This window comes from Ananas comosus, linkage group 1, assembly GCF_001540865.1.
Source record: "Ananas comosus cultivar F153 linkage group 1, ASM154086v1, whole genome shotgun sequence".
Lineage (NCBI taxonomy): Eukaryota > Viridiplantae > Streptophyta > Magnoliopsida > Poales > Bromeliaceae > Ananas > Ananas comosus.
This window is the reverse complement of record NC_033621.1, coordinates 21,174,503-21,245,605: the sequence shown is the minus strand read 5'-3', so window position 1 is coordinate 21,245,605 and position 71,103 is coordinate 21,174,503. Positions and strand designations below refer to the sequence as shown.

Genomic DNA, 71,103 nt, shown 5'->3' with positions numbered 1-71,103 from the left:
AAGCCTGCTGAGCCTGAGCCTGAGCCTGAGCCGGAGCCTGAAGTTGAAGAACATGAAGAGACAATGGAAGAAGAAGAGGTTGAGTATGAAGAAGTTGAAGAAGAAGTAGAGGAAATAGAGGAGGAGGAAGAGGAGGTCGTTGAAGAGGAGGAAGAGGAGGAGGACCCCGATGAGGAAGAAACTGCTAGTGGACCTGGAACGAATGGCCCGCGTGAATCAAAGGATGATGATCAAACTGATGAGGATGAAAGCAAAACGCATGCTGAACTCCTTGCTCTTCCTCCTCATGGTTCTGAAGTTTATGTTGGCAATATTCCTCACGATGCTTTAGAAGAAGATTTGAAAAATTTCTGTGAGTCTGTTGGCGAGGTCTTTGAGGTGAGCTGTTGGTTTTTTTTTTTCCCAGTCATAAGCTGTTTCTTCAGTTTGTGTTAATCTTGATATAGTGTTTTTAATGAACGCAGGTTAGGATGATGAAAGGCAAGGATTCATCAGAAAACAAAGGTTACGCCTTTGTTACTTTCAGAACGAAAGAATTAGCTGCAAAGGCTATTAGAGATTTGAGAAATGCTGAATTTAAAGTAAATCCTTCACCCTCTCCTCTTTTATGGTGCTAATTAGTATGATTTATAGAATATGGAAATAATTAGGGGTTTGAACTAGTTCAATGGCTAGTCTTGCCTTAATGCACCCTAGTGCTATTGTTTTCAATCAATAATACCACCTTTCTTTTGAATGTTAGTATCTTGAACTGCTTGTTCCTTAAGATGCAAATTGTCATATTTGGAAGTTATCCCTTAATGTGAATCTATGATCTGGCCCTTTTAATCTCAGTAAACATTACAAAATTGATTCATGTAATCATGTTGAAATTAGTGATGTCTTCTCTGCCAATAATGCCACTCCTTAAGCTCGTTCCAAAAAAGGGAATTCCGTGTAATTAAGTTTTTGATATTCAACAACTCCTGTTAGAGGATAATCTCAGAAATCCAAACATTTGTCTCTCCATCTGCTAGGGAGATCGTCAATGGTTGTGTTTTTTTTTTTGTTTTTAAAATTTTATTTTACATTGTATGACAGTACTATCGAAAATCATGAACCAATGTGCGTAATTAAGAAGTTTTTAGAAATATCGATGATTCAAATTTTCGTTCTAATTATTTACAGTGAAAAACTTTTGCATTTTAGCCTGTGCATTTTCATCATTTTAGCTCTTTGTTTGATGAAATTGCAAGAAGAGCTTGTCTTTGAATCTTTACAATTAGGTATTGTCCTTTTAGGTCCATATCTTAAATTTATTCTTCTACTGCGACTTCTAATGCTATATACTATTCTGGGTGTGGAAAATTTTGTCAGGGGAAGAAGATAAAGTGCTCCACATCGCAAGCAAAGCATCGTCTATTCATTGGAAATGTTCCTAGAAACTGGACGAAGGATGATTTGAAGAAGGTTGTTAGTGAAGTTGGTCCTGGAGTTATTAATGTTGACTTGATGAAGGTAAGGCTTCTTTTCTTTTTCTTTTTTATTTTTTCAATATACACTTGTAATAAGTAATGATGTATTATACATATCTAATGGTAACTTTGTCACTTAAAGAATCAGTGAATTTTGTTAATATCACATGGATGCTATCCTTTGATTTATTGTGGGGCATGAAATGCATCATGTTCTCACCTGATATTTCTTGTGTGCTGTTGTAGGATCCACAAAATTCTAGCCGTAATCGTGGCTTTGCATTTATCGAGTATTACAACCATGGATGTGCTGAATATTCACGAAAGAAGATGTCCATGCCCAAATTCAAGCTAGATTCTAATGCCCCCACAGTGAGCTGGGCTGACCCTAGGAGTGGGGATTCTTCTTCAAGCTCTCAGGTTTTATTTTAATAGCATTATCTTCATTTAGGGAAAAATGTTTTCTAAACTATAGGTCATTTTAAAATGGATCCTCCAGCCTTTGTTGTTAATCGGCACCGTTCGACTTTGGTTTGTTTTAATTCCAGTTATTCTGTTCTATTTAGTGGATTCTGTTGACTGAACTATGTCTTTCATTAAAGTTAACAACTAATAACTAATGAAGCTGTTAACTCTTAGGGCTTGTTTGGTTCATCCATTTTGGATATGGAATGGGAATTGGTTTGATCAAATCCGGTTAATTTTGTTTGGTTATACAGGAATCGGTTTGGGATTCTTATTTCGGACTGGAATGGGAATGGCCCATAAGCCTTCAACTTGATTCCGGTCTCCTAGCCCGGATTGAGATTTCATTCCCGAAGCCCACTAAGTTCCCAAGGCCGATGCAACCATCTCACTCTCCTATCTTGTATATATACGATCTCTCCACCCCTCTCTCATCAAAAAAAAAAAAAAACACCTATCCTCTCTCAAAACCCTATCCCTAACCCACATCAATAAAAGTTTTTAAAAATAAATTTGATATTTTTTTGGAAAAATTATTAGAGAATAGTATTATATTTTTCATAAATTTTAAATAATATAAAATTATATTTGAGAGTAAAATTAGTATTATGGTATCCTATAATTTTTTAGTTTATACGAATCAAACAATGGAATGTGAATAACTCATTCCAATTTCCAATCCACAAATGAACCAAACGTCTTGGGGGAGTGAACCAATCCAATTACCATTCCAATTCATTCCCATTCCATTATCCATTTCAATCCCACCCTTGAACCAAGCAAGCCCTTAATGGAATTCCCCCCAATTCAACAGACTGAATTACTTAAATCGAAATGAAGTTTAAGAGGGAATCAAAATATTGGCGGGTCTATTTCAAATGACCTATAGCTGAGGGACTGTCCATTTATTTTTACCTTCATTTGATTGCATAAGTCTATCTCAATTAAGCATCTTGTAAATTCCTTTTCTTGTGACCAACTTTAAGGTGAAGGCAGTTTATGTAAAGAATTTGCCTAAGAATGTAACCCAAGATCAGTTGATAAAGCTTTTTGAACGCCATGGAGAGATTACTAAGGTGGTGCTGCCGCCTCCAAAGCCCGGTCATGAGAAGAGGTATGCTTTTGTGCATTTTAAAGAGCGGTCGATGGCCATGAAGGCGCTTAAGAACACTGAGAAGTATGAACTTGATGGTGAGTTTTAGTATTTCTAGTACTTATAATTTTGCATGCCTTATATGGTTGTAGACATAAGAAGCAACCCAACCTGCCCGGCCTCTTTTTTTTTTTTTTTGGCTGGTCCTGTTGGGTCCAACTTTGGTTCATTGGGCCTGGACGTGCCTAAACGAATTAGGCCTAAGAAAATTTGGGTCAGATTTAGGTCTTTATTTATTTTTCAATTGTCATGGCAGACCTGGTCTTTTTGGACTGGGTTCAGCCCCAAAATACTAGCTAGATCTCAGGTTGGGCAATTCTTACTTGACCCTAAATCCTGACCCAGCTAGAACCTGACCCATCATTCTGGTGTTTGCTCAGGTCTACTAGTTTGTTTTCTGTTTTTCTATCAGTTCTAATCTCAGATCCATTTGTAAATAGGTGATGTTCTTGATTGTTCTCTGGCGAAACCTCCATCAGATAAGAAAGTTGAAACAGCACCTAGTGCTCAAAAAGGTCCTCTCTTGCCCAATTATCCGCTCCCTATTGGTTATGGCTTAATGGGAGGTGCTTATGGTGCGCTTGCTCCAGCTCCCATGCAGGTATGGTCTAATTTTTACCGCTAAGGTAGAACCACTGCCTAGTGCAGTGGTTCTTATCCGTGCTGTTTCTCGCGGGCAGAGGATCGAACCCTGCATGTGCATATTTATAGGGTTTTGATCCCTCAGCCTTCTCAGGTACTAGTAGTAGGTTATTTTCCGGTGGGGCTGATTATGGGGCCTACTGGAAAACATCAAAAACATAACCTTAAGGCAGAATTTTGGAGGATATAATAGGCACTGTTTCCCCAGCTCTTGTATTATTCTTTGAATACCTACCTGGAATAGAGCACACCAGGTATTCCCAGTGGGCTGCCTTATTACTGTGAATACCAATTCCATCGGTCGGTGGGATTGCACTATCACCATGGGCAGCCTATATTTAATGTTTGTTCCCATTATTCCCATCCAAAAAAATTGGGGATACTGGCATTGTGAACTAGAGTTCCCATTGGAGATACTTATCTTTATCTTGGAATGGAAATTTTCGACCAAACACTACCCAAATTTTTTTTTTTTTTTCCCCTCCTGACATGTAAACAGAAATTTCTCACCATACTTGTTTTCTATTCTTGCCTTGATTATTTCAGCCCATGTTTTATGGAAGGGGGCCGAACCCTGCTGGCATGGCAATGGTGCCAATGGTATTACCCGACGGGCGCGTTGGCTATGTATTGTAAGTGCTGCAAAATTAACTTTATTTCATTTTATATGCCATATAAATGGAGGTGAAAAAATCCATACTTTATTGGCGTATATATACATGAATTTGCTAGAGTGGATCAATAGCATGTTTGTGGGTTCACTCTGTTGCCCGGAAAGTAATAAAGATGTGGTCTCATCGCCGAAATAAACAGAACAATCTCTCTAGCTGTTTCTAAGCATTAATGATCCTTATGCTATCCCTGAACAATTTTGTGTGAGGATATTCAAGATGATATCATATTAATTTGTTTATGTATCAAAATAACCTACGGAGGTACTATCAAGGGAGCACTTATCACTATATTAGTCTGTCATAGTTAATATTGTTGCACTTTGTTCATTCGCATGACAAAAAGAAGATAGATCTGTCAAATACTTTTGTTCGCCTCCTGATATAGAATGCCAGCTTTGATTCAAACCTAGCAGTTTATGAGTACTGAGTACAAATTGTGATTGATGAGCACATCGTTGTTTGCCCTTGGTGGCATTACGGCCCGCCGAACATGTTTATAGATAAGCTTAAGTTGGCATGCAATGCGCAACGCAAAATATTAAAATACACTACTAAATAGAACAAGAAAAGTTTTGGAAAATTTAGAGAGAGAAAATATCTGATCCCAGAGCCTGTGAAAAGTGAAGAAAGTATAGACGAGCGCGCAAACAACGTATGTAGGTACTACCTGAATATCATGAAAGCACGCTTTTAAGGATCGAGGTGCATTTTTTTTTGTTTGTTTGTTTGTTTTTTTTTTCCACCGGAGTCTCCCGCTTCATCTATATTAATCATTCATTTCATTTTGGTTGTCTATAGAACACATTTCTACTTCAATTATCGTGCTGTGATGCAAACAATGGCCCAATAATTTGTGGCAGGCAACAACCTGGGGCTCCAATGGGACCCGCGCATCAAGGCAGCAGCAATCGAGGTGGCAGCTCCAGCGGGGGCCGAAAAGGAGGTGGCAGTGGCAGTGGCGGTGGTGGTAGTGGTGATGGTAATCGCGGTCGCAGGTACCGTCCTTATTGATGTCGCTCTAGAAACCTGTTTCGCCATTTAATGCGCATTATTATTAGCTTTTATGAGCTTTGTTACAACCTCCAGGTGTTAAACAGTGTTAGCAATTGGAAGTTTTTGGGATTAAGGTTTGCAACTTCATGTGTATAATAATGATAATGATAACTACTAAGCATTAAAATTGCCCCCTTTTTCTTTAGGCTAAATTATAAAAAGCCTCTTGCACTTTTAGTGCTTGTCTCAATTACCCTTCCATAAAATATTGCATCGACTATTTTCTTACATTTTGCCATTATCTCAAACGGATTTAGCTATTTGGTTCAGCTATAAAATTTTGTAAAAATAAATTTGCAGATAAAAATTATCTGTAAGTAATGCAGTAGACTTGTAAAAATTTAATAAATTGCTCAATAAATTATCAATTTTGATAGTATCCATAAAATAGGAGATTTCTTTATTTAAAATTTTTTATATATTTTTGGAGTTGCAAATTGGATATTTATTGAGATGCCGAACAATGTGATATGTCAACTTGTTTTAATGAATATTTAGTCTAATTGTTTAGAATTTTGGATCTCTGTGAGATGATGACAAAGTGTAGAAATAGTTGATGCAATTTTTAATATGGAGGGGTAATTGAGATCGAGGCTAAAGTGCAAGAAGATTTTCTATACTTTAGCTTCTTTTTTTTTTTTTAATATTAAATGCATGAATGTAGGTGGGAAAGTCCCTAATATTAATCAACTGCAATAGGAACTAGTGGTTGAATGCATACTTTGCAGATGCAAGTTCTATACCAAGTAATGTGAATCAATGAAAATTGTCATATAACAACAATATGAGGTTCCAAGTTTAAATCCTAGTTGATTCATATTTCTAGCCAAGATTATTTTTAAAAGAAATAAACGAAGTGGGTAGCGCGGCCGAGTGTGTGCTACCTATCTCTCAAAAAAAAAAAAAAAAAAACGACAATACGGAGTTCATTTGGCGGTTTAAATTCCAATCTCAGGATGTGTTTTATGATTTATTTATCCAAACGTGCAGTGAGAATAACTATTACTGGGCCCTATGACAAAGCCTCTGGTCAGGTCTTATTTTGATGTTATGAATATTTTTTTCGTATATATATATTATATATATATTATATTAGAGTTGAGGCTAGAATGCTCTCAAAAGTACCAAAAGGTAGGTGCTTTTGAATTTTTAATCCTTGGATGGAAAATTTAAGATTGAGATGATGGTGATAGGTGGAATCGTGTTTAATCCAAGGACTATTAATAATGATGAGTAGCATCCAGGGTTAGAAATCTAGAAGCACCAAGAGTGGTGACAAGTTATTCTAACTCAATTATATATATATATATATATACGTATATCATATTATATAATTAATAATTTATTCAAAAAGCACAAGGTATATTTTAGTCCTTTATTAGAGATGTCAAAGTTTTTTAAAGAGCAAAAATCAAATTGCTAATTTTCAATCGTATAAGCGAATCTTCGTACCGAATATATATTACTGTTGAAATATATGAATATTTTGTTCAGTATATATTTTTTAAATTTACTCAAAATTTTTATATTTGGTGGGTAAGGAATGTGATCATGTTTGTTTAGAATAGAATATTACATTCGTTTTTAAAGTCATATCTTGAAATATATTATCCTATAAAATTATAAATAGTAAATTTTTTAAGAAAATAGAAATTAAATTTTTTAGTTACAATCACACTAAAAGAGTCTCATAAATAATTTATTCTACATTTAAACAGAGTCTAAGGTTTTTTAATCCCCAAAAACTATTCCCATAATAATTAATAGTAATTCACACCTCATCAATTCCCTCCAAAGCAATTATCTTTTGCGTGCAAGATATTAAGAACAGGTGTACCACGTCATCTGCGGACCAACTAGTTACCTGTATCCACCCCCACCGAGGGTATGTTTGTTTCAACGTAAGTAGACTTGGGGTAGAAGTGGACTTTGAGTTGAAGTGGAGTTGGGGTGAAAATTAGTTCACTTCTGCTGTTTGTTTTTAACGGTGAAAGTGCAGTTCTGCGAGTTCTGTTGTTTGTTTGGTAGGAAGTAAATGACGTAAAAAGTGTAGCTCTCCACCTCCGGTATATTTACCTTCAAGTGATATCATTGTCTATTTGTAATTTATAGTGAATAATAAATTATAATAAATAAAAATTAATATAATTATATATGTATATAATTATATATATGTATAATTATAAAATAAAATTTTAAAAAATTATATTATTTGTTTGCATATAAATTATAATAATGCAACAAATAAAATTCTAAAGTTAAAAAATTATTAACATTTAACAAATTTATTTTTCATCATTTTCTAAATATACAAATTAAACAAAAAACATATTAAAGTTTATCTAATCAAATTTGATCATATTTTAGAAGAGGTAATCCTAACACATTAATTCATTCTTGTCTTTTTTTCACTTCATCGTAATTGACTTCGCCTCATGGGAGGGCAAAGTCAAGTTCATTATTTTAGGTGAACTGGACTTTCGGGAGTAATAAAATTACGGTGAATCAAACGACGCAAGTGATAAATTTTTACCGAAAATCACTTTCCTTGTCTCACTTCCACCCCCTTCCGTCGAAACAAACAGGGCCTAAGGGCTCTTTGGCATAGCACGACTTCGCCCTCCACCGAATCCAAGTCGGAAGATATATCCGTACAATTGTAAGCGAGGAATCGAATGACCTCGCAATTTCGGTGTCAGAAACAAATGTTAACAATTGGCGACTTTTTCAAAGTACAATTAATTATTTTATACAAAGGAATAAACATGCTTTAATCTCTTTCACCTTCCAATCTCCAGCATACTCAATAATGTAGCTGTCCACAACTAACATCTTGTGGACCAGTTTCATCTTATCCTATTTTTTATACATACATAAAATAAAATAAAATAAAATAAAATAATCCCTTAACTATTAAAATTTTATGGTGCTTTTTTTGGGCCATGTTTGGTTCGTTAAAAAAGTGTGAAATTTCTTTTTTTTTTAAAAAAAGTCTTTTATGAAATTTTTTTTTTTTCAATTTTTCATTTGTTTGATTTTAAAAAAATTACTTTTTTTTAAAAAAATTATTTTTCAAATTTTATGGCAAATTAATATTTTTATTTTTGATTTTTTTGAAATAAAAATGCTAGTTTTTTTTTTTTTATAAATTTGGAAAGAAGCTTTTCAAAAAAACTAATTTTCTTTGAAATTAAACAAATGAAAAACTGAAACTTTTTTTTTCATAATTCACAAAATCTTTTTCCACGCTTGTTTGAAGAACCAAATAGTCCAAGCTTTTGAAGTCGAATAAGTTGGCGAGTACAGCGGATAAAATTTTTAGTGGGGAGCTTCTTACGTGTTAGTTTTATTTCTACTCAATTATTTTTAAATATTCTTTAATACTGTTGGCGTTCTAAAGTTACGCCACGTGGTGAACCGGTATGCACCACATTTTTGAGACCAGAAAAAAGTAACATGTGGTGCGTTAGGAGTTGAAAAGGAAGCATAAAAAACTAAAGAACGGTTAAAACCAATGCAATTAAGATAGGATGAAAGTGGTTTGCAGAAATAGGATTGTGGCCCAATGCAATTAAGATCGGATGAAAGTGGTTTGCAGAAATAGGAATGTGGCCGATAGGGGGAAATAACTGAATAAATAACGGGCAGAGGTATAAATAAATGGAAGACGGCCGACAAAAAGGTCTTTTTTTCCGAGAACAGGAAGATCAGTTTATTTAAAACGTATTTTTTTCGCTTTCTGGAAGTAGTCTATTGGTAATTTCTATTTTTCTCCGCATTTCTTGCTTTTTTAGTAGTAGTTCTAAATTAGTAATTCTTTTAAGAGTAGACGCTATAGCGACGAAAATCTTTCTGTGAACATTTTTTTTTTCTTTCGACAATACATATAAATATCATTCGGCTCTTCAGCCAAACTGAATCTACAGTATGGTATCTGAACTCGGCTGGTCTGATTCTTCATCAGCCGAATCGCTTGATTCACTTGTGGGTGCAAGTTTCGAGGGTCATTATCAGTAGCCGCTTTAGATACTCATTGAATGTTTTTCGAGAGAACATATTTAACTAAGTCAACGGTCAAGTAATTCGGCTCGCAACAAATACTAAAAATTAAAATACTTTTAATTTACAAAATTATAAATTTAAAATAAAGATAAAAAATGACATGTGACAACTGATTAAATAAAAGATGTTGATCGAAAGTTCTCCACTGAATTTTATTTTTATAATTATTATTATTATTTTGTTTCCAATCATGGCATCAATTCTTTGACCTCTATATGGCTGCCGACTCAATGCAATTTTTTTCGCTTTCTGGAAGTAGTCTATTGGTAATTTTTATTTTTCTCCGCATTTCTTGCTTTTTTAAGCAGTAGTTCCAAATTTGTAGTTCTTTTAAAACTAGACGCCACAGCGACGTAAATCTTTCTGTAACATTTTTTTTTCTTTCGGCAATACATATAAATATCATTCGGCTCTTCAGCCAAACTGAATCTACAGTGTGGTATCTGAACTCGGCTCATCAGCCGAATCGCTTGATTCACTTATAGGCGCAAGTTTCGAGGGTCGTTATCAGTAGCCGCTCTAGATACTGATTGAACGTTTTTCAAGAGAACATATTTAACTAAGCCAACGATTAAGTAATTCAGCTCGCAACAACAACTAAAAATTAAAATATTTTTAATTTACAAAATTATAAATTTAAAATAAAGATAGAAAATGACACGTGATAACTGATTAAACAACGTAAACGAGATGTGGATCGAAAAGTTCTCCACTAAATTTTATTTTTATTTTTATAATTATTATTATTTTGTTTCCAATCATGGCATCAATTCTTTGACCTCTATATGTGGCTGCGGAGCCACGCATACCATAAAATTTATATAAAGATGCTCAGTGGGGCCCACAAATGCAAAATAATTATTATTTATTTTTATTATTGCTCTCACTATTTTTAGGATATTTTCTAGAAGGATCAAGCCTAGGGAAAGATAATTGAAGCCTTGAAGGCCACTTTAGTTGCACGTAGTTACAATTATATTATAATTGTAATTATAAACAGATTCAAATTCGATATTTAATTTGATATTTTTGAAATCGATTGTTAAAATTTAAACTGTATGAGAAGACTCAATTATAGTAATTGCAACTATATTTAAATTTGCTGCAGTATCTAATAGCTAGCACTCGAGGAGAATAATTTTAAATTAAAAATAAATTTATCTCCCTAATCACTCTTTAAATAGAAATTTTTTTTTTTTTCTATGTTGGTAGTAATCTTACCGCCACATATATTAAATGTTAAAATTTAAAAAACTATTCACTGCTGCAATCAAGTCCGACAATTCAAATTAAATATCAATGCATTACTGATGTAAAAATAATATAGAATCTTAATTATTGACACATTATTAATCACAATATTGTTACATCACTTCTATATTAGTAATATATTAATATTTAGTCAACTAATTTAGACTATAGAAGTTAACTATAACAATTTTTTTAAAATTTAAACTTAAAATTTTAATAAAAAATTTAAAAATCAAAATGTCATCCAGGCCAAGAGTGAAAAGGAGGAGCTTGCAGAAATTTTCTCCAGGTTCAATATAAAAAAAAAAAGAAAAAAAAAAAGAAAAAACCTTACCACATTTCTTCAATTTGCAATAAAGTATAAGTTATAATAATAATAATAAATAACTATACTTTACCATATTTAACTATAAAGTTTTACAACAAAATAAAAATAAAATTACCAACTAATTAAAATAAATTATTTTTAAACTGTATGATGGTAAAGTAAAAATATGTTAACCATGTCAAGGGATAACGGATGATATTCAGAGCATATTTTCAGAAATCCAAATCTCAACCTAACTCTTGAAATTGAAATCCGAATTCAAATCTGAATCGGTCGGATTTTGAAAATCCATAACCAGTATCGAAACTGCCAAAAAACTCAAGATTCGGGGAATCTGAAATCATTTCTCTTTACCAAATTTTAAAATGTGTTATTCAAATCTAAATTTTCAAAATACAAATTTAAATTTTTATATAATATGCTATGTAAAACTAGTTCGGATTCGGTTCGGCTCCAAATATGGGTTCGAGTTCGGATTGGATATTGAAAAAAATCATATCCGAATCCAAATAAGTTGAATTTCTATTTTTTTATACATGTAATCAAAATCATACTTATTTAGCATTAGTTAAATACGGTCATTCGAATTCGGATTCGGATTTGGATCCGGATAAAGATTATCCGTACTATTGACACTCCTAACCATGACGGGAACAAATATGGTGGTAAACTTTACCGAAAGTTTGAGTTATGTGAGCTACGACACTGGCTCGTAGGCTAGGGTTCAAAATGGTTAGGATACACTCTGATACCGGATTCGATAGGATGCAAATTAAAATTTAATATTTGATACATATTTATATTCGAATTCGCTTCAAAAAAAAAGAAGAATGCGAATATGATTTTTTTGAAAAACTGACCGTATTTGACCGTTTCCACGCCTAAGAGATAAGAGATACGTAAATATATATTATAGGAAGATAAATTATTTTTCAGGCCTTTTATGGCGAGTTGCACATTAAAATTACATGTATATTTAGTAAAAATATTAAATTTTATTGAATAAAATATAGATATATAAAGTTTGAACACGATTGTGAATCTTTAATTGCATTGTTTGTTTTCGTACTAATTTTAGATTATTTTTTTTCAGCCGTTTATTTTTGTATCCACTTGATGAACAAGAGAATAATATTGAAAAAGTATGAATTTGATTTTTAAATACTTCAAGTGGTATAGATCATATTTAACGATGTCGATTGTTGATTTTGAAACTCCATCATCGAAAACAAATAGATGGCAGGAGCTCGTTTGCTATTAATAGCATTCGAGCTCAACTCTACATATTAGTATATATTATTATCTGAATAATATTCGAATACAAATTTAATTTATATTTGAATCTGAATTTATTTTAAATGGATATGGTAAACATAATTTAACATCAGATACATATTCTGATCAAAATTCATGTTCCAAAAAAATATAAATGTAGATATAATTTGTTGAAAACGTTACACTGAAGACGTTACGTGTGTATCTCAACCTCTCATAGTATATACGTTTGCGTGCCCATTATAAATAATTTTGATAAAAATATATAAAACTTCGAGTATTACCTATTTTGATTTTACTGTCTAATTTTTATAATTTTTTATTTTACTATTTAATCTTCTAATTTATTTGATTTGCTTCAATTAGTGGCCCTTAACTTTATAATTTGAATTTTAAATTATTAGTTTAGTTAATATATTTTATACAATTCACTTAGCTATAAATTCATTATAATAAGTAATTAGCTTAAAATATATATCCGAAAAACCATCAAATTAATTAAATCAAACAAATTAAAATATTTGATACTAAAATTAGATAATTCAGATAAGTTTTATACATTTTTATTTTTTTCAGAGCCGTACTTCTCTTCATCTTTTTATACATATACAAATTCAAATTCAAAGTAGAAAAATAGGCAAAATTTCATAAGCTTAAATGCTATACACAAATCCAAAAAATTGGTGGACATCTTATAATTCTCAAATTTAAATAATTCTCTTAAATTTTATCATTAGAAATAATGACTATTGGATGAAGAGATGTAAAAATCTACACCCATTTTTTGGGTGTACTTTGATTAAATTATATAATATAATTTTTTAAAATTTTAATTTTTTTGGGATAAATATTTAATTATCCTCTTTAACTTTTTAGTATATTAGTTTAAATTACTCTAATAATTTTAATAATTTAAAAGTTAAATATATTATTTGTTTTTTTAAAATTTAATTAGTATATTCATGCAGTTTATGTAATTATACTTCCTATTGTAGTAATGGATTTAAATTTTCTACAAGAATTCTTAATAGAAATGTTGGATTTAATAATTGAAAATTAGAAAATTGGATATTTAAATGAAAATGGACCAAAGTTTAGATAAGCAATATTTATAAAAGTTTTACTTAAAAAATATTAATTATATTAAACAATAGTAGTTTTATTTAATTAAAAACATATAGAAGTTATTATTATTTATATTATGAGCCAATATAGCTATCCAACCTTTTACTAAAATTTTGATTTTACTATTTGACCTTTCAAACTTTTAAATTTCAGTCGATCAGAAACACTTTGACTTTAAAATTTGAATGCAACGTTTATTTTTACAGGTTCGGTTAGTATATTTTATCTAATTTTTATAAACAAAAATTTTTTAAAATAAGTAGTTAACTTTAAATTTGAGAAGTTAGATAATAAAATTAAAATTTTGAAAAATTGGATAGCTAAGGGTGTGTTTGGTTGGCCGTAAAATATACTGAAAATTACTTTTCGGCTTTCTAAATTTGAGGAAAACAAAGTGTTTTTGTTTTTTTGCCAAATTTATGTAGAAAACAAAAATTCACGCTGCATAAAATATTTTTTCCTTTATTTTTTAAACCAAGCCAAACAAATGTAATTTTTTTTTAACTAAATAAATATCGATAAAAAATTATTTTTTCCTTACAAAATAAATACTACAAAATATAAATTTTTTTTTCAAACAAATTATTTTTTATAATTTTACTTGAAACCAAACCCCCCGTAAATCAAAATCAAAATCAAAATGGTGTAAGAGCTTAACTTGTACACGTTCTTACCTTACCTTACCTTACCTTCTATTCTTAATTTAATAGAGAAGAATAAAGGAGGAGTAAGGGAGGAGGAGAAGCATTAGAAGAGGAAGAGGAAGCGAATGAGGAGGTCGCGGCGTAGGCGAATCGAAGACGCCGACGACGAAGAAGAAGAAGAAGAAGAAGCGATCGACGACGCGGCGGAGGCGGCGGAGGTGGCGACGATCGAAGTCGTTGGTGGCGGGCGAGGAGGAGAGGAGGAGAGGAGGAGGAGGGGGAGAGGATGGGGAAGGGAGGGTGAGGGAGTCGAGAGGGATGTGGTGGGGGGCGCGGTGCACACGGTGGTGGCGCCGATCGAGCGGGTGAAGCTGCTGCTCCAGACGCAGGACGGGAACGCCGCGCTCCTCGGGCGCCGCCGCCGCTTCCGCGGCTTCGTCGACTGCGTCGCCCGCACCGTGCGCGACGAGGGCGCCCTCTCCCTCTGGCGCGGCAACGGCACCGGCGTCCTCCGATACTACCCCTCCGTCGCCCTCAACTTCTCCCTCAAGGTGCACACCTCTCCCTCTCTCTCACCCTCGCCCTCACCCTCACCCTAACCCTAACCCTAGCAGTCGAACCCTCTTCTTTGACGCCCTCCTCGCTGCGGAGATCGATCGCGGGGTTTCTGATCGGACGATCGGATTCCTGTTCTTTTGATTCCACAGCGTATCATTTGTTTCCATTTATATCTCTATTTAATTTTACAGGGCCAAAGAGGAGGAGAAATTGTGCTATGAATGCCTCTGTTTGAGAATTGAGATTGGGGAACTAATTAGTGATAGTAGTTATGACGTTTAGTAGCTTAATTTATGCCCTGGATGGTTTGATAATGCATGTGAATCTACTTGTTATTGTCCTAGGTTTTCAAGGTTCTAGTATACTATCAGCGAAAGTAAGCTGAACCCTATAGAGGATAAATCCATTTTGAGATTTTGGTTCTAGGACGCAATGAATTATCGAGGGGCAATCGGCTCTATATGTAGACTCGTAGTGGTTCATAAGTTAGCTAATTTATGCAATGAATTAGATTTGAAGTTGTAGAAATTGCATGTTGATAATGTGAGAAGAAGACTACGTAGAGATAGTGGGCAAATGATGTAAAAATACATTTTGGCTTGAATTAGTGAATGCTGTTAATTTCAGATGGCGCATGTTGATGATTGGTATTGATTAACCATTATATGAAGCCTGAATGATGAAGGATCCCATTACCTGTGTGATTGATTGAGGACAGGTTGATTTTTAGTATGCCACTTTATTTTAGGAATATGTGTGCGGCCCAACTATTCCATCATTTAAACTGGCTTAGAGGGAAGAAGTGCTTCTTGGCACGTTAACTTTCTGCGAGAGATTTACCCTTCATTTAATAGCTAACGAGGTCATAGAAACAATGATATTCTTCATAAAACAAGCATGTCGTTATAGGAGACAGGATCATACTGGAAGTTGTGTGTGTTGATCACTTTAAAGTATCTTTGAAAGTAAAGGCATATCCTTACACGTGTCCTTGCTAATGGTCGTGAAGAAGGGTCCTTTTAACGCTAAGCAGACAAATGATTACAAAGGATGAGCCTGAAACAAATGCAAGGCTACTAGCAGTCCCGTGTTTGACTGATGGCCTTGTCGTATATCAGTCTCACCAATCTGTTTTGTGTGTCCTATGGCACGTTGCTTGTGAAATATTTTGTTCGTCTTCAATTGTCAATTATTATGTCCTTACACATTGTAGGTACTGAGCTTTTAGCATATCGAACTTCCATTATGACTTTACGGATTATATGGTAGCGTGAGTTGTCAGCATCAAAAAGTGTATTTACGGTCCTGAAGGCATGGCATTATTTGTAATTTTCGCCAGTCCAAGTATGTACAATGGTTATCTCAGACCTTGTTTTAGAAGCTTGTCATTGATGGCATTGTGGAATGTTGGCCAAGTGGTCATGTTTTTTGTGATATAGAATTTTAATTAAATATGTATTTATAATCTACTTCGTTATTTTCAGTCCTGTGTATGCTTGAAGACTTGAAATCAATGTTTGCTGGTTAGTATCAGTTTTAGGAAACCTTCAAATCAAGCATTTCTCTCTACGTGCTCTTATTTGTTCTATCCCTACGCATTTTCTTTTCCGAATTTTTCAGATTTACATGTTTGCTTTATTTTTGAAATTTTACATGTTTATTTCAATATTTGAATTTTTACCATAAGAATTCTTTGAATTCAATTATATGTCGCCTTAATGTGAATTTTTGATACCCATTTTTTTTTTTCAACTTTTAATTCAATATGTTAAACATGTAACATTTTCGGAAACAACCTTTCATATCGGCATTGAGTGTGTTAAAATAGCAACCCGTTTCATATCGGCATTTTTTATTCTGGTTAGAAGAGACGGGACGATTGGCCTTAGATACGCTCATAAAGGGTGGAACACTCAACTAAACTACATTCTATTATATATGTCAAGTTGTCAACTGGTCTTAGTGGGCGGCAAGGCAATAACGGGCTTGAGAATCCCCCCAACCTTAGACTGGATTTAAGGGTTTTTAGTATGTATTAAGTATGGGTGGAACGTTACTATCCTACTTGTTAATTTGTTAGGTATGGTCAAGAGCTCTTATTCTCTAAAGACCAATTGTGGTAAAGTTTGACATTGGTCATATATTGTGTGCTTGATTTCAAACAATATAGTACTTTAGGCAAGAATTTACAACACTTACCCCTGGGAAGTAGTGTCTTCACTTATATGGGTTGTTATATTCTGTAGGTCATTGCCATTATCGTTTTAATCTTGGTTGTGTCTGAATTTTGGAAAATTCAAAGTGCACCAACAGTAAATAATTCTCCTTGTGACCTTTGAGATATATCACGAAGTTGAGTATTGAAAAAGGTACAAGGTTTGAATTATTCATTTTCGTATTGAGCAAGGGACAAGAGTTGATATTATTCAGCAATGGAATGTAATATTGTGTCTTTGGGGTCACATTGGACAAAGTCAACTGGGTAGGCGGAGGGTTATTGATAACTAGGGGCATTACCTATGACCACAGACATGGGCTGTTATAAGTAACCAATGATGGCCAGATATCAGTTGGGATGGTATTGATAGAACTGAAAAGTACATATAATGGTCTTTGGAGTTTTAAATGTGTGTGTTTGAAATGGGTGTTGATTGCTGAAGGAGTTTTTTTTTTTTTTTAAATAAAGCATCTATTTAAATGAAAAATTGACGAATGGGCTATCAATGCATATTTCTCTTTTAGGGATTAGGGAATGGGCTTTCAATGCATATTTGGAAAAAAAAAAAAGAAATCTTTGGAAGGGGTATAAAGGTGTTTAAATATAAAGATTGAAATAAACTGCTTTGATTTTACTTTGGATGTGATGTCAATTCCAATTTTAGTTAATTTTTTAGCATTTGCCGGTCAATGTATAGTGACACATTGTATCTTTACTGAAAGAAGAATATGTTTCAAATGGAAATCTAGACAGTAAAGTGAATCCTTGAATGCTCCATTTATCCTTTTTTCGCTGTTAGAAGAACCTACTATGTACTCGTCCTTGCTAGGAGAATAATATAGATGAACGCCAGGCGGTTTTAACCTTTCCATTTTTTTGGCTGGATCAGCTTTGATTCTTTGTTTTTTTACTTTTCTTTGTAAAACACTTCTATGAGGCATACTTTCCGCTTTTCTGGAAGAATTCGAGTCTCAGTTCTGTGGTGCATGACTTGTAGGGAATATAGAAAGTTATAAAATTAGCTAGTAATTGGAGTCAGAAATCTTTAGATGGTGTAATTATCAAAACGTACAGCTTTTTGGTCTCATCATATAAGTTTATTGGGTAAAATCAGGTGACAAAGATGCCTCTTTAGTTGGGTGCAGCTACATAATTTCATGTAAGGCAACCATAAGACTTCATGCTATTTGTAGGAGTTTGGTTGGGGTTTGCTGCTTTGCTAGGACCTGGGATGGTGTATGTACCATTGGTAGGTTTTACTGATGAGACAAATTTTTAAACGGTGTATAACAGAGAAGTTAACAGCATATCATTTCAAACTGGCAGAGCCGTCATGATTTTACTCTTTAAATCTCTACCAGTCCACCTGTTGTATCCATGCAATCATCGGCCTTTGATTATTTGCCATGCAATTCCTTTTCATTGATATTATAGATTTGCATTGTTTTCTCTGTCTGGGAATTCCATCATCTATGGCCATAGTTTTGGTTTGAAACTCAAAAACTTACCTGAAGAAATATCAAAGTGGCACAAATCACGAGAAAAGAATGTCTCCTGTTATTTGCCCTAATTCATGAGAGCTCTTATGGGGAAAAAGTGGAATTTTTAACAAATTGTGCTACCATATGTCTGATTATCTATGTTGGATGTGGTGTATGTATCCTGCTAGTGCAGGGAAAAGAATTTCGACGGGTAAATGTGCTTATTCTCCTTCAAATTACCTGTCATTGTAATATTTTTTTTTTTTTTTTTTTGAGAGATAGGTAGCACGCTACCCGCTTCGTTTATTTCATTTAGAAATAAACTTAGCTGGAAATGTGAATCAACGAGTATTCGAACTTGGGTCTCGGGTACCAACCACCAAGCCCTTTGCCACTTGCTCTAGGGACGGTTGGTGTCATTGTAAGATTGTTGCCTGATAATATTGTTAACATCAAATTCTCTCACTTACTCTTTGGTACAATTCCACAACTAATTGGCCTTTGATCAAATCCGGAACGCACACCGAGAGCGCAATTTGTTTCTGACTTTCTGCTAAAATTCTCATCTGAAATTTCGTCTTGTAAATTTCATGCAATTCCATTTCTTAACTTGTGTCGTCAAGTTTATTAATTTATTCATGAATTATTTCTACCAGGATCTATACAGGTCCATGTTAAAAGGTGAAGAAACATCGGCCAACAACCAATTATTCACGTCCATCGCGACCACCAACTTCATCGCTGGGGCTGCGGCCGGCTGCACGACCCTAGTCATCATCTACCCTCTCGACATCGCGCACACCCGCCTCGCTGCTGACGTGGGCCACACCGACTCCCGCCAGTTCCGCGGCATCTGCCACTTCCTTCACACAATCTACCAGAAAAACGGAATCCGCGGCATCTACCGTGGCCTCCCCGCCTCCCTCCACGGCATGGTCATCCACCGCGGCCTATACTTTGGGGGCTTCGACACCGTGAAGGATTGCTTAATAACGAACGAGTCCCCACTGTGGAAGAGGTGGGTCGCGGCGCAGGCGGTTACTACAACGGCGGGCTTAATTTCGTACCCGTTGGATACCGTGCGGAGGAGGATGATGATGCAGTCGGGGATGGAAAAGCCGGTGTATGACTCGACATTGGATTGTTGGAGAAAGATATATAGGCTCGAGGGGTTGGGTTCGTTTTACCGTGGGGCGCTGTCGAATATGTTTCGGAGCACGGGAGCCGCGGCCATATTGGTTTTGTATGATGAGGTGAAGAAGTTCATGAACTGGGGTGGGCTGTAACAGGGGAAGCAGATATTGCGAAATTTTTTTGAACTCACAGGGAGCTTAGAGCAAATTTTTTTCTTCCTTGTTAACTGGAAATTCAAAATTCGTTTCGCTGACATAGAACATGCACATAGTGTTGTTGTTTTTTTGGTTTCTCTTATCAATGGGAAGTAGATGTATCCCTCATTACCTTTGTGAGACATCTCTTTATGTAGCTGCTCTATTTCCTTTTCCTTTTACTGTAATTTTCTAATTTGAAAAGAATGAAAAAGATACAACTTTTGTACATTTAATTCAAGCAGCTGTTGTTGTTGGCTGTGAAGTGCTATTAAGGTGATGCTTGTTTTGCCGAAACTAGAGGATGGAAATAGAAAATGGTGAGGTTATTTTCAACCGTAAATATTATTCGGAATTTGTAGACGAAAATAAAGTTTAGCAAAAATATTATCTAACTTGATTTTTAATATTATCAAAATTTTAGAACATGAATATAGAATTTGAAAATTGGAAGACCAAAGTAAAACTTGAGTTAAAGCTCAGCAACTAGTAAGAAAAAATTTCGTCTCTTGCTAATTTGTCGTCACGTGTCATTTTCATTTCTTGCCACGTATTATTTTTATTTTTATCCAAAAATTATACTTCTTTCTTTTAAATTTGTTATTTTAATATTAAAAAATATCTAAATAATTATTCAATAAAAGCAAAATTTATATTTAACCACAAATCGTCTTGTTGAGGAGCTCTCCCCATTAAGTTTTATCCAACTTACACGCAATTTGTTCAACTGTTGAAGTTTTTACATTCGAAAAAAATCTCTCTCTCTGCATTTCCACTCTCTTTGTTGTAGGTTGTATTAAGGATTTAAGTGCAGTCGGAAACTTACTGCTACGGTACGGTGCGGTACGTGTCGGAACGTACTGATACATACCGGTCATAAAAAATACATGCATACCGACAAATAATAATATGAAATATTTATTTTTTGTAACAACAAGCTATTCTAATTTTTTATTATATATCTTTATCAAAATTTTTAAATTTTATTAAAAAATTACTTATTAATTGAAAAATATAAAATTTTGAGCTATATCATCAGAACGAAATTGTATTGTACTGATATATTGTTAACACGATATGGTATGGTGAATACAATAGTAGAAATTATCATTAAAATTCTTGGTTTGTATCAGTAAGGTTTTAAATGCCCATCAGCATGAGCCGTATTCACCATGCCACCAAGATACTCACACGATACAGATTTCGTGCCGATGGCACAGCTCAAAATTCTTTATTCTTTAAATTAGTAAGTAATTTTCTCAATAAAGTTCAAATAATATAATAAAAAAGTATAATAAATAATTAAATTATTTTGTTGCTAAAAAAAAGTAAATATTTTATACTATTATGTATTGACACATAACAATTTGTTTGATCGACTCGCATAAGTGCGGATCTGCACGTGTCGTACCGTACCGTGCCAATAAGTTTCGGGCAAAGTCCGCGCCAGGGCACTTAAATCCTGGGTATCGGACCTAAATCCGAGCCCCTCTCTCTCTCTCTCTCTCTCTCTCTCTCTCTCGCTCGCAACCCTAATCCCCGATCTCCACGGCATCGGTATCTCGAGCACGGCGAAATCTCCAATCTCTGTTCACGGATCGTCCTCAATTCACGTCCCCCTCGCAAACCCTAGAGCTCTGTGATCTATTCTGCGCAGGTAATAGCAACAGCAATCGCCGATGACGAGTAGGGTGTGGAGGTGGTACGCCGATCGAAAGTTCTACGGGTGGGAAAAAACGGTTCTTTGGGACATGGTCGAGCCCTATCGCCGCCCCAAATCCTTCGCCCCTCTCGTTTCCCTCTACGTCGCCGCGTTCTACACGGGGGTCATCGGATCCGCCATTACCGAGCAACTCTACAAGGTATTAGTACGATCCCCTCCTTTTGGATCTCTTTCCCCCTTCCCTTTTAGTAGAATTTTGTTGCGTATAAGCAACTAAGGTTAGATTATGATCTCATGTGTTGCCCTTGTTTGATTTTTGGTGTTAAAGTAGGAGCTATAAATTTTTGATTGAGACCACCTCAGCTTTTCATTTTGTGGAATGACTGAGTGATCTTAGCCGAATAAATTCAGGGTCGTACCAAATTGATTGATAATTCCATCAATTTTATTAGTTTAAACTACTTTATAGTGAATAAAACTAGTTTAATTTGATGCGAATTGCTAATTGAGCCATGAAATTTAGTCAAAATTTTTCACTATTAAATCTCAAATGAAAATTTTCCATGTTGAAGGGTGTCAAAATTATTAAATAAATAAATAAATAAAGGAGCTAGGCTCCTATGCTTTCGAAAGTACGGGAGGCTCCGTGCTTGTAAGTTGTTTTCGATGATGGGACATTCGATTCGGCGATCGGTTCCGTTAAACTTGATCTACGCTATTGGAACTATCTAGAAACCAAATTTCATAATTTTTTGATTTCGTTTGTCTAGTGAACGAGTAGCCTCAAAATGAACGGCTGAAAATGAAAATCTCATAAAAAACAGTGATAAAGGATTCAAATTTTAAATCGGAAGTATTGATCTTGCTACTGATGTTAAGTAGAATTTTCTATTAAATTTTCATGTAATTTGGATATTTCTACACCGTTGAACTTAAAAATGTGCCACATCGACCGTTAAAATAGTCATTTTTTAGGCCTTTTGATCGCTTAGTAAATGATGTCAAAAAAATCTAAAATTTAGTTTCTAGATAGTTCCAATAGGGTAGATTATGCCTAACGGAGCCGATCGTTGAATTGAACGTCCTATCATCGAAAACAACTTACAAGCACGGGGCCTCCCGTACTTTCGAAAGTACGGGAGACGGACTCTAAATAAAGTTATCGCTCACATCAATATAAGCTTACCTTTCAAATTAGAAGTTGAGGGAGCAATTTTAGAAACACCTATTGTTGAGGGGTCTCCATACATTTTTAGGTATAAAAGAAATTGGGAGAATTCGAAAATTACCAGCTAGTAAAAATGAATGATCTTACTGTGGCTGGTTGCTCACTATTTCATGGAGAATTTACTGCGGGCACTTTCACAATTAGTTTTCTCTCATGCGCGCGCGCATTTTATATTTGGATACGGGTTAGTTTTATGTTAAAAGGAGGAATTTAAGGATATAAGTAGAAGAGGGATTTAAGGAATTTAAGAGGAGGAATTTTTGGGTAGGGGTTAGGTTTTTGTTAGTAGAATTTAAGGTTGTGAGTTCTCTCCCTGCTATTGCAATTTTTTTTGTCTCTGTAAAGTAAGCTATCAACTTCTTTTGAATGAGAGGAATAAATTCCATTAGATGTTTTATATCCCTTTGTTATAGTTGGAAAAGATAATGGATAGTTTATGTCGTAATGAACAATTCATTGATGTTTATGTTGATGTAAGTAATATCTGAAAAATTTTATCATTTAATACCATACAAATGTTTATTTGGCTTTATTCCCTATGCCGTTGTCCTCATTACTTGCTAGAAACTGCACTACCTGCTCAAAACTTGCTCTCAAATTTATTTAATCTTTCTTCTTTTTAATTGCACTCTTACTGTTTGTGAAATTCTATCACTTTTTATGCTTTGCAATATTTCATTATAGGATTTGTGCTATCCTAGATGACTTACTACTGGATAGAAGAATTGTTGAAACTGTTGTTTTTTTTTATCACAATGCAATGAAATAGTAATCTCATTTAAGATAATAAGTATTCAAACTTTTTGTTCTAAAAACACGGAAAACTGTTATGACCTGACAAAAATACAAGTATGGCTTCTTTCTCTTTGTTCAGTGGGCATAGGATGAAGATATTATCTTATATCACTTGATCAATGCAAGTTTATATAATCACAAGACCAGCATCTCTTGGAATCCTCTGTTCTGTTTTACATGAAAAATAAGAACTTGACCTGCTCAAATCCTTCTTTAGTTATTTAAAGCTACTAATCTAATGTAAATCCACATGCCAAATTAATAAATTCAGACCTAGGCGTCATGCTAAGGAATCATAGTGGTTCAATTCCGACCAGTTATCTTCAGTTTCATCTGTATTACAACAAGAATGAATTTAGAAGATAAGAAGGGTGGAATGACATATCTTCTTTCCAATTATTTTCAATCCCTCTTCACAACTGAGCCTCTATATGCATCCAGCTGGTTTGTGTCTAAGAGTTATGAACTTAATCTTGTTCACCTTTAATTGACCAACCACCGATTAGATAGAAATATAATACAAATGATAAACAGGAAGAAGAAGAAAAAGAAATTGTGTGTTATTTTAAGGGCCCTAACCATTTTGTTCCATTGTTGAGCAGGAGAAGTACTGGGAAGAACATCCAGGTGAAGCAGTGCCTATCATGAGGCCAAAGTTCTATTGGGGCCCCTGGAGGGTTTATCATGGAGATGTCCTCCCTCCAAACAAGTAGATGGTTCTGGAAATGTCCAACTTAGTGAAGACTTCTCGAGATGAGGCATATACTGGCTCTTGCTAGTTGGAAAAATAACTTTGCCAACTTGCTATTCTTACAAAGCTAAAGAAGCCCTCAGCTGTTCATTCGCTATCGGAATTCCCTGTTGATAATTCAGTGAACACAATGTTTGTTTGTTTTCTGAGCGATGAGCAAGTATGATTCTTGTCCCTGGTTGCTTGTATAGTCGGTGGGGATGTTTCCATCGACAGGTGGTCTCAACTTCGAATACATTATAACTCTTCTGAATATTAGCTCGAAGAGTGTTACATTGTGATCACTTGTTGTAGCCCTTGGAGCCGTCGACATGAGAAGAAAGTATTGCTTTGTATGTTAATGTATGTGACTTGAGAGAGCCAAGTGATGTTAACTAGTTGTGGTACCTACTAGGAAATTGATTGCATAGTTGTTGTTCATGCCTACCTAACTCTCAAAAAAAAAATTATCACTATTATTATTGTAATTTATATAATTCACCCTATTATTATTGTAATTTATATTTATATATTAAATATATTTAAAATTATATTGTACGATAATTATGTAATATAATATATATTAGTTATATTTAATATCATATGATTAATCAATATAAATAAAATATTATATAGTATAAATATTATATAGTATAACATTGTTATCCACCGTGCAACACGAGATTCGAGGATAAACAAAAAGTGGCTATTCTAAGAATAAATATAAATTGAGGTATAAGTAGATAAAAATTGGATTATTCTTGAAAATACAAAAAATAGCATTTAGTTAGATAAGATGAAATAAGAAGGATACTGAGTAGTTATAAATACAAAAATGATATTAGCTCACTCGTTATATTTGAATTTGAATTTTAAAATTTTTATTTTTATTTTTAAATTTAAAATTTTTACTTTTAAATTTTTAAATATGAAATTAAACACTACTATTAAATTTCAAAATTTGAAATTTGAAATTTAAATTTAAAATTTAAAATTTAAGATCAAATTTAAATTTTAAAATATAAATATCAAAATTTATATTTGAAAAATATAAAATATCAAATTAAAATTTAAAATTATAAACTTTAATTATGAAATTACAAATTATAATTTTTTAAAATTAAAATTAAAATTTTAAATTTTAAAGTTTTTCTAACAAAAGGGGTGGCCCAAAATGCTTAAACCAAGTTATTATTACTAGTGTCCGTTAAGGTCCTGACGTCCTCATCAGTCCAATCACATACATAGATCAAGAACACCAGACACACTCATATATACCCAATCACATTTCCATTCCTATCCGATGTGGGATTATTGAGGTGTGACAAACTCCGCCCATTAAGGTCCTGATGTCCTCGTCAGTCCAATCACACACACAGCACAAGAACACCAGACGATGTGAGACTCGTCTCGCTAGCCTGTCATTCAGACTCTGGCTCAAACGAGACTCGCCATACAAACGAGTTATTATTGCTAGTGGGCTGGATCGTTACATAAGAATGGAAACAAAATTTTATCCTTCAAAAATTTAATATAGCGCCCAAGCACCACATACCCAAACTAGCCTTTTCGAGTCCTTAGCACAAATACATCCCCAATCTTAGCAGTGAAACACCAACTTCAATTTTCTCTGCGAGACTAGTATAATATCGGCATCCACTGTGCAACACGAGGATAGCTTCACCTATCCACCGTGCAACACGAGGATAACTTCACCTCTTGGATGCAACACGTTTATAGTACTATACTATCGGTATACACCGTGCAACATGAGGACAGCTTCACCTCGTGGATCGCGTGCTACTCTCCGATGGGCCACGATATGTGGACATAAAGTTTTCATTTTCCGATCATTTTGAGAAAAATAAAACTTTTAATTTTTCATCAAATCCGTAAAAAGATTTTACATAAAATATTATTTTACGTCAAAACCAAATAAGTTGAAAATGAAAATTACTTTTTTTTTTTTCTAGTTTTATAGAGATCCAAGCACACTCTAAGCTCGGTAAGTGAGGGATTAAAAATAAGTAAAGAAAATAATTTGTTCCAAATCTATCTAAGACCCAGTAAGGAAATGAAGCGGAGAATCCTTTTTTCTTTTCACTACATACAGGCCTTTTTGTTAGGGAAAAATGCCACAAAGAAAAAATCGATCGTGATTAAAATTTAACTAATTGTGTTATAAAGATAAAATCGAATTTATAAATAAACGTAAATATCCAAATAAAAATTTGAGCTATCCGGAAGCATGCGAGGCACTACTCTAAAACGTATTTCCGTCCCTACGTAGTTATGTGCGGGATTAACCGGAAACAATATCCCAAGGTACGATCGAAATTTCTTCTCCTGCAAACATAATCGTGAAAAAAGTTGACGAACATTCTTTCAACACCCCCAATGAAATAGGTGAATATTCAAATAATAAAAAATAAAAGAATGAAGAGACAAGGATTAGCTTTTTATCTATCGAAAAATATAAGCGCTATAATAAATAACTTGAACAACACAAAAATCATAAGAAACCAACGGAATATTCTCCCGGTCCGTTTCTTAAGCCAAACGAAATCCTATTCCGTTCGTAATGAGAAAGAGCATGAAATTCTCTTTCTTTTTAAAATAACCTCTTTCCTCCTTTGTTCAGACAGAGTAGGTAGAAAGATATTAGATAATATGTTAATTCTTATCCATTAATTCTTTCATCTTTTATTATTTGAATATTCTCCTTATCTATTGAGTATTGAAAGAATCTCCATTAACTTTTTTCGTGATTGTGCTCACAGAAGGAGTAATTCCGGTCATCTCTTGAAGTGTCGTTTCCCGTTAATTCCGCATGTAAGGACGAGAATATGCCTTAGAGTAGTGTCTCGCATATTTCTCGATAGATTAAATTTTTATTTGGATATTTACGTTTATTTGTAAGTTCGATTTTATCTTTATCACAAACTTAGTTAGATTTTAATCACGGTCGAATTTTCAGTGGTATTATAGGAAGCACAGATTGATTGATTATACTATAGTTGAAATTAATGTATAAACACTTCCTAAGCTTTTATAGTGCTTTTGCCGGTACTTTACGTATTTTAGTTTCTCTCTTCAATTAAAAGCTACATACATCAGAACAACGAAAAGAAAATGATAAGAAAAAGAGGTAACATTAAAAACAATATATATATATAGTCCGGCTACTATGCTATTAATAGCACGAAGCATTTGGTGCTATCAAGTTTTTCGCCGGTAGATCTACTCTTTTGATCATTTTCATCGTTAGATCATACTATTCAACCAACCCCACTCAACCCTAAAGGGCACACATCATCCTAACGCACATCTCTTAATCCAATGGCCAAAAACTTGGTAGCACCAAACAACTTTATGCTATTAATAGCATAGTAGCCTATTCTATATGGTAGTATAGTATAGTAGTATTATATATATATATATATATATAGTGCTTCTGGAAGCACGGAGTCTTTCATGCTTTCATGTCGTTTTTCATGTTGCGACTTTCGAATTATTGATCGGTTCCGTTAAACTTGATCTACAGTATTTGAAGTACCTAGAAAATAAATTTTATGATTTTTCGATATCATTTGCCTAGTGATCGAAAGGGCTTAAAATTAATAATTTTAATGGCCGTAGTGTGCCGTTTGCAAGTTTAACGGCGTAGAAATATTCAAATCACGTGAAATTTTGATAGAAAATTTTTTATATTATATAAAATAAGATCAATATTTTTGATTTAAAATTTTATGTCATATTAACACGTTTTGTAAGATTTTTATTTTCAATTGTTGATTTTGAGCTCCTTCGTTCACTAGGCAAATAATATCAAAAAATCGCATAATTTATTTTCTAGATATTTTAAATACTTTAGATCAAGTTTAACGGAGCAGATTGACGATTCGAAAGTCGCAACATCGAAAACAACCTGGAAGCACGGAAGGCTCCGTACTTCCAGAAGCATAGTAACCTCACTCTATATATATATATATAGAGTAGGTTTTGTGTACTATTAGAGCACGGCGGTTTTCGTGCTCCTAAGTTGTTTTTTATGATGGAGCTTTCGAATCGACGATCGGCTCTGTTAGACTTAATCTAGCGTATTTGAAGTATCTAAAAAATAAATTTTGTAATTTTTCGATATCATTTACTTAACAATTGAAAGGGTTCAAAATCAACAGCTGAAAATAAAAATCTCACAAAAAGTTATGATGTGGCACTAAAATTTTCGCCTCTTGTTGTAGATAGTATAAAAACTTTTCTATCAAAATTTCATTTGATTTGAATACTTTTACACCATTAAACTTGCAAATGGCATACATCGACCATTGAAAATTGTTGATTTTGAGTACTTTCAATCACTAGATAACTGACATAAAAAAATCTCAAATTTTATTTTCTAGATAGTTCAAATACGCTAGATTATGTTTAACGAAGCCGATCGTCAATTCGGAAGCTTCATCATCGAAAACGGCTTAGGAGTACGGAAACCTCTGTGCTCTTAATAGCAATAAGACCTACAGGTCCTACACTATACATTCTATTATCGAAAACGGCTTAGGAGCACGGAGGCCTCCATGCTCCTAATAGCATACAAGACCTATATACAAAATAGATATCAATCAATGTGGATTGCAATCACTGTATACTGATGCAAGGATCCAAAGGACATGGAAAGATACTGTATAATAGGTGTATTGCCTAATAAATCACCACATTCTCCTCATAGGAGTACGAAAGCCTGCGTGTTGCTAAGCCGTTTTGGATGGAGCCTTCAAATTGATGATCAACTCTATTAAAAGTTCTGATGTGGTACTAAAATTTTCGATCAGAAATATTGATCTTGTTGTAGATAATGTAAAAAATTTTCTATCAAAATTTTATTTGATTTGAATACTTTTACACCGTTAAACTTACAAACGACATATATCAACCATTAAAAATGATTAATTTTAAGTCCTTTCGATCACTAGGTAAATGATATCAAAAAATCTCAAAATTTATTTTGTAGATTGTTCAAATACGCTATATCAAGTTTAACAAAACCGACCATCGATTTGAAAGCTTCATCATCGAAAACGGTTTAAGAGCACGGAAGCCTCCGCGCTCCTAATAGCACACGAGACCTACTCTTATTTATATAGATTAATGGTGTACGTTCTATAAAATGAATTTAAGACAAATCGTAATCTTCTTTTTGTTGATAGAATAATAAACCCCAGAGGGCTAGTACTTTTACTGGTGCATCATGGAATTATTATTTGTTAAATCTTTTAAATTTTGAAAAAGATGACATTTATCTTAAATCACCAAAACTATTTTGGGCTCATAGTTTAGCATATTTTTATTTTACCAACCTTCGAGAGTCGAACTTGACCACTTTCGTACTTTGCTACATTATGATTTTTATTTTTACCTTCTTGTAAAGACCTAATATAAAATAAGATTCTATAGAATTTCCCTAAAGCTTGATTTTTGAAGTTAACATTGCATGCTCTGTCACTTTAAAAGAGTTTGACAATTTAAAATAATATCTAATATGCCCTTCAAAATTTTAAAAATATTTTATTTATCTCTTGTTAAATTTAAAAAATTCCTCCAAATATTTTTGTTTTCCCTAAGGTTTACTAGAGGCATTGGATTTTAGAAAGGTATTTTGATACTTTCGGAATAAATTTAAAAGTTTTGAATAATAGTAAAAGGTTAAATAAGCAAAAGCCCCTAATAATTAATTTATTTGTTGGTGCACGCACGTGCTATGTATAGTGTGTGTGCATTGCATAAGAAAATACAAAATAGTGTGATGGGCACAGCATTAAAATATGCAAGAGAAAAGCAACAGTGGTGAAGTCGTTAACGACATGTACAAAACCGCCGACTTTAAAGATAAAAATGACAACATGCTTCGATGCAAGTGGTTTAGTCATATAAATGGCAAAGAGTACAATTTGAGTCTTAAGATTAAAAATAGATCAGAACCATTCCATATAAATTTTAAAGTTCGAAAAAAAAATCCAAACCATGTAAATTTTATGTTTAGAATAAATCCATACCATAGAGTACAATTTAAATTTTAAACAAATTAATCTCAGTTTAAAATTTAAGCTCACAATAAATCTGGATCCTGGGTAAAGTTTCTTGCTTCCGAGTTGCGCCATTTGCCGCAATATATATTAGATTAGATTATTTAAGGAAATATGGTAAATTCTTATCCTAATATCCTACAAAACAAAGAAAGATGGCATGGTTTGAAGTGCTTTTCAATAGAATTAGATTATGCGAAAAACCAAAAAGAGGCGAATTCAATAACTTAAAAGTCCCTTCATTTTTCTTATCTATCACCTACATCTACAATTTCTCCCTCAACTTGTTTTCCCTGTCCCTTAATGTGTTTGAATTTGATTGTAAGTGATCGCGACAAAAAGACACAAAAAGGGGAAGCAAAGGCAACAAGAGATATCAAGCACTCACAGTTTCATCAGGTTTTACTGTCGGCGAATCAGCTTCGCATAATCTGCATTGGGCCTGCTTCTTCTTTCCGGATTTGTTGTGCTTCACCTTATTCGATAAGCAATCAGCCTTAGAGACGATCTTCGAGACCGTGAACCCAGCTTCTTCGAAGATGGATGCTCTTTTGCGGATGAGGGAGCTTCGCGATACTACGTCGACGCCGTCGTAAGTCCAAACACCCAAAACAGCTTCGCCCTTCAGCCCGATGGCAAACCAGCCAAGACCAGCAGCAGCTATATCGACGGAGTTTGCGTCCCAACTGTCTCCTGCGACGCGGAATTCTTTTCTTACCCATTTGCCGAGCTCTTTTATCCGCTTCTCACCGATAGGGGGCTGCAGTTTCGTATGTTTAGTTAAGTGCATCAGATCGAGTATAGCGACATGGAAGCACGAGGAAGACCAACAGTGAAACAACAGACGAGTTAACAGCATATGTGGTATTGTCTTTTCGCTTCTTTTTTGTTTTTGAGGCTTGCCGCGTTAACTTCAAATGACAAAAGATTCAGCTCAATATGTATGCTATTGTAACCCTAATGTTTACTTTTGAGCTGGAAAAAAACAATATATGGCGCCAAAGGCAATCAAAGGCTACATTTGGCATTGTTTCTGTTTTTTGTTTCGACTCTTCCTTAGTTATGTGATGTTAAAAAGCACTAAAAAATTTGACTTCTTTATTTTGTAGATGTTGATTTATTTGTAAACTTTATTATACGGCAATGGATAAAAGGAAACACAGTAAAATAAATCACAAGTAACAAAGAAAATAATCCATTCCTAGGAGCTTTTACTTGCAGGGGACTTGAGTACAAGTACAAAAACAAGTAATATAAACAAAGCTTAAAGCACCATAAATGTTAGAGTAATAAATCAAAGATACCTGAAGCTGCAAACCAAAATGGTTGTCCATCATTGCAGATGCATTTTCGGTCTTCCCCATGTGTAGTGGAAGGAGGGATGATGCCCATACTGTGATGTAGATTGTATTGACCGACAGTTCCTCCACATCCAGCCGTATCAAGCCACCAATATGAATAGAATGTCCTGCCTGTTAGGTGAAATATTGAAGATTTAAGTACATAGCAGGAGAAACCCTTCCTAACTGGAAGAAAATTGAAAAGAGGAACTAAAAGAAACCAAATAAATCAAGTTAATTTTTTGGTGTAAATGCATTTTTAAGCTGTTTAAGATGTATAAATATGTTTTTAGCACCTTTTTCTGCAATAATAAAGTACGACTCTTACACTAACGAAGAAGCACCCAAACCACAACATAATACTCGCCTTTTAAAGATAGAAAGAGGGCAACTTGAGGAGAGAAGAATATAGGCTCAAAATGTGCTCAGATGTCACATAATCATCATAGCACTTTCTTTATACTTGGAAAACTAGCCCGCAACAGGGCACATTTCACGACTGGAAACTCAGAGGGCATAAGAAAGAGAAATTTACGCTAAAAGAATCCGCCGGAGCAATTTTGAAGAGCATAAAACAACTTTATTGCAAACGGTAATTATCAGCCAAAACTTTTTATCAACATTTATCACTAATGCTAGTCAACAATCAGTTTCAGTCCATTTGAAACCAGATGACAAAGCACATATCTCTTTCACGACAGAGATGCCAATTCAAGTAAAATCACATCCAAGAATTCATCATCAGTTTATTTCAGGTTCAGATGTATGACATAGAAACATGACAGCCGTAGCAGTTTTCGGCATTTCCAACTTGTAGAGTTGTATGATAAAAATTGTCGGTCGCTGATTTGGTGCAGAAAAGAAATTATATTACTGACAAGAAGAGTACAGTATCAGGGTGTTATCTAAATCTCATAAACGAATTGAAGGTCAAACTATTAATCAGATCATCCTCTCTGTTACGACAAACACACAAACGGAAACGAAAAAAATGGCGAACACAACACAATCAAACCACAAGCAGAAAATAAAGAGACACAGATTTACGTGGAAAACCCTTTTCAAGGTAAAAAACCACGGGCGAGGAGGAGAGAACTTCACTACTGGAACGAAAAGGAAATACAATATTCTTCAAGTTACAACCAACCACGATCTCATGCCTCTAGGGCAAAAAACGAAGAGAAAATTCAAAACGGATTTCGGATCCAATCCGTGCCGCGAGAGACGGAGCCCCCCGCACTCCCTGGCGAATGTCAGTGGTGAGCTACGGGTTCGGGTCTGTCGGCCCGAGCCCTTCGCTACTCACCACAGACATTCATTTTCCTTCACAATTTTATTTTTTCAAAAATTGGTCGCACCGCAAAGCTGTCGGCGAGTCGTAAACTCGAACTTGAGTCGATAATCAATTTCGAATCACATCTAACACTCTCAAAGGCCTCAAAGCCTGATCTTCTTGAAAGCAGATCATTAACTCCCAAAGACACATGTAGTATACACATAGAAAATCAATATAAAACCAAACAAAATAAATTATGGTTGAAAACTCTGGTTAGTTAAACTAATTAGAATCGTGAAAAAATCATTAAATTTTCAAAAATATTGGTTCTGGCTAAAGCACATTTTGAAAGTGCGAAGGCTTCATTGAAGAACTCAGGAGAGTACTCGCAAACAGTTATTAATCAAATGTTAACCTTATACAACTAGATTTTATACCAACGGTTCCTATCGAAAGAATAAATCAACAAATGGAGGAGACTGGCGTGAGCAAAGCCAGTTCAAAAGAAAAGTCATCTAATTTGCTGGTTTCGTTTCAACGATTAACACTCCCAAAATTCGCACCGATAAACCTGGTAAGAATATATGTTTTGGGTAACTATTAGAGAACCCTTAGTAGCTTTTCCATTAAAATTCCCCTTCAAAGCTAAGGGCTTCTCCCTAAAGCTTCCATTTTTTCATATAAAGAAGCAAATTTTCACTTCGTGCTCCGGCCGGAGGCATTGAATTTATTACACGTTTCACTCCTGCTTACTCCTGCTTCTCGAGTAGAAAAGTAATTCCAAGATCTAGAGTACCAAAATCAAACAAAAAGATGAGAACCACAAACCTTGATCCGGTAAGTCCTCGGCCGGAGCTCCTTGCCCATGTGGACGAGCTTCTGCTCCTCCCTCGTCAACCTCGTCGTGATCTGATACGGGTGGAGGATCCCCGGCGTGTCGAACAGCTTCGCGTGCCCGCCGAGGACCCCGTCCACCCTCACGATCCCCAGCGTCGTGCCAGGCACCGGCGCCTCCGTGAGGTGGGTCGCGGTCCCGCCGGCGCACCGCGCCATGGCGTTGATCAGCGTCGACTTGCCCGCGTTCTGGGCGCCCACGGCCCACACGTTGCCCCGCGGCCCAGCCAGCTCCCGCGCGCGCTCCAGCAGCGCCCGCACGCCCCACCCGCGCGCGGCGCTCACCAGGTGCACGCCCTCCACCCGCCCCGCGCCCGCGGCGTGCGCGCGCGCGCGCGCCCACTCCTCGAGCGCCGCGGCGGCGGCGGGGGAGGAGTGGGGGAGGGGGAGGAGGTCGAGCTTGGTGGCGGCGAGGAGGAGGCGGGGGGCGTTGGCGGGGGCGCGGCGGCGCCAGGCGTCGGAGTGGGCGGCGGCCGCGGCGGCGGCGAGGCGGGCGAGGCGGCGGGGGAAGGAGCCGTCGAAGTCGGCGGCGTCGACGACAGCGAGGACGACGGAGCGGGGGCCGGAGGGGGAGGTCATGCGGGGGGCCACGGCGCGGTCGAAGTCGAAGTCCGGGAGCAGGTTCTCGGCGCCCTGCTCCTTCACGCGCCCGTAGTGCCGGAGCGAGTGGCACCGCGCGCACACCACCACCGACGCCGCCGCCGACGACGAAGACGAAGAGGAAGAGTCGGCTTCTTCTTCTTCTTCGTCGTCGTCGTCGTCGTCGTCGTCGTCGTCGTCGGGGGGGAAGAGGCCGGATTTGAGGGAGAGGGAGAGGCGGGGGTCGTCGAGGGAGAGGGAGGGGAGGCGGCGGTCGAGGGGCGCGCGGTAGTCGACGGATTTGGGGGAGGGGAGGAGGAAGAAGCCGGGGAGGGTCGGGTCAGAGCCCTGCATGCGGACACCGCACCCGGGGCAGAGGCCGCCGCCGCCGTCGTCGTCTTGAGCGTCGTCTCCGACGCCGGCGACGAGGGGTGATTGGAAGGAGAAGGATCGTCGACGGAGGAGGAGAGGATGAGGAGGAGGAGGAGAAGGGGGGAGGCGAGGGTTAATGGCGGTGGTGGGGCGCGGAAGAGGAGGAAGAGGAGGAAGAGGAGAGGAGGGGGAGGCGAGTGGGGCGGAGAAGCGGCGGAGCGCGGCGGGGCGCAGCGGCGACTGCTTGCGAGCGAGCGAGAGCATCTGCTTCTGCTTCTGCTTCTGCTTCTTCTGCTTCGTGTAAAAGGTGAAAACTAGTGTGGTTCGTAGTTTGCAGTTTGCACAGCAGTTGTTCGAGATGAGTTCGAGCTGACACTGAAAGGACACCGAGTGATGATCGAGCCAACACAAAAACGACGAGACATTGGTTTCCCTTCTCAGACCCATGAAACGGGCCGGGCCAACATTTAGGGCCCGTTTCGATGCTTATTTGGTCCTTGCAGGTAAAATATAGCCTACATTGCATTATTTGGTCCTCTATTATGGATACTTAAAATTTTATCCGAACTCGAATCCGAACGAAACGGATATATTCAATGCTAAATGGATATGGATTCGGGTATGAATATCAAAAATAAAAATCCGACAGATATGAATTCGGATATGGATTTTGACTGTACCCGACCCGAACCTGAACCCAACCCGAACCCGAATTTATTTTGTATAGAGAGAGAGAGAGAGAGAGAGAGCAGGACTGCTGTGCTTTCAGGAGCACGGAGACCTCCGTGCTCCTGAGCCGTTTTCGATGATGGAATTTTCGAATCGACGATCGGCTCCGTTAGACTTGATCTAGCGTATTTGAAATTTCTAAAAAATAATTTTTGCGATTTTTTGATATCATTTACCTAGCAATCGAAAAGATTCAAAATCAATAATTTTTAATGGTTGAAAATAAATATTTTTTTTGTTTCTGTACGTGTGTTTCATATATTGTAATGAATAGTCAATTACGAGATAATTTTAGCATTCTTATTGAAAAACGTAGAAACAATATTTCTATTTATTTTCATCTTAATTCTAATTTATCTATTAAGAATTAAATGATTCTTGATACCAAGCGGACACTAAGCCAATCAATCTACAATTCAAACATAAGATACTTAGAGGGTGTAGGGTTCTTCGAAAACGTCTGAAAAATTATTTTTTAAGTTTTTTAAGAAAATACTATTTTTCACGGTTTTTTTTTGTATAAAAATCTTAGAAAACGAAAACACTGTTCTTCTAAAAAAAAAAAATCCGAAAAAGGTTTTTGCCAAGAAATTAAACTACCTTTTCTAAAAACTAAACAATCAAAAAATATTCTTTCTGTTAAAAAAAAAAAAAAATTACTTTGAGAGAGATTTTTTGGAAAAACCAATCACATTTCTAATGACAAACAAAAGGTCCCTGTATATGTACCTTTCCAATTGTATCAGAGATAGTGAGCTTTACTAAATTCTAAACACAATTGTACTAGATTTTGAGAGAGATTTTTCTGCATGATCATCATGTGCATTTGTTTCCAAATATTAATTACTAAATTCTAAACACAATTATTAAATTCAAAGTATTATCAATATTATATTTTAAGGTTAATTGCATACACGTTCCTACAAATATAGTGAATTGTAGATATATTACTGCAAAGCTCAACTTTTATAAATTATTCTTACAAAAGTCTATATATTCAGATATGTCCATGCCGTTAGTTTCCGTTAGAGAAATTTCGTTAATCACAGTTAAAACACTTAACTATAATTAATTAATAAGTAAAATAATAATTTTACCCTCTTCTTCTTTTCTCCCTCTTTCTCTTCCTGCTTCTTCGTCGCCGGCGAGAGAGGAGATGCGGCGGCGGCGGCAAACCCTCTCCCCCTTCCTCTTCCCCCTTCTTCTTCCCCTTTCTTCTTCCTCTCCCTCTTTCTCTTTCCTCTTCTTCGTCGCCGGCGAAGGAGGAGATGCGGCGGCGGCGGCGAACTCTCTTCCTCTTCCTCTTCCTCTTCCTCTTCCTCTTCCTCTCTCCCTTTCTCTTCCCTCTTCTTTGTTGCCTGCGAACCCGACCCCGACCTCGCCGAAGCTCCGCTCCCGCGGTCTGAAGAGGAAGAGAAAGAGAAAGAGAGAATACTTTTGGAGGGACATATTTGTGAAGACAAAAAGGTCATTTCACGAGCATACTGTTAAAAAAATTAACAGTTCTCTAAAAGATTCTAACCAGAAGAATATATTTGAATATATTAGGACTGTAGGGACAAATTATAAAAATTGGGCTTTGTAGGGATATATCTGTAATTCACCATATTTGCAGAGACGTGTATGCAATTAATCTTATATTTTAAGCTCTAAATTTTAATTCATCCATATATATATATATATATATACCAACACGTCAAAAATTTAATGAGGTAATATTCAAAATTGTAAACACCCCGAGCATTTCTCAAAGAAAAAAGATGAAACCATTCATTTATGCGCTCCCTAAATTCCAATTCTTTGAATTGTATTCAAAGAAGTGCTGAGACTAATTTCGTAACTTCATGCATTTTCACCTTGCTGAACATTTTTCATTAATTGTTCTTCAAATTTTTTATTATTTTTTTTAAACCAAAATCTCCAGTGAACTACTGTTTCTAAAGAAAAAGTCCTAAATGAAATTGAGTGCTTTCATTAATCATTGCTATCTGTGCGTAGACCTAGCAAATGGACGGATTGAATAACCCGCGGACACGTTATTATACCCGTAGGTTACTTCGGCATGGGAAAATTTATCCGTAAATTTTTGGGTAGCCAACATCTTTACCCATACCCATCCGCGGGTGGGCGGGTGGGTATGCGGGTTACCCGCAATTTTTTTTTTTTTCTCTTATATTTTTTAAACGCAAAACACATGCGTAGACCTAGCAAATGGACGGATTGAATAACCCGCGGACACGTTATTATACCCGTAGGTTACTTCGGCATGGAAAAATTTATCCGCAAATTTTAAAACTTTTAAAAGTAATATAACTCATTGTTTAAAATATCATTACAAACAATAAAAATATTTAAAGTCTTAAAGCAAAATATTTCATAATATAAAAGACACGTAATAAAAAATTAAGATTAAAATTTTTAGGATAAATAAATAAAAATTAATAAGTGTGCGGGTACCCGTGGATAGCCGTGGGTTATCCAAAATGCCCACTGCTTAATGGGTATCTACCCGTTTTAGCCGTAATTTTTTGGATTGGAAAAGTTGGTAGTCATACGCGCAAATTTGTGGGTAACACGCAGGTACCCACGGGAAAACTTCAAAAACCCCCCTCTGTGGTTTCGTAGCTTCTCACTTTGCTCCCCTGTGGTTTAAAATACATCAATTTGCCCCCCTATGATTTCTTTTTTCTCTTTTTCTTATCAATTTCATTTTTTTTTTAAATCAGTGATAAAGTTAAAATTAAAGGGTACTAAAGTGAATATTTGATAAATCTAGATGGGTATCTGAAATTTTTTATTTATAATTTAATAAAATATTAACGAAAAAGCTACCGAAAAGATAAAAACGAAACCACATGAGAGCAATTTGATACATTTTAAACCACAGGGGGGCAAAGTGAGAAACTACGAAACCATAGGGGAGTTTTTTGAAGTTTTCCCTAGAAAATACTACATGAACATTCATAAATAAGTGTACATTTTACAGACTTAAATTCTAAAATTTGAAACTTTGTTTTCTGAGTTTTAAGTAAAAATAAGGATAATAATAATAATTGATAAGGCTAGCAGATAAATTCTAACCACATATAATCTGAATTGTAAAATATACACTCCTTTTGAAGCGTACATTTAGCCGTGATCTTTTTATTTAAGCAGTTTAATTACTAAACAATAAGATACATATTTTGTACATATGTAAAAAAAAAGGAGCAATTTATCTAATGGTCAATATTTTTGTTTACTAGTCTTATTATGTTTTAGGGGCAATTGTTTATATATACTCCTGAAAATTTTTTAATTTTTTAATTTTTCCCTCTTATAAGATTGATATTAAAAATACCCTCTTAAGATTCCAAAGTCTTTTAAATATATCTCTAGAGTTAAACTTTGTTAGTGAACGGTTACGAACATCTATTATTTCAATAAAATTATTATTTTATCCTTTTAAATATAACCTTCTACTACTGTCGGCCCTTAAGTTATGGGCAAACAAAATAATTTGACTTTTTGTCTTTTTAAATATACCCTTCTATCATTATTAATTTTTTATTTGCCCTCGAGTTAAGAATAAAATAGGTATTTTTACTATTTTTCACTATGATAGAAATTTAACTCAGGTTTAATCCGAGATGACTTAACAGACACTTACAACAGCGGTATTTTTGAATAACACAAAAATATATGAGGGATATATTTGAAACAGTAAAAAAGTAAATGTAAATAAAATATTTTAAATGTTTTGAGGGTATATAGGCAATTATTTTTATATTTTAATATTAAAAATTAGGCTAAATTATATTTTTGGTCCTTAAACTATGCAGTGCGTGATTTAGTGGGCAAACATTTCTTTATTGTTAGTTTTACAATCAAATTACACAACCTTTTTAGTTGACTAAATATTACACATCGCTTATGTGAAAATGATATAACATCTTAAAAATTTTTGCCTCAGTGATTCTAACAATACTGCTACATCACATTCACACTAGCGACATATCATTATTTAATCAATTTAATCAAATTGTGAAACTTTATTATATTAACTCAGAAAGTTCGGAACAGAAATTATAATAATTAAAATCCAGAGGCCAAAATGTCACTAGCTTCGTAGTTTAAGGACCAAAAGTGTATTTAGCCTAAAAATTTAAAAAAAAAAACTGTAACTTACGATTGAATGGACCTAAAAGGTCAAAAATTTTATAGGGATGGTCCCCACAGAGAGACAGTATTATCTATCGTGTATCATGTGAAAAGATATAAAATTTTAAAGTACGATAGACGGTAGATAAAATCATCTCACCAAGGGGCAGTTTTTTTTCGCTTGATTTAAGATTTACGTCCATTTTTTAGGTGTGAAAGTGGTGGCCCTTCTCTACACGTGACACACACCTCACTCTCATCCTCTCCAAATAAATAAACCAATCAACCAACCATTCTCTATCCCCACCATAATACTACAACATCCCACCTGCAACACCTCCCCACCCCAAAAATTAAAAAAAAAAAAGAACACCACATCACAAATATGGCAGCAGCAGCAGCAGCAGCAGCAGAAACAACAGTAGTAGTAGTAGCAGAAGAAGAAAAAAAACAAGAACAAGATCAAAAACAAGAAGAAGGAAAAGGGGAGAAGCTGAATCCGACCTGGGCCGAGCTGCTCGGGTCGGAGCACTGGCGCGGGCTTCTCGACCCCTTAAACCCGGCCCTCCGCCGCCTCATCCTTCTGTCCGGCGACCTCTGCCAGGTGACGTACGACGCCTTCAACGACGACCGCAACTCCGCCTACTGCGGCAGCTGCCGCTACTCCAAACCCTCCCTCCTCCGCCGCGTCGCCTTCGTCCCCCCGCCCTCCGCTCCCGCCGCAGGCCTCGCCGTCTCCGCCTACCTCTACGCCACGTCCCAGGTACGCACAACAAGATTTATTGCACTTGAAACGAATAGTTATCTAAAAGATCGAGCTGTTAAAAATACGCAACCAATTGACTTAATGCGTACAGATAGTCTTTAGAAATCTCAATTGTGATTCAGCCTGCTTAGCTTCATGTCATTTTAAACGTGATTTGGCTTTCTAGGATGTTGTTCTATTTAAGTCAATATCACGTACTTTAATATGGTGTCAGAACAGAATAGCAAATAATTAGTTTAACGGCAGGTCTCCCTGCCGGAGGGGTTCCTTCTGTTCTCAAAGTCGCGGGAGGCGTGGAGTAGGGAGTCGAATTGGATCGGGTACGTCGCCGTCGGCGACGACGTGGACGGGGGGCGGGTCATCTTCGCGGCGTGGCGCGGCACGATACGGACGCTGGAGTGGGCCGACGTGCTGCAGCCGGAGCTCGTGTCCATCGACGACATCCTCTCTTCATCCCCTGCCGGCGATGACGGCGAGCTGGACAAGCCCAAGGTCATGAAGGGATGGTAAGAGTGCTTAGTCAGGATCACTGCTAATTACTAATCATTAATAATCGATTCAAAATTTATTTAATTGGGTTAATTTCTTTTCATGCCCTTCCAAAAAAGTTGTAATTAAAATTATTCGCTTGTAAATTTGATTTACGGCCGAATCGCAAGTGCGCACCAATCCAAACACCGTTGGCTGCAGGCACGTGATATACACGTCGAGCGACCCCAAGTCCCCGTTTTCAAAGCTGAGCGCGCGCGCGCAGTTCCTCTCGGCCATCAGGACGCTCGTGGCGCGCCACGCCGCCGAGAGCGCCGGCCGCGGCCTCAGCATCGTCTGCACCGGCCACAGCCTGGGCGCGGCGCTCGCCACGCTCAGCGCCTTCGACGTCGTCGAGAACGGCATCGCCCGGGTCGGCGGCCGGCCCGTGCCCGTCGCCGCGATCGCCTTCGGGAGCCCGCAGCTCGGCAACGCGGCGTTCAGGAAGCGGCTGGAGTCGCTGCCGAATCTGCGGGTGCTGCATGTTAAGAATAAGCCGGATCTCATTCCGCTGTACCCGAGTGGCCTTCTCGGGTACGTTGACGCCGGCGACTTGCTGGTGGTGAACTCGCGGAAGTCGCCGTACTTGAAGGACTCTAAGAACCCCGGCGACTACCACAACCTCCAGGTATTTTGAAAATACCGTTCTCTTCTCTGATAACTTAAACTTTTGAAGAACAACATATTTGTTTCATATTCTTCAGCGTGATTTACGAATAGGAGTTCTTGATAGGATAATCCAATGAGCCCCTCTTGCAGGGAATACTCCACACGGTGGCGGGGTGGAGCGGGGAGGGTGGAGATTTCAAGCCGCAGGTGAAAAGGAGCGTGGCGCTTGTGAACAAGTCGTCGGCGTACCTGAAGGACGAGTACCTCATACCGGAGTCGTGGTGGGCGGAGAAGAACAAAGGGATGGTGCTCGGCGACGACGGGGAGTGGCGGCTCGCGCTGCCGGCAGAAGAGGACCTCCCCGTCCCGCCGCCGGACGGGATGGCGGATATGGTCAGCTTTGACGCCGCTTCCGATAAAAATGTGGATGGGGGTAAGGGGACCAAGGGAGAAGATGTAGATGTGCCTGTTGTGAAGAAGCCAAAGAAGAGTTTCTCTCTAGTTTACTGCTTCCGGGCGATTGAATAGAAGGCCCAGAGCCAGAGGTGTGTGATGTGTAATTCGTAATGGTGTGATCTTAGAACATGTTACAGATACATCATGTGTAATGCGTAATGGTCCTGTGCAGAACATATTATATATAGTTGTATGTAGCCAATATATAGAACTTACTTATTCTGTCAATAATAAAAATTATGCAAAAATTATGTTGTGGATATCAATTTTCTTTTCTTAACCAACATGCAGCTTATACAAGAGAAGGATTTAATGCTTGTAATATAAAAAGCCAATTATATCTAGCCATTTTAAACACTTTTATAAGGATAATAGAACATTATGAGCACCAATATTTATTTATTTATATATTACAGAGAAAGGTAAAAAGAAAAAAAGAAGAAAAATCTTAGCTACTACAGTATTAGCAGAATAATGGAAGAGTTTCTGATGGAGCCAAATCAGCGGTTTCAAGCAATAGTGCCACTGCATAACTTTCCATCAGGAGAAAGTTGCATTCCACTCTTTATTATAATATTATAATTATGCGAGGTTAAAAAAATTACAAAAACAGAATTACTCGCATCGTTTAAGTGCCAGTTAATACAACTGCCATGAAAGTCTCTAACCCCTAGGGTCCCTCCACATGCTTTGGGAAACATCATAAATTGAACATCTAAACATACAAAATACATTATGCTCAATTTTCAGTTTTCATCTTCTTGTTTGATCCGGTTAGCCCAGCAAAGACTTTCTATACATATCCATGGCTCAATAGCTCGTCTGCTGCTCGCTAAGATCCCACCACGGGCTGGGCAACTCCTTTGGCTTTCGCCGCCGCTGCTTGAGCGGCCGCAGCAGCAGCTGCGGCTGCAGCGGAAGCGGCTCCAGCAGGTGTTGTCGGCACAGTTGGAGTACTTTGTGGGGCTTCCACCACCTGCACTTGCTGCTGGTTACTGTTGTTACTACTGTTTAACTGGGCCAACAATGCCTTGATCTGCGCTCCCGATAGTGTCTCGTGCTCCAGAAGAGCATTAGCCAGGGCATGGAGCTCCTTGTTGTGCGTTGTCAAAATGGTCTTCGCGTTGTTGTATGCCCTCTCGAGAAAATCCTTCACTTCCTTCTCAATAAGCAGCCTCGTCTCGGTGCTCATGCTCTTTCCGTTATCGTCGTAATTGTGAGTCACAACACCCACATTCTTGCTCATACCATATTTAGTAACCATGGCCCGTGCCAGCGATGTCGCTTGCTGGAGATCTGACGATGCCCCTGAGGTTACCTCGTTCTCCCCATATATAAGCTCCTCAGCAACCCGCCCCCCCATGCAGACATCCAGCCTGGCGAGCATCTGCTTCCTCGAAATGCTAGTCTCGTCCTTTTCCGGTAGTTGGGCAACCATGCCCAGGGACATACCTCGGGGGACGATAGTGGCTTTGTGTACCGGGAGGGCCCCATCGGTGTGGATGGCCACGAGGGCATGCCCGCCCTCATGGTATGCGGTTAGTTTCCGGTTCTCCTCGGAGATCACTGCAGATTTGCGCTCACTGCCCATCATGATTCGGTCCTTGGCGTACTCGAGGTCAGCCATGCTCACTGCCTTCGCACCATCCATCGCCGCCTTGAGGGCTGCAACGTTTACTAGGTTGGCAAGGTCAGCACCGGAGAAACCTGGTGTTCCTCTCGCGATAATCATTAAATCTACATCGTCCGCCTTCAAGACCTGTATCATGGTAATGTTATAGACAAAATTCAAGCCTGGAATTGCGATCAGCATCTAGCCTACTTAGAGGCGACCACAATTTTTCTAATCGTAAGAAAGACATCGAATCACATAAATTGGTCAAAAGCAAACAAGCAGAGCTGCTTAAAACAGGATGAATTGATTATATTACATGACATTTGTCTTACCTTGGACATGTGGGAATCCAAAATCTGCCGTCGGCCCTCAACATCTGGGTTAGGCACAACAATATGGCGATCGAAACGTCCAGGCCGGACAAGAGCTTTGTCCAGCGATTCAGGGAAGTTGGTCGCTGCAATTACAATAATACCCTCGTTCTGCTTAAAACCATCCAGCTCAACAAGCAACTGATTCAGCGTCATCTTCATGTACTGCTGGTCTTTAGGATTGCGGCTCCCACCAATTGCATCGATCTCATCAATGAAAATTATGCAGGGAGATCGCTTCTTTGCCGCAGCAAAGAGGTCACGGACCCTCCTGGCTCCAACACCCACGAACATCTCCTCAAACTCGCTGCCACTGCACGAGAAGAAGGGCACACCGGCTTCACCTGCAATAGCCCTAGCTAACATAGTCTTTCCCGTGCCTGGCGGGCCCACAAGCAAGACACCTTTGGGGAGCTTCCCACCAAGGCGAGTGAAGCGCTAGAACACAAAACAGAAACAGCTCAGGAATTAATTATAACAAGGATATACATTGAGCAAAAATATGAACAGGCCATCCGTGAACAGCAGTACATTTTGAAACAATTACAAGTAAAATTTAAAAAATTTTGCTTCTACTACCTAACTGTACAGTTGTTATCATTTGAGTACGTCTCCATCAGAACTTAAACAGTAGCCTCCCCTTCTCTAACAAAATTTTCTTAAAGCTGATAGAATATTCAGTAAACTAACAGAATATTCTATTATTTTTCTCAACAGCAGATGCTATGATTGAACAAAAGTAGACAGACTTACCTGAAAATCAAAATAACTGAGAGGATAGGTAGTAAAATCATTTTTTTTAGGCATCAGCACCCATTTCAGAATACACTACTGTTAGAGTAAACTCTGTACATTTTGACTGACAAGTTACTTCAGCATGTAACAAACATGAAAAGCAAACAATTATTAATGGATTGTTAGTAGTAAAAGAATAAACAAAAATAAGGAAGAATAATCATGGCGAAGAAACCGAGACATGACAAAGGAACTTCAAGATTGGAGATGACACTGACTTATCTAAAGAGTTAAGACAATGATACATGAAGAACTAAAAAAAATCATATAATGGTGTAATAAATAACGAGACTCAATAACATCCAACTTCTTAATCAGCCATCTACAAAAGATTATTCCCAGCCTACAACACAAAAGTCACCAAATGACAGTATCTTTGTATTTACAAGATACGTAGAACCCCTAGAAGAAAAAATGTATGAATTTCTTTAGAAACCTCATAAGATTTTGGGAACAATAAAGGCAGAAAAAATTCCGCAGAAGAGAACAAAAGAAAAGAACTTGAACCTCCGAATTCCAGAATTAAGTAATAAACTGCATAATGTACTCATACAAGTCATTCTTTACCTTAGGATCACGAAGATAATGAACAATTTCCTCAAGTTCAGCTTTGGCCTCATCAACTCCCTTTACATCAGTAAATTTCGTACCAGAATCTATGCTTGGCTGAACCTCTTCATGCAGTCCAAGTCCTGCTAAGAGTAGTCACCACAGAGATCTTTCATTCACTAGAACTAAAAACCCAAAAGACCAGCTTTTAGCAACAAAGCAGCGCATCACATCTCATGAAAAGAAAATAAAAGAAAGGATAAAATACAACCTTTGCTAATTCCTCTATCCTCGATGAGTGCCCCAACACCCGATATTAGAAGAAAAGTAAGTGCTATCGAGCGGAAAGTACGCCACAATTGCTCCTTAAAGTTACTAGTTTCAGCCGTCACCATGTGAATTGGGGCACTTGCAGTACCAAGAACTCCATCCTTTGTTATTTGGCCCACATTCTTCAAAGCTGGAATACTGTTAAGACTCTCTTCTTCCCGTGGCGAACTAGCTATGCCTAAATTTATTCAATACAAGATCACCCATAAGGTAAAGCTGTAAAATGATCAAATATGTAACTGAACAAGGACATATAAGATGCAGAAGAGACATCAGCAACTGAATTAACACGACAAGCAAAACTCAACAGCAGCAATCAAAAAAGCAATAATAGTAAATGGGAAGGAACAAAATTCCACCTAGACAAAACAGTGGATGTTGAAGAGTGAAAAAGCTATTTACCAGAATCAACAAGCTGTAACTTCTTAACATATTTGGAAAAGGGAAAAGCTAGCCATAAATTGTACAATTAAATGACATCTTGGAAAGTTTCAAGGATGGCTACAAGAATAACTGGATGAAGCAACCACATGTTCACAGTCGATATCTGAGAGTGATGTATCGTACTAACAACAAGACAAATATAAATTAAAATAAGAAACCTCATAAATCTAGCATGCTTTCAGAAAGAATGACAATCTCTAGAAGTGCTAACTTAAACCTAAGGTTCTGACATGCTTTTCTCATGTCAAACAATATTATTCAATCTGACCGAACCTTTAAATTACAAGAAAGGTCTAAAAATAGGTGATCTCCATATGAAGCACAATAAAAACAGAATTGAGTTGGTAATAAAAGGACAAGAAAAAGATCCAAACAGACTGCAGCGCAAAAGAGAGAAGTTCTAAAATGCCAGCATGCTGCATATCCAAATAGAAAGAGCTTAATTGTCATTCTCTTACTGAAATTTGCTATTTCAAGCAACAAATCCATAGTAAAGTAGCTTAGTGAACTTCATAAAAATCCAGATGATATCTCCAACATGACAAAACAAAACACATCTGATGTTGGCAAACAGTAAATGCTAGTGGCACCATAGAAATGCATTCTTTGTCAATAAAAGCATATTAGTAGTAGTTATGCACTTGATGTTACTCAATTGACAAGTAAAATTCCTCCTTGATGGTAATCACATGGTTAAAACTACAAGATTATAACATGCAAAAGCTCAAGTTACCTCTTTGCAATGTTTTAAGCAATGAGCTTTCGTCTAGCCTGTCAACTTTGACTAGAGCTTTAACATACTCAGCTAGTGCCGAAGGATTTGAATGTAACGAGGGCTGACTTTCAAATATTCGTATAACTCTTTCTGGATCACTTCTGTAAAGCTCTTTAAGCAATGAAACTTCATTTGATCCATCCACATCCCGTAGTTTGCGAGAAAAACCACCAACATAACTTGACTGATATCTTTCAGATAAGTTTCTAAGTCTCTTACCTGCTATCAGAAAACACACAGAAATAAATATAATACAGAATCATTATTTTATCGCTTCACTTATTAAGATAAATGAATGAATTAAGCAAATAAAGTGATAGTTTGATGAAGAGAGAAACAAAATATTGAGCTGAGGCAACTTTATTCTGACAGCATAAGTGCAACTCATAGAAGTGCTGCTTTGGCTATGAAATGATAGGGTTACATTTAAGTTTGTTATAGGAAGGCAGTATCGGGAACAAAATGATAACCTAATTATCTATAAGCGGAAAACTAGATTAAGACATTGGTTAAACATAGCCCTGCATTACTAAGAAATCAAAAGCCAAATTGCTTGGATATTGCAAACTTGAAAATCTTTCTAATGAAACTATGAGATGTGAACTTGAAGACAGTAATACATTCAGCTACCGAGATTGATTCTGCAACTAATCTGAAATGTATATCAAGTACAAGGTTAAAGAAATAATCAAGTAAACATGTTACATACTCCCACTAGCTCCAGCAGTGAGTGTAGAAAGACGAGGGTGACCACCTAACCCATGAATGTATGGATGTTCCAATTGATTCTTCACAACCTATTACAATAAGAGAAGTTATATTATTGAACTTATGGAGAGGATTAAAACAATTAATAATAAACTAATAAAGAGAGGACTAGAACAAACAACAGACGAGAATACGATAAACCAATTATTTTGTAAAGGACATCACATAATAATAAAGAGAGGACTAGAACAAACAACATACGAGAATAAGATAAACCAATTATTTTGTAAAGGACATCACATAACAAAAACATCTATTTTATATTGATATCTAAAGTTATCAGTCATGCAACTGTTGCCCAGATAAAATTTGCCTTCACTCTCCAGCATTTACAAGACTCGTGATCCATCAAAGGAACAACATTAGGTCCAGTGTTGAAAAAAGCCCAAGGCGCACCTAGGCGCAAAGGTCTGTTGGAGCCTAGGCGCAAGGCGCAGGCGCAAGCCCGAGAGAGGTCAGGCGCATAAAAAACTAAAAGAGAAACTAGAGAGAGGCCAAGGGAGAGACAAAAAAATCTTAGAAGAAGAGGCGAGCGAGTTGAAGAAGCAAGGAGGAAGTGCTAGAAGCAAGGACAACCAGAGAGGGAGCGCCGGAGAGAGAGAGATGGCCGAGCGGGCGAGCGGAGAGGGAGAGGGGCCGAGCGGACAGGGAGAGGGTCGAGCAGACCGGGAGAGGGAAGAGCGGACAGGGAGAGGGGAATAGAGAGATAATTGATGATTATTTAGGGTTTAGTTTAGGGTATTGGGTTTATTTTAGATATTTCAACCCGTTAGACCAATAAAATCTGGATCCAAACCAGTTACTATAAATATTACCTAGGCGTGCCTTGAGGGCGCCTTGCGCCTAGGCCAAGGCACGCGCCTAGGCTGCCTAGGCCCGCGCCTGAGTCATGGCGCCCGCCTAGAGCTGGTCTAGGCGCTGGCCTGTGCGCCTAGAGCTTAGGCGCCTAGGCGCAGTGCCTAGGCGCGCTTTTTTAAACAGTGATTAGGTCTAGCTTGGGAACGTATTCTCTAGACCAAGGATTTAAGTGGCACGGGGTCGTGCCGGAAACTTGCCGGCATAGTATGGCATGATGTGTGCCGAGCCGTGCCGATGCGTGCCGGTAAAAAAAAACTTCTTGTGTGCCAACACATAATAGCATGAAATATTTATTTTCTTTAGCAACAGAATATTTTAACTATTTATTATGTCTTTTTATCACACTTTTTGAACTTTATTGAGAAAATTATTTACTAATTTAAAGAACAGAGGGTTTTGAGCTATGCCATCGGCACGTGGTCTGTATCGTGCTAGTATCTTGTTGGTACGGTACGGCACGGTGGATACTGTCCGTGCCGACGGGCGCTTAAAACCTTGCTCTAGACTCATCTGCTTTCTCTAGACGCATCTACTTTCATGCTTTAGAGCTCTAAGAAAACCAGAGATCATGCTAGAAGTTGGCTCCTCGATGCTACAAAGTTGTGAAGGCAACCTCCACCAGAGAAGCATCTCGTAGTATGCTTCTCTGGTAAAGGCCCCAACAACAATTTCGTATTGTCAAATAGGCCAAGCTAATGAGCTTTCTGCTTCTTGTCATTCCACAGTATGAAAGAAGGTGCATTTAGAGAAGACATCCCCAAAACTAGGCCTAAGATAGGATGTCCAAACAGTTCAAGTTTGCCAGAAAATGTCAAACTATAATAGCCAACACAAACAATTTATCCATTCTGGGCTGTGCAGGTGGGTGGGTTTGGAGGTGGGGCAGCTAGCCAGTTTCATTAAATCAGCTAAGAGAAACAACACTAGATAAGAAGTCACAGGGCTTTTGAGGAGCAACAGGGAAAAAAACAAAAAAGGAAAAAAAAAAGAAAAAGGAAGAGAGACTTAAGACGGTAACTGGAGCGAGAAAGCTGAGAGAAGCAGCACTAGAGCAGTTTTTAAAATCACTCAGGATTTTGGGCGACTCTGGAAAGCTACAAAGATGACATGGCACAAAATTCTCTCCCAAAATCATATATGCTTCAAAGGAGATGCTCCTTCCGTAAACACCAAAGTTACGTTTTGCACGATTTTTAAACAAAAGACGCACATACAGATGGAACAAAAAAGGGTTTTGCAAGTGTTTTCATCTATTCTGTTGCTACTTCGAGTTCTTAGCGCCATCAACTTAATAGCCGTGAACCCTAATTTTCACTCTAACATTATCCAATTTACAGAGTAGAAAACGAAACAATTAACCGTATAATTTGACAGAAATAGTGGGATTTTTAAGCCATATCAATCAATTAGGGAAATAAGGGCATAGCTTCTTCAGATCAACACTTGTAAAAAGGGCAACAAAAAATTAAACTAAAAAGAGTACCCGCGCCCCTAAATCAATCAAAACCATAACAAGTAACAAAATCTCGAATCCGTCAACAAATAGTTAACTTCAACAGCTCCGCTACACGGATCGATCGCGAGGAGAGGAAAAGGGAAAGGGAGAGGGATCGTACCTTCGTGAGGAGACGCCTCCACGCCATAGTAACCCCTCAAAGGAAACCCTAATCCTTCTCTAGATCGTTCGATCGATCGCCCTCTCTCTCTCTCTCACCCTCTCTGTGAAGGAACCCTAGAGAGAGGATCGAGATATTTCGAGAAGCGAATGGATCGGTTGGGGGGTGTGGGGGGAGGGGGACGAGGCCGGGGAGACGAAAACGTAGCAGGGCGTGGGGACACACCATACACGACACGGCACGGTTCGATTTTTTTATGAACCGGAACAAGCTGACCCGACCCGGTTTTTTACGGGCCGGTGAGGCTCGAGCCAGTTCATCCGACCGAGCCGAAATGGGCCCGTAGTTGGAGGTCCGATAAAAGTTGGGCCGGATCCGGCCTTCTCGAACTCCACCTCCGTCTATTCGACCCGAAAAGCCTGTTGCTAGACGCCTAGACAGATAGAATAGGAGAATCCAAGCCCCGGAGTAGCAAAATTCACATTTGGATCAAAATAGAATAAGGATTAATTTGGTATTGAAGCTCATCTGACACTATTAGATAATATGGAGTTCAGATAAAAGCATATAAAGATATACTTCTGTGAATATTACACACATATTTGTATTTTTCCATCGTACTTTCTCACCACATGTAACTAGAGGTGTAATGTGGGCCGTGCCCATTCGGGCCGGGCTGTGCTCCAGGCCGGTACTATTCGACCCGTTAGCAATTATAACTCGTTGGGCCCAAACCACTGGCCCAAAATGTTTAAGCCCAGTTATTGTTATTAGTGTATTCGTCACTAATAAACCCATTAGACTCTGCCATATTATCCGGTGTGGGACTATTGGGATGTCACATACTCCCCTCGTGTGACATCCCAATAGTCCCACATCGGATAATGTGGCAGAATCTGATGGGTTTATAAGTGACGGATACATTAATAATAATAATTGGATTTAAGCATTTTGGGCCCAATGAGTTATTATTGCTAGCGGGTCGGATCATTATATTTGGTATCAGAGCCAGTTCACCAGTCGGAAATGTGAGATGAGTCTTGGCTGAGCCAAGGTCGGAATGACAGATTAAGTATTGTGTATAGGGCTGACGAGGACTAAGTCAAGGTCGCCTTGTGATCTTGGGTTGTGTGTGTGTTTAGGACTGATGTCCTATGTAACATCCCAATAGTCCCACATCGAATAATGTGGGAGAGTCTTATGGATTTATAAGTAACAGACACACTAGTAATAATAATTAGCCTTAAGCATTTTAGATTGGTGGTTTGGGCCCAACGAGTTATTACTGTTAACGGATCAGATTGTTACAAGCCCAAAAAAGATTTTATATTTTTATTTTTTTAAAAATATATATAATTTAAATATAAAATAAATAATTATTTCCATTTAGAATTTAAAATTTATAAAATAATTATATATAACAAATATTTAATTATAATATATAATATATATATATATATATATATATATATATATATATATATATATACTAGTAAAATGTACGTGCAAATGCACGTAATAATTATTAGAAAAATTTATAATTTTTTTAAATTATTTTTTAATTTTAGACCATATTTTATATGATTGCCAAATATGTATCTGAAAAATTTAAAATAATAAATCACGCTATTAAGAAAGATATGCTTTTAAATAATAAATAATTAAAAATAATCTCTAATGCAAAAATTACTTTTGAAATTAAAAATAGAAAAATAAAATCTGTTAGGAATAAAATTTTGAAATTAAATAGAAAAATAAAATCCATTATCTTAAAAAAAATATATTTTGAAATTAAAATAGATAAATATCTAAAAAGATATTTTAAAATAAAATAAAAAAGATCTTTAATAGAATTCACCACCCGTAATCTGTTATAGAAAACTTACTTTTGAAATTAAATAGAAAAATTTATATTTTAGGATTTTCAACATCAGTAATCTGTTATAGAAGAACTTACGTATTCATTGCTGTTTCTATTTCTATTTTTATTCTTAATTTAAAATTTTTCGTACGGAAAGAGAAAAATGGGCGCTAATTTTCCCGCGAAAAATGGGTCTGTCGACAGACCCAAATTTGAATATACTGCTTATATATATATATATATATATATAATATATATATATATATATATAATATATATATATATATATATATAATATATGGGTATTTGCATACACGTCCCTGCAAACATAGAGAATTGCGGAAATTATCCCTGCAAAAGGAAACTCCATAAGTTGTCCCTGCAAAAGTCTAATTTATGCAGATATGTCCTCCTAATTAACATCTGTTAGAGAACTGTTTATTTTTTAACAGTTTTCATGTGAAATGACCATTTTGCCCTCACAAATATATCCCTCCAAAAGAATCTTCCCATTCTCTTTCTCTTCCTCTTCCTTTCGGCGCCGCTGGAGCGGATGGCGGCGACGGCGCGGGTCGAGGCTCGCCGGCGCGAAGAAGAGGGAAGAGAAAGAATGAGAGGAAAAAAAGGAAAGAGGAAGAATGAGAGGAGAAAGGAGAGGAGAGGGAGAGAAGATGAAGAGGGAAAGGGTTCGTCGCCCGCGGCCGCCGCCGCATCTCCTCCCTCGCCGGGACGAAGAAGAGGCGAAGAGGAAGAGGAAGAGGAAGAGAAAGAAAGAGGAAGAGCGAAGAAAAGAGGAGAGGGAGAGGATTCGCTGTCGCGTCGGATCGTCTTCTCCCTCGCCGGCGATGGAAGAAGAGGGAAGAGGAAAAGGAAGAGGAAGAAGAAGGAGAAAGGGAAAGGGAGAGGAAGAAGGAGGAAAAAGAAAGAGAGAGAGTTCGCCGTCGCCGGCCGTCGTCGTCGCTGCCGACCCGCCGCCGCACGCCATCGACGGCGACGAAGAAAAGGGAAAAGAAGGAGTGGCGGTGGAAGAAGAAGAACGAGGTAGAATCGTAAATTTACGTTATAATTAACCATGTTAAGTACTTTAACGGTGGTTAACGAAAATTTTCTAACAGTCCTTAACGGCAGGGACATATCTGATAACTTTAGACTTTTTGCAGGATAACTTATGGAGTTTCCGTTTGGCAGGGATATTTCTGCAATTGACTATGTTGGCAGGGACCTGTATGACATTTAACCTAATATATATATATATAATATAAAAAAAAATTAAGAGTGGTTTTTGGTCCAAGTGGACCAAAGTTCTTTGGTCCATTGGACCAAAAACCTCATCTCCTAGGGAGAAGGGCCTTGCCTTGGAAGATCTCCGGGCAAGACTTGGCCCTTCTCCCCAGGAGATCCAGCCCAATTCGGGCCATTCTGGCGGGCTGGCACGCGCCACGGGCCCGATGCTTGTGGCTGGGCCAACGGGCCTCGCCTCGACCCGGCATGGCCCAGACCCGTTTCAGGCCGTGTCAGGCCTGGCCATCGGGCCCAAGAGGACAGGCCCAACACGGTCCTCAATGCTTTCCGGGCCGGGCCGGCACGGGTGCTACAGCACCCGTGTCGTGCTCCAGCCCGGCTTGACGTCGTGATAGGCGGCCTACGGGTCGCTCGGCCCGCTTTACATCCCTACACGTAATGCAATCTCACCGTAATCCCAAACGAAGCCATCCAATAATAAATTATTGGGAGTAAAAATTTTCTAGTGCTGTTGTAAAGAAAGGAGTTTGATTTTTGCTCATGGAAAACTTTTTGTGTTTGTAAGACCTAACAAAATATTCGAAAAACACATATTGATTGGAAGGGCACATTAATTGCACTTAAGAGGTTAGTCACAGCGCTCACGGATTTTAACCTGACTCAATCTATTTGGATGTTAGGTCTATTGTTGGATCTCTTCCCGTTATGTCTAATTATAAATACCCGAGCTCTTAAGTTCGAATCCTAGTTGATTTACATTTCGAGCTAAGTTTATTTCTAAATGAAATAAACGAAACGGGTAGCATGCTACCTATCTCTCAAAAAAAAAAAAAAAAAAAAAAACTTATTAGTCTCATGGAATTACTATCACAAGGCAGAAAGTATGGCCAACAATTTTGATATTTATGATTTGACAAGATAACATATTCACATGCAAGATAATTTATCTTATCCAAAAAAATAACTTAAAAAGTCGATATAGTTTAGAATCACACTCTTATCTACCAAATATACAAAGCTTTCGAAGTAAATTATAGAGATATATCGAATAGAATATTTATACATTCAATCAGTACCCGAGAACTATTTGGATATATAAATATTTTATTCAGAATATATTTTTAATTTATTCGAGAAGTTATAGTAATTAGTAGATAGTAAGTGAGAAATACGATCAAACCACTAAAATAGAAAAATATATTTTACTTTCTTATTAATTTTTTAAAATAAAATAAATTACTGTTAGGTAAAAATATATTTTTCTACCAAACGAGGACAGGATCTTTCTATTAAAAGCTGGTGCCACACGTGTGCACGCGCAGGACGTGAACTCTGTGCGCACGTGTGTGAGTACGTGGCAAAAATTAATTACCATACACGTGGGGCTAATTAATACACGACACCGGCGTGATTGAAGTGGGCACTGGAGCGAAGGTTCTCGGCCAGTTGTCTGAATGTACTGTAAAAATATATAAAATTTATCTGAAATGTGAATCAATCTGTATTAATTATTTACTTTTTTTTAATTTTGATTTTATTACGCAACCTCTCAATTTGTTTGAGTTGAGTCAATTAACAGTATTTTTATTTTAAAATTTGAATGTGCTATTTATCTTTATACGTTTAGTTAGTATACTGCATGTAATTCTTTCAATTTTAAATTTTCTAAAGTAATTAGCTTAAATTTAGAAGTCCATTTATTATTTGCTAACTCAAATCAAATAAATTGAAAAATTTTATAGTAAAAATTTGATAATCAATTCGAAATGTTTCATAATTTAGATAAATTTTATATTTTTTTTATCTAAATCTCTAATCTATAGCCAATGAGCTTGGACTTGGAGTGTACCAATTCAAATTGGATTCTTCCTTTACCTTTGGTGACTACAAAGTGTGTTTGGCTTGGACTTTACATGAACCATTTTGACGAGCTTGTTAGAAACATGATGAGGTCGTTTGACTGCGTATAGTTGCAATTCCAATTAGTTATAACTGTATACGAATCTAAATTCGACGTTTTGTGGAATGCAAGTTTCAATTGCTACAGTTGAAAATAGTAATTTAAATACGAGGTAAGCTTGGCTACTTACTTATTTTTTAATAAAAAATATTCACTATCATATATATTAAGTGATAAAATTTTAGAAACTTAATTCTCAACTACATAAATATAACCAAATAAATTATTTATAAATTGTCACACTTTCTGCTGCATTCATCTAAACGAGATATATGTAGTTGTAACTATTATATTTTCAACTATACTGTATTTCTAATTATACTATATCAAACGGTCTCTCTATGTAGTCATGTCGTTGCTGTTTTTTTTTTTTGAGAGAAAGGTAGCATGCTACCCGCTTTGTTTATTTCATTTAGAAATAAACTTAGCTGGAAATGTGAATCAACTAGGATTCGAACTTGGGTCTCGGGTACCAGCCACCAAGTCATTTTGCCATTTGCGCTAGGGACGGTCGGTTCGTGTTGTTGCTGTTAAAAAGCCAAACTTATCATTTTAATCAGATCGATTTTTTGGGTAACAACTGCATGTTAAATGTTGAAGGATAGTAGAGGGAGGCAATTCATTTTTTTTTTTTTTCTTTTCACCAACTTTTCATATAATATCAACAGTTTGAACAGATTATTTTTTAAATATCAAATGCCTAGAAATATCAATTATACAAAAGACTAAAGCTAGCTAATAGAAAATGATATTTCATAATTTTATGTTCAATCGCAAGTGGCTAAAGGACTTGGTGGTTGGTACCCGAGACCCAAATTTAAATCCTAGTTGATTCACATTTCCAGCTAAGTTTATTTCTAAATGAAATAAACGAAGCAGGTAGCATGCTACCTTTATCTCAAAAAAAAAAAATCANNNATATTATATTATCTCTAATTGGACTCTTTTCTATCTTACTTATAGCACAATATGATTTATTATAAACACATTCTATAAATTATTATTGGTACTTAAAAGATATTGCAACATCACTATCTATGCACGCAATAAGTATGGTACAAAGCTTACATCCTAGTCATCTTGTGACTTATATTAAGTCACATGACTCTTTAAAATTTTTTGATTAAAACCCAAAAGTAGTTTTACCCATAATTGGAGGTAAAGGGGATAAAATTTGAGTAGGGAACTCCCTACCAACACCTCATTGGAAAGTTTCTGATTTGCTGTCATATATTAATTTTACCTTCATCAAATAATTCGTTAGGCGTTTTTTAATATTATAATCTAAAAAACAATTTTAAACCCCAGAGTACAGGATATAACTCTTAGATAGAGATAAAATTGATGCATGATGATAGATTGAGGCTTTCAAATGAGACATCGTAGGAGATCTCCCGCTCAAAATATTTTCCACTGTTAGATGTTTGAGATTATCTTACACCCCTGTAAGTAATACACAGGTAGAATTTTCTAAAATTTTGTCCCATGGTATTGTTTGTATAAGGCGCAGCCTCGCCGAATCGGAAAAACTGTCAAGATCTGAACTATGAATAATTTTTAGTTGGCTATTAAATCTTTTAAAATTGTAATTTTGGTGTCCCACCTTTCAATTTATTTGATTTTAACCAGCGAACGATACTTTGACTTCAAAATATGAATACACCATTTATCTTTATATAGGTTTAATTAGCATACGTTATGCAATTCTCGTAATTATAAATTTACTAAAGCAAGTAATAAGCTTAAATTTTAAAGTCAAAATACTATTGACTAACTCAGATTAAATAAATTGAGAGATTGGATAGTAAAATTAAACCGACTTAACAAGATTCATAGTTTAGATGATTTCTATACATTTTTACAAAAAAAAAGAAAAGAATTATGTTGTTTCAAATAATTCATGAAAATAATTTTTCAAATGAGATAAAACTTCAGTGGAGAGCTCTCCAACGACGTCCTGTTTGGGAAGTCTCCCGCTCCATTACTATGCGTGAGTTTTATCTTCCTCTAATGATTCCTTTGATATTTTCAATCAAAAATTAAATTCCGTAAAAAAATATATATGTATATATATATATATATATAAATTTTTAGATAAAGACAAAATTAACATATGACGGCAGATTGAAAACTCCTCAACGAGACAAGCAGATCTGAGCAGTCCAAGTCAAACATACACAATCTTCTAATCTTGATGCAGAAAGTTTCTCAAAACCAACAAAGACAGATACCTCACTTTGACTCTTTGAGATGACTAATTGTGGGAAGGTTCTGGAAGAAATTTTTGCCCCGGCCCGGACCTAATTTTACCCTTTTTTTTAAGGGAAAACTTCAAAAACCCCCCATATGGTTTCATGCATTCTCACTTTACTACCATGTGGTTTAAAACGTATCAATTTGCCTCCCTGTGGTTTCATTTTTATCTTTTCGGAAGCTTTTTCGTTAACATTTCGTTAAATTATATACAAAAAAACTTCAGATAACCATCTATATTTATCGAATATTCACTTTAGTATCCTTTAATTTTAACTTTGTCACTGATTTAAGAAAAAAATAATAATAAAATTGATAACAAAAAGAGAAAAACGAAACCACAGAGGGGCAAATTGATACGTTTTAAACCACAGGGTACTAAAGTGAGAAAGCATGAAACCACAGGGGGGGTTTTTGAAGTTTTCCCTTTTTTTAAAAAAAAGGGGATGATCTAGTAGACCCGGTCTATGAAAATCCTCAACGTTTTTACATGTTGGTTTGTGGGGTCTATATGGCTTTGTTTTAAGCATATTTATAAAATAAAGAGAAAACTTCAAATACCACTCCTGTGTAGTAATTTAGTATCCCGTGGTTTTGTTTTTTTTCTTTTTATTATCTATTCTATTATTTTTTTTTTTTTGTTAAATCAGCAACAAAGTTAAAACTAAAAGATATTAAAGTAAATATTCGATAAATCTAGCTGGGATACCTGAAATTTTTTTGTATATAATTTAACGAAATGTCAACAGAGGAGCTGACGAAAAGAAAAAAATGAAACCACAGGGTACTAAATTGATACACTGTAAATCACAGAATACTAAAGTGAGAAAGTGTGAAACCACAGTAGTGGTATTTGAAGTTTGCGTAACAAAATAAAATCCTCGCTCTCCTCTGATGTTGTTGAAATGGAGAAATGAAAGAATGGGATATTACAGTCATGGCTATTTGTTGGTGTATTAGAAGAGAACACAACAATAGATTGTTTGGTGAGGAGGTGTTTGATTCTGACTTGGTTATTGTGAAAACTAATTAACTATTTTGCTTTTATGTGAGCAGATAGTTTGGTAAAGAGAAAAAAAAAGGAATTCTTGTATTTTCAGACGAAGAAGGAATTATGATGCTGGCGCAACTACGAGGGATTGTGTTCATGATATTGATGCATTTTGATAATTTTTGAATTTTTTTTGTTTATCCTTTTTAAGAGCCTGTTTTGTTTTGTAACTACAAAAATGCTGGTTCAACAACGAAGAATTTCTAGCGCAAGTGACAAAGGCTTAGCAGTTGATACCCGAAATTTCAAGTTCGAATCCTAAATGATTTATATTTCCAGCTAAGTTTATTTATAAAAGAAATAAACGAAATGAGTAGTATGCTAGCTTTCTCTCTCTCAAAAAAAAAAAAAAGCAACGAGGGATTGCGATCATGATAATAATGCATCTTGATAATTTTTTATTTTTCTTTGTTTATTTTTCTAAGGCCTGTTTTGTAACTTAAAAAAATGCTGGCTCAACAACAAGGGATCGCGGTCATGATATTGATGCATCTTGATAATTTTTGAATTTTTTTTGTTTATTTTTCTTAGGGTCTATTTGGTAATTACTTTTGCAGTTTGTTTGGTGATAGATTTTAGTGATTATTGGTACTTTAGTGATATATTATTCTTTAGGTTTTATTGGTGAAACACTCCATTTGGGTGGTGCTCTGTACTGGTAACTTTTATTTTTCTTTAATATAAGTCTGTGGAAGGTTTCTCTCCCATTTATTAACGAAAAAAATTGCTACATATTTAATTTACTTTTGGTCCTCAAACTATGAGGGTGGTGACACTTTGGTGTTTAAACTTTAATTTATTGCAATTTTTAGGTCGATTTTTCTAAATTATTGGTGTCGAATCTCAGAACCCAATTTAATTGACTATATATTGATGTATAACTGAGATGAAATTAATGCGATATTTTAATTATTGTCGTATTGTCAATCACAATGCTGCCACATTACTTTTATATTAGCGACACATTAATATTTAGTCAATTAATTTAAGTTGTGAAATTTGATAGCAATAATTTCAAAAGCTTGAGCAACAAATTGCAGTAAATTATAATTTGTCCAAATGTCACATGGCTCATAGTTTGAGGACCAAAAGTGTAAGTCGGCCGCGTAGCATTTGGTTCAGGTATAAGCAAGAATTAGTTATTATAGAGATAGGTATAAGTATGAGGATAAGAAAAATAGCGTTTGGATGAAAATTGGGTTATTTTCGGGAATAAGAAAAATAGCGTTTGGATAGATAATATAGAATAAGAAAAATAGTGGGTAGTTATATATAGAAAATGGATGTGTTGGTGGGATAGTTATACCAGGTTATTTTAGATAACCGAGAACTACTATTCTCGGATAAAAAATTTGGGTTTGGGTATAGAGGGTGGGATAAGGGGAGGAATAACCCCTTATCCCCAATCCAAACACTGCTTCTGATACCACCATATATGTCACGCCCCGGGGGAAGCCAATTTGGTCGATTTGGGCACGCGAACAGACGTCGAACGGACAGCACCTCCCTGTCCGCCCAAGGCACCAACAACATGTATATTACAGGCAAGTCAACAAGGAGATTGCAAGATATACAAGGTTTGCACGAAGGCAAACAACAACATAACCACAAGTGAAAGTATCGAACTAACTAAACATTTATCCACATACATGTCATTTGATTACATTTGAACCAAACACAAGTAACAATACTCTATACCTATTAATAAAATGTAGATCTTCCATCTTAGCCATCCAAACACTAATATTTTTGGGTTAATTTTATCATATTTTTTATCAAATACCGAGTTTTTGAGCTCTTCAGATTGGTGGATGTAAAATGTACAACCTATTTATAGAGTATACAAGAAGCATTTTTCTGAATTAAGATGGAGATAAAATATAAGATGTTTCAAGGCTTCAATACTAAATATCAATACAGTCAAATTAGGTAATTTCTTCATTATTAATTTTATTAACCACTAAAGGAACAATATTTATCATTAATAGATAGTTAAGTTTACTATATCTAATTATTATTTATTGATGGAATTTAGTCTAATATGATATATCTGATTCTCACTGCACCAGTCTTATTGTGGTGGTGTTGGAATAAAAGAACAAAAATTTAAGTGTGCTTCTAACTATGTTTAAAGACAAAAAGATTCCACAGACAAACAGACCCATTGAGTTTACATATCTCGTGTCTGAAAATTTCGGTTAAAATCAAAGTTTTCACCTGGTTGCTTTTACGCAAAAGAATTCTTACTGCTGATAGGCTACTCAAACAAGGTCGGATAGTGGTGCAACACTGCGTTTTCTGTGTGGTCAGTGAGGAAATCTGCGATCACCTCTTATGTAATTGTGTGTTCATTAAATATCTTCTCCTATGCGAGGATGGTTCGGAAGTTCTAGCAGAGGACTCGGTCGACGTACAAGGATTGTTGATCACAACATCTGAACTAACTGACACTGTAACGAGAATAAAAGGTTTAACCTTTTTGTTGGCAATCTGGTGGGTGGTTTAGACAGAGAGAAACAATATCATCTTCCGTGCATTATTCCACAACCCTTCGTGGCCGTTGGAGCATGTTAAACTGACCATTGACCCAATCCCTCGTCTCTGTCTCTATTTTCTTTAGTTCATTTTTTCTTTTTTTCTCCTCTTGTACTTTCTTCCCTTTCTTCAAAAGCCCAAGCTGCTTCCACCCCGTATGTTAAGTTCATTATTCTTATTGAATGAAACAGATAGCTCGCTATTTTTTCTCCAAAAAGANGGTTTAGACAGAGAGAAACAATATCATCTTCCGTGCATTATTCCACAACCCTTCGTGGCCGTTGGAGCATGTTAAACTGACCATTGACCCAATCCCTCCCCCCCCCCCCTTTTTTTTTTTGCTCTTTTTCTTCTTTTTTCTCGTATTTTTGTTTCTCTGTTTTCTTCAAAAGCCCAAGCTGCTTCCACCCCGTATGTTAAGTTCATTATTCTTATTGAATGAAACAGATAGCTCGCTATTTTTTCTCCAAAAAGAAAAAGTTTTTGCTTCTAACTCGATGCTTTTGATTTTGCTGCAGAAAGAGACTGCTGGAAAATATTATAATATAATTTCCATCCAAAAAAAATATAGATATTATGTGCTTGTATGTTAAAGATAAGAAAACTCGTTACTATGAACGATCTAAAAGCTAGATTCCACCATATTTTTATTCTAATATTATTATTCGCGCAAAATATTTATCTATGTTTTATTTAGATAAGATGATGCATAGGAAAGCACTTTCCCTATTTTTTATTCAAAAAAGGATATGAAAAAAAGGCTTTTGCCATTAATAGCACCTTTTTAGTTTCTTTATTGGATTAATTGCATACAGGTCCCTGTAAATATAATAAATTATAAAAATATTTCTGTAAAGTTTAATTTTTATAAATTATCCCTACAAAAGTCCTAATATTTTTATATGTCCCTCTGATTTGTTATCGTTAGAGAACCGTCAGAAAATTATTTATATTTTCAATTTTTCCATCACAAATATGTGTCTCCAAAAGTAATAACAGTATAATATAAGGGGGGTAAAAATGTCAAAAATTAACCGGGGTAAAGTATTTAACCTATAATTATCTAAACTTTTTTAATGGATTCTAATGGCAGTGACATATCTAAAAATATTAGGACTTTTGCAGAAATAATTTATAAAAACTAAACTTTATAGGAATATATTTATAATTTATTATATTTGCAGGAAACTGTATGCAATTAACCCTTGTTTATTATATAGAAGAACATTTGTTGAAAGTGGCCACTCTTTTCTACTTTTTTTGGCACGCTAAGAACAAAAGAGGCAATTAAAATAGGAAAAAGAAGAAGAATTAGCACTACAATGTGTGCGTGTCAAAGGGGTTATGTCCAAAGAGGAATAGAGGATCAACCCCAAAAGCTAGTAGCTAAGTGAGAATAAATTTTGAATAAAAAATTATTTTATTGGTTAAATCATCAAAAACATATTCTTTTAAAAAATATTTTTTTTAAAACAAAATTTCAAGTTCTACTCTTGTGGCTTCCACATTTTCTTACTTTAGTATCTTATGGTTTAAAATGTATCATTTTCATATCCTATAATTTTATTTTGGGCTTTTTTTGCATTTAGCCCCCTGAAGAATTTTTATTTTAAAAGTAGCCCTAGCAAAATTTAATTTGCAAAAATGGCCCTACTCCTGCCACGCAAGCGCCACGTCAGCGCCACGCGGGCGGGGCTGGGGGCGGTAGTTAAGTTAAACACGGTGAATCATTCACCGTGTTTAGACACGGTGAATGATTCACCGTGTTTAGTACGTATTTTTTGTAGAGGAATAGGGAGTTAGGGATGTTAATGGGGTATGGATATTCAAAATATTATTCGAACCTAAACCCGAATAAATTATTTTATATACATAATTTATTTTTACATATTTATACAATATATAAAATATCCAATAATTTTTATTTCTTAGATCTTCATCCAATCCAACGGTATAAAATATCTAATAATTTTAAAAATCTATACCATTGGATTGATGAAGATCTAAGAAATAAAAATTATTAGATATTTTATATATTGTATAAATAAATAAAAATAAGTTATGTATATATATAATTTATTCGGGTTTAGGTTCGAATAATATTTTGGATATCCATACCCCATTAACATCCCTAACTCCCTATTCTTCTAGGAAAAAATACGTACTAAACACGGTGAACCATTCACCGTGTTTGAACACGGTGAATGGTTCACCGTGTTTAACTTAATACACTGGCCCATGCCCAGCCCGCGTGGCGCTGACGTGGCGCCTGCGTGGCAGGTGCAGGGCTATTTTTGCAAATTAAATTTTGATAGGGCTATTTTTAAAATAAAAATTTACTAGGGGGCTAAATGCAAAAAAACCCCTTTTATTTTTCTCTTTTTGTTATTTCCTTAACTAATTTTTTTTCATTAAATCCGTGACAAAGGTAAAACTAAGAAAGGTATTAAAGTGAATATTCGATAAACTATAGATGGGATATCTGAAGTTTTTTGTGTATAATTTAACGAAAGTTAGCGGACGGGCTAACATAAGAAAAAAAATGAAACCACAGAGTATTAAATTGATACACTTTAAACCACAAGATATTAAAGTGAGAAAGCGCGAAACCGCATAGGTCGAATTTGAAGTTTACCCTTTTTTCAATAAAAAGTTATTGTAATTTTTATTTTGCATCTCACTGAATAATAATTGCTATACGAGACTTCCAAGTTCAAATCCTAGTTACTTTGTATTTCCAACTAAATTTATTATTTTTTTAAATGTAGTGGATAATTATCGCGCTGCTCTACTTTTTTCTAAAAAAAAACCTAAGAAATTTAGAATGTTAGAATTCGCTGCACTATATAAAAATTTAATTTTTTATTAGATTTTATCGATAATTGTACCATTAGTAATTTGAGTTATTTTTTAAATAAATCAAATTAGAGTAATTAATTGCTACAATTAACATAATTATTAAATTTAAAATTTTAATTTTATGAGCTATAATAGCTTGAACAAAATATTAGAGAAAGTGTTAATTAGTTAAAAAAAATAAGGTTGAGGGTCCCAAAAGAGCAAAGTTAGGAATACATATAAGGGGTTGTTTGGTTGCATATATTTTCAACTATATTACAGTTGAAAATGCATTCATCTATTAATTTTTTATTTGGTTTGGTACAGTTAGGCCCAACTGCTGCAGCTGCATCTGCACGAGAAGTCCCAACTGCAGCAGTTGGTACTGCAGCCAAATTGGTCGTAATACCAACTGCAGCAGTTGAGTCGGAGTCGGCTAACCCATTAAAAAAATAAATAAAATGTAATTTTTTTTCATACGCTTCTTTTTTTATTTTTTTTTCAAAAATACATATTCATGAAATTTAATAGGAGTTAGTAATATCTATTACGGTCAATATATTTTTTTCATACGCTTCTTATTTTCCAGTCTGTTAGTTTAATAATATCTTAATTTTTATTTTGAACAAATTTATAATATATTTACATTTAAAATTTATTAAATTTATATATAATTTTATAATAAATAAATTATATATAGATATAAAAGTTTTAATTAATATTTAAAACATGATTACGTTGTGCTCATAAGAGGTAATCTCACATTTCTATCTAAAATTTGACAGAATTTACAAATACAAATCTCAACTGCAGACTACCAAATAGAAGAAATGTAATTGCAGCAGATGCAACTGTATAAAACCAAATAGACTAAGTATAGTTATGACTGCAGCATTCATAACTGTATGTACTTTCAACTACACTATTTTGTAACGACATCTAATCAAACGGCCCCTAAATGTAGGTATAGATCCTACACCTGACTCATTCGAAGGTTGGGTTCTGCTCAATAGTCACATAATGCGACTAATGATCAAGAATAGATGTATATGAAATATTTATGGTGGGTTTTCATGCACAATCGCCTAAAAAATAGAGAAAAGTAAAGAGAATTACAAGCCTAGATTAACTTCTTTTTTTTTCTTTTTTCTTTTTTTTTTTGATCTAGTTCCTTACCCAAATTTAGTGACTTTATTATGTTGGTGAAAACTCAAACTTTTGAGTTTGAATTTATTTTATTTGCACTTTGATGTTTTATTATTTATTATTTTATTTATTTATTACTTTAATTATTTTATTTTATTTAATTATTTTATTATCTTTCTTAATGAGAAAGAAACTAACGGAATTTTTTCCGTTCCGTTTCTTTCGCGTTACGTTGGGCGGGTTCCGCTTCTTTCTCGTAAGAGAAAAAACGTAAAATCCTCTTTCCTTTTTAAGTCTTTTTCCTTTTCTTCTTGCTCAAGATAGAGCAGGCAGAAAAGATTTTTGATCATTGGTTAATCTCTATCCATTTATTCTTTTATCTTTTATTTTTGAACATTCCCCTTATCCACTGGGTGTTGAGAATCTTCGTCAACCTCCTTCACGATCGTGCTCGCAGGAGGAGGAATTCCGGTCGTACCTTGGGGTGTTATTTCCGGTTAATCCCGCACGTAAGGACGGAAATACGCCTTAGGGCAGTGCCTCGCACGCTTCCGGATAAGATCAAATCATTATTTGGATATTTGCGTTTATCTGTAAGTTTGATTTTATTCTTATTACAAAATTAGTTAGATATTAATCACAATCAGATTTTCGTTGCGGTATTTGTTCTAACAATCTAAGGCGTATTTTCAATTTGATTGTGGTTAAAATCTAACGGATGTTAATCCGTATTAAATTAATTTTATACGTATATAATTTGTTTGTTAATTTGTTTGTTGGCATTTAAATATAATTTTTTTTGGGATTAGCACTTTAACCTATAATTGCATATTTTGTAATTTCTTGTTTAAATTACATTTTATTTGATGAGTATTTTTTTAAAAAAAAAAATTGCCTTTACTGTAGCTCTTTTGGGAAAAAAGAGGTACGGACATTATGGATTATATATAGTTTTCACTGTTTGTCTATATTTTAAAAAAATAATAATAATAATAATATTTTTTTGCTACAGTGAAATTAATCTTTACTGTGTATGGTTTTTGAGTTGTTGCTACAGTAAAAGCTCTTTAAAAAAAAAGTTAGAATTTAATGGCTTGTAATTTTGTGCACTATTTAACAAAGTTCACATCTGCCGCATTTGGTCTGCTGAATCAAATCTAATTGTTCAATTAATTCAGAGTTCTAATTAAATTTATAATTTTCAGAGAAGTGTAATATCTGTTCCTATTAGTTTAATATCTGATATATATGGGCTACGTGCCAATCTCGATATTAAATTAATTTTTGTGGAGGAGTGTCCATCCATGATAGCTTGTTACTGGGATTTTATCATGTCGCCCTTGCGCTACACTGCTGTTGGAGACTAGCACACTCATGTATGTGGTTTAATTATTATTTCGCTTAAAATAGAAAGATATTGCGTATTATTTTTGTTTGACAAATTTGATTGTATGTTTGTCATTCTAATTTAAATAAATTAGAATTAGTATTTTCAAATTCAATTGCATATAATTTACTTGCTAAAAATGCATACAGTTTAATTATCAATTATTATATTCTCTTATTTGCTTTAGGGTGTTTTAAATTTGTTTTTTTTTTAAAAAAAAAAAGCTACTGTAAAATTATTTTTTATAGTGTACGGTTTAAAAGTTTGCTACAGTAAAATCCTTTGCTAATTAAAAAAAAAAAAAAAATGTTGCTGCTGCAAAATTAATTTTAAACATTTTGCTCCAAGTGGGATTTCAACCTACACTTTCTAAAGGCACAGTTTTTGAGCGAGATCACCTAACAAGCAGTATTAATACTATTGCATTTTTTTTTTATTATTGTTGCTGTCATTGCAAACTCCATTTGTTGGATTTAATATCACAACTATCTAACTTCTTAGCACGACTGAATATACAAGAGCTAGCACAGTTATTGTGATAATTTTGCTGATTGTATTTAATATTTTTATACATTACTTGCAATATATTGTTTGCAAACAAATTACCTAATTAAAATCAAATATTTTAAAATTGTTTCTGCAATCTATTTGTTGTTGAACCGAATTTTGTTAAACATGATTAAATTTTATAATTTTTAAATTTTTAGTATATTTCAGAACTTGTCGGGGTTACTCTTTTATCAGTTTGATAAATTTTGATATTATAATTGCTCTCGTGATTTTATCCTAGTGTTCATCTTGGAAACGAATTTTGCAAATTCTAAGATTGGGAGGTAAATTATTTTGGGACATAAATTTATTAGATGGTTATTTTCATAATANCAAGATAGAGCAGGCAGAAAAGATTTTTGATCATTGGTTAATCTCTATCCATTTATTCTTTTATCTTTTATTTTTGAACATTCCCCTTATCCACTGGGTGTTGAGAATCTTCGTCAACCTCCTTCACGATCGTGCTCGCAGGAGGAGGAATTCCGGTCGTATCTTGGGGTGTTATTTTCGGTTAATCCCGCACGTAAGGACGGAAATACGCCTTAGGGCAGTGCCTCGCACGCTTCCGGATAAGATCAAATTATTATTTGGATATTTGCGTTTATCTGTAAGTTTGATTTTATTCTTATTACAAAATTAGTTAAATATTAATCACAATCAGATTTTCGTTGCGGTATTTGTTCTAACATATTAATTACTAACAGTTAATTGCCCTTGTTTTATTGGCTAAAAAACAATAAAAGCCATTAAATTCAGTAAAGTTGTCAATATATTTGGTAGAATCTTTCTATATTTTGGCTAAAATTACTCATTTTAAAAAATAATAAAAGTTGAGGGCTATCAATCAAAAAATAAAGTTTGAAGGGGTTATTTCAAAATAACCGATACTTGAGGGAGTCACCATAAATAATCACCTACTAAAGAATAACAATCATAGAAAATTGACACAGCAAAAGGCTAGTGTTACTGGACCTGGCCAAGAAGTAAGAACTTGCTTCAGCATGCTATTCGTTTCTAATATATAGAGCAGGGCTGCTGTGCTCTCAGGAGCACGGAGGCCTTCGTGCTTCTGAGCCGTTTTCGATGATGGAATTTTCGAATCGACGATCGGCTCCGTTAGACTTGATCTAGCGCATTTGAAGTTTCTAGAAAATAATTTTTGCGATTTTTCGATATCATTTACCTAGTGATCGAAAGGATTCAAAATCCATAATTTTTAATGGTTGATATTTGCCGTATTCAAGTTTAACGGTGTAGAAGTATTCAAATCAGATGAAATTTTGATAGAAAATTCTTTATACTATCTATAAAAAGATCAATATTTCTGATCGAAAATTTTAGTGCTATATCACCACTTTTTATAGGATTTTTATTTTCAGCCGTTAAAAATTATTGATTTTGAATCCTTTCGATTGCTAGGTAAATGATATCGAAAAATCGCAAAAATTATTTTCTAGAAACTTCAAATAAGCTAGATCAAGCTTAACGGAGCGATCGTCGATTCGGAAACTCCAATCATCGAAAACGGCTCAGGAGCACGGAGGCCACCGTGCTCCTTAGAGCACAGCAGCGCCATGTTCTATATATATATATATATATATATATATATATATATATATACACTAAAAATTGGATATAAAATTGAGAGTTGTCGAGATTGCAACCCTCAAAGATTTTTGTAAACTAAGGATTTCTCAAGTAATAATAAACGTAACAGAACGACCGTCCCTAGTCCAAGTAGCAAAAGAGTCGGTGGTTGATATCTGAGGTCCCAAGTTCGAAATATAGTTATTTTACATTTTTAGTTAAATTTATTTTTAAAAAATAAATCGAAACGAATAGCATGCGACCTTTCTCTCAAATAATATAAAATTGAGAGTTGTCAAGATTGCAAGTTTGCAATCCTCAAAGATTTTTGTAAACTAAGGATTTCTCTAATAATAATAATAAACATAACAGAATAACCGTCCATAGTGCAAGTGGTAGAAGGGCAGGTGGTTGGTATCTAAGGCTTAGTTTGGTATTGAGGCCTATCTAACGCTATTAGATAAAATGGAGTTGTGGAAAAAGCATATAGGGATATGCTTCTGCGTTCTCCACTGGGACCGCGAAAAATATATCGTAACCGACTCATCACGATATGCGGAACGTAATATTACGTACGGACACAAATATAGTATTTTTACAGCGTACTTTCTCAACGCAATCTTCTCGCAATCCTAAATAAAGCCAAAGTCCCAAATTCAAAATGTAGCTGCTTTGCAAACGTAACAAATAACGTGCAATCTTCCTCTCAAAATAATAATAATAATAATAATAATAATAATAAATTTAACAGTGCAACCCCACCAAACACCCAACCAGAAAGCTCCACTAAACAGAAAAGAGGCCTTGAATAACTTTGTACCCCCCTGTGTTGGACCTCTGCTGCCTGTGTTCAAGTTCAACAACCTCTGAATATTATATTAAATATATATCAACTCCCCTCTGTCCCCTCTCTCTCTCTCTAAAACAGTAGTCTCCTCTGTGTCCTCTCTCTCTTTCTCACTCTCTCTCAATCTATCAAAGTGAGTCCAAGATGCAAGCATAGCACAGAATCTAAAAGTTAGGAGAGAAGAGTTGGCCCCTTCCCACTACACAAGGCTTTTATGCACTCCACCCCCTCATTTCCCCACCCCTCTCATTTCCCAACCCAACACATACACCCCCCCTTTCCCCCCTCCCCCTCTTTCTTTGTACTTTGTAGCCCTTTTTTTGCTGTTCATCACCCCCAGAAGAGAGAAGCTCTTCTCCACAGTTTCCTTTGGACATGAATTGATGTTTCCTCACATGGGTTTGCTTTAAATTCATCTCAATCCTTTTCTTGTTTTCCCCTTCTTTCTTTATAGCCTTTTACATTTGTGTATGTGAATTGGTGGTTCCTTGCATGGGTTTGCTTAAATTTGACTCCTTTGGGATCGTTCCAGTGGTTTTTCCTGGTGGGTTCATCAAATCCGTCCATGTTCTTCGGTTTTTAGCGAGTTTGTGGGGGGGCTGAGGGGGTTGGATTATGAGAGAGGGAGCGGCGGCATGGGGCGGCGGCGGCGGCGGATGATGATGATTCTTTGCCCATCTGTTGTAGGCGTTCTCCTTCTTGTTCTCGTCGCGATCCGAGGCCCCGGAGGTAGCAAAAATGCTTACAAACATGATCTGAATAAGTTCCATTTGTTGCCATGTTAGTTTCTGAGGATGTTTTTAGATTTTGTTGATCTTATCATCTTAGACAGCCATTCATTTCTCTAGTTTTCTCTAATATGACATGGGCTTGAATTAAATCAAACTAAGAACTTGTGAAAAAAAGTGATCTTGGGACCTCCGACGGTCGGATACCGTGTGAAACAACTGTTCGTCTCTAAAATCTTTTAAAGTATTAAAAAACCGTGATGAAATATTATATAATTGGACTTTTTGATGTAGTATTAGCGCGGCGTAGTGAGGCAATATCAATCCTAGAGAAAATGGGAAGCTTAAATCTGAACACCGGATATGCGTTTGGCCGATTGATCACGGTGGCCAACCAGTTTGATCGAGCCTCTTGGTCTTTCTATAGATTAAGCTATTTGTATATTTGTAGGGTTGGTGTGATTAGAAAAATAATAGGGAAATCCGGTTTGATCGGGACATGGATTACTTTTGGAAAACTAGTAAAAATATGCAAGAACGAATCCTTATTTATTGGAAACATTCCTCTAAAGAACGAGGAATGTATGGAGATGATATTGCTTTGAATTTGATATATCCCAGAATAACGTTGATTTTTCATTTTGATATCTAGGAATTAAGGTTTATTTCAAGTGGCTCTAAGCATTAGAAGTAAATTGTCTGAGTTGTTTGGGGTTTCTATTGGCTGATAATAAGGACTATGTTCAGGGAAATCCCATACATGCGGAATTACAGGGTTAGGTTTAAATAACAAGTAGCATCAGATTTTATGGGTAACCATTCAACCATAAATTAACTGAGTAGGCCAATTTCCGTCAGTGGGTTATTCTATGACAGTATAATGTATACAGGCTACAAAATCGAACCACATGCTAGTTAAACATTGCTGTGAAATGTATATGGCATTAATTTTAGTTGTTGTAAATTTCGGTGAGTGTTTCTTCACTACATAAGCTAAACATGAAAGAACCAATGAAGAGTGTTCTATTGGCTGACTGGCTTTTAGTTTTGTTGTGAGCCTCCGTCTTGCCGAATTTGCTTCCGCTGCTTTCTTGAG

The 71,103-nt window shown here is 35.8% G+C and overlaps 7 protein-coding genes and 1 long non-coding RNA gene across 15 annotated transcripts in view; 5 read left to right on the top strand and 3 right to left on the bottom strand.

Moving 5' to 3' along the window:
* LOC109713014 (nucleolin-like) overlaps window positions 1–5,586 on the top strand; it is an 8,278-nt gene extending 2,692 nt beyond the window's left edge. For all 4 annotated transcript variants that reach the window (XM_020236929.1, XM_020236936.1, XM_020236944.1 and 1 more), the window contains 8 exons: window positions 1–378; window positions 465–581; window positions 1,357–1,497; window positions 1,701–1,874; window positions 2,906–3,110; window positions 3,513–3,673; window positions 4,261–4,346; window positions 5,249–5,586. The exon at window positions 1–378 is cut by the window's left edge. In XM_020236929.1, the coding sequence (XP_020092518.1) occupies window positions 1–378; window positions 465–581; window positions 1,357–1,497; window positions 1,701–1,874; window positions 2,906–3,110; window positions 3,513–3,673; window positions 4,261–4,346; window positions 5,249–5,399 (1,413 nt within the window). In that variant the 3' untranslated portion in view covers window positions 5,400–5,586. The remainder of the gene's footprint in view (window positions 379–464; window positions 582–1,356; window positions 1,498–1,700; window positions 1,875–2,905; window positions 3,111–3,512; window positions 3,674–4,260; window positions 4,347–5,248) is intronic.
* Window positions 14,252–19,947, top strand: LOC109724051 (probable ADP,ATP carrier protein At5g56450). Its single transcript, XM_020252723.1, has 2 exons — window positions 14,252–14,677; window positions 19,040–19,947. Exons 1-2 carry the CDS (start codon window positions 14,252–14,254, stop codon window positions 19,667–19,669), a joined length of 1,056 nt encoding a protein of 351 aa, XP_020108312.1. The 3' UTR covers window positions 19,670–19,947.
* On the top strand, window positions 21,184–24,574 carry LOC109722235 (uncharacterized protein At4g29660). The gene is made up of 2 exons (XM_020250191.1): window positions 21,184–21,573; window positions 24,000–24,574. Exons 1-2 carry the CDS (start codon window positions 21,391–21,393, stop codon window positions 24,108–24,110), a joined length of 294 nt encoding a protein of 97 aa, XP_020105780.1. The 5' UTR covers window positions 21,184–21,390; the 3' UTR covers window positions 24,111–24,574.
* LOC109722244 lies at window positions 23,501–24,064 on the bottom strand. The gene is made up of 2 exons (XR_002219421.1): window positions 23,977–24,064; window positions 23,501–23,878 (listed from the first exon to the last, which is right to left on the bottom strand). It is a non-coding gene; the product is annotated as an uncharacterized LOC109722244 (long non-coding RNA).
* LOC109718588 (GTP-binding protein BRASSINAZOLE INSENSITIVE PALE GREEN 2, chloroplastic) lies at window positions 30,372–36,524 on the bottom strand. The gene is made up of 4 exons (XM_020244892.1): window positions 36,498–36,524; window positions 33,655–35,046; window positions 31,515–31,682; window positions 30,372–30,970 (listed from the first exon to the last, which is right to left on the bottom strand). Exons 2-4 carry the CDS (start codon window positions 34,933–34,935, stop codon window positions 30,587–30,589), a joined length of 1,833 nt encoding a protein of 610 aa, XP_020100481.1. The 5' UTR covers window positions 34,936–35,046; window positions 36,498–36,524; the 3' UTR covers window positions 30,372–30,586.
* Window positions 39,823–42,165, top strand: LOC109718595 (phospholipase A1-II 5-like). Its single transcript, XM_020244901.1, has 4 exons — window positions 39,823–40,303; window positions 40,553–40,812; window positions 40,997–41,462; window positions 41,594–42,165. Exons 1-4 carry the CDS (start codon window positions 39,926–39,928, stop codon window positions 41,969–41,971), a joined length of 1,482 nt encoding a protein of 493 aa, XP_020100490.1. The 5' UTR covers window positions 39,823–39,925; the 3' UTR covers window positions 41,972–42,165.
* Window positions 42,407–50,216, bottom strand: LOC109718574 (ATP-dependent zinc metalloprotease FTSH 5, mitochondrial). 2 transcript variants are annotated; one of them, XM_020244870.1, is made up of 7 exons: window positions 50,021–50,216; window positions 47,488–47,575; window positions 46,737–47,000; window positions 45,501–45,737; window positions 45,248–45,375; window positions 43,847–44,323; window positions 42,407–43,658 (listed from the first exon to the last, which is right to left on the bottom strand). In XM_020244870.1, the coding sequence occupies exons 1-7, from the start codon at window positions 50,045–50,047 to the stop codon at window positions 42,732–42,734; spliced, it is 2,148 nt and encodes a 715-aa protein (XP_020100459.1). In that variant the 5' UTR covers window positions 50,048–50,216; the 3' UTR covers window positions 42,407–42,731. The 2 variants fall into 2 exon arrangements, with proteins under 2 accessions (XP_020100459.1, XP_020100467.1); XM_020244878.1 differs by having other exon boundaries at window positions 45,248–45,372; window positions 50,021–50,215.
* LOC109708942 (mucin-5AC-like) overlaps window positions 69,362–71,103 on the top strand; it is a 12,314-nt gene continuing 10,572 nt past the window's right edge. For all 4 annotated transcript variants that reach the window (XM_020230915.1, XM_020230924.1, XM_020230905.1 and 1 more), the window contains exons 1-2: window positions 69,362–69,678; window positions 69,812–70,008. In XM_020230915.1, the coding sequence (XP_020086504.1) occupies window positions 69,915–70,008 (94 nt within the window). In that variant the 5' untranslated portion in view covers window positions 69,362–69,678; window positions 69,812–69,914. The remainder of the gene's footprint in view (window positions 69,679–69,811; window positions 70,009–71,103) is intronic.

Coding starts and splice junctions, on each gene's coding strand:
- LOC109718574 (XM_020244870.1), bottom strand. CDS start 50,047: ATGGCGTGGAGGCGTCTCCTCACGAAG. Junction 47,001..47,487: donor CACTGCTGGAGCTAGTGGGA/GTATGTAACATG, acceptor GTTTTCTGATAG/CAGGTAAGAGACTTAGAAAC. Junction 45,738..46,736: donor GCTTAAAACATTGCAAAGAG/GTAACTTGAGCT, acceptor GAATAAATTTAG/GCATAGCTAGTTCGCCACGG.
- LOC109718595 (XM_020244901.1), top strand. CDS start 39,926: ATGGCAGCAGCAGCAGCAGCAGCAGCAGAAACAACAGTAGTAGTAGTA. Junction 40,304..40,552: donor ACCTCTACGCCACGTCCCAG/GTACGCACAACA, acceptor GTTTAACGGCAG/GTCTCCCTGCCGGAGGGGTT. Junction 41,463..41,593: donor GCGACTACCACAACCTCCAG/GTATTTTGAAAA, acceptor CCCCTCTTGCAG/GGAATACTCCACACGGTGGC.
- LOC109724051 (XM_020252723.1), top strand. CDS start 14,252: ATGAGGAGGTCGCGGCGTAGGCGAATCGAAGACGCCGACGACGAAGAA. Junction 14,678..19,039: donor CCCTCAACTTCTCCCTCAAG/GTGCACACCTCT, acceptor TATTTCTACCAG/GATCTATACAGGTCCATGTT.
- LOC109718588 (XM_020244892.1), bottom strand. CDS start 34,935: ATGCTCTCGCTCGCTCGCAAGCAGTCGCCGCTGCGCCCCGCCGCGCTC. Junction 31,683..33,654: donor CGAGGACTTACCGGATCAAG/GTTTGTGGTTCT, acceptor TTCACCTAACAG/GCAGGACATTCTATTCATAT. Junction 30,971..31,514: donor ATTTTGGTTTGCAGCTTCAG/GTATCTTTGATT, acceptor ACGAAACTGCAG/CCCCCTATCGGTGAGAAGCG.
- LOC109722235 (XM_020250191.1), top strand. CDS start 21,391: ATGACGAGTAGGGTGTGGAGGTGGTACGCCGATCGAAAGTTCTACGGG. Junction 21,574..23,999: donor TTACCGAGCAACTCTACAAG/GTATTAGTACGA, acceptor ATTGTTGAGCAG/GAGAAGTACTGGGAAGAACA.